Source organism: Trichoplax adhaerens, genomic scaffold, assembly GCF_000150275.1.
Source record: "Trichoplax adhaerens TRIADscaffold_8 genomic scaffold, whole genome shotgun sequence".
Classification (NCBI taxonomy): domain Eukaryota; kingdom Metazoa; phylum Placozoa; class Uniplacotomia; order Trichoplacea; family Trichoplacidae; genus Trichoplax; species Trichoplax adhaerens.
In genome coordinates, this window is record NW_002060950.1 from 1,837,613 (window position 1) to 1,909,701 (window position 72,089).

General features: G+C 32.6%; 10 protein-coding genes across 10 annotated transcripts; 4 read left to right on the forward strand and 6 right to left on the reverse strand.

The window, feature by feature from the left end:
* Positions 1 to 622: 622 nt before the first annotated feature.
* Positions 623 to 14,809, forward strand: TRIADDRAFT_28240 (uncharacterized protein; the record flags this gene model as incomplete). Its single annotated transcript, XM_002114578.1, has 9 exons — positions 623 to 728; positions 8,249 to 8,345; positions 12,065 to 12,120; positions 13,733 to 13,801; positions 13,901 to 14,018; positions 14,138 to 14,159; positions 14,285 to 14,383; positions 14,473 to 14,553; positions 14,759 to 14,809. The coding sequence occupies 9 exons, from the start codon at positions 623 to 625 to the stop codon at positions 14,807 to 14,809; spliced, it is 699 nt and encodes a 232-aa protein (XP_002114614.1).
* Positions 14,810 to 16,572: 1,763 nt separating this feature from the next.
* On the reverse strand, positions 16,573 to 19,492 carry TRIADDRAFT_58638 (uncharacterized protein; the record flags this gene model as incomplete). Its single annotated transcript, XM_002114760.1, has 7 exons — positions 16,573 to 16,678; positions 17,071 to 17,135; positions 17,486 to 17,562; positions 17,804 to 17,881; positions 17,998 to 18,096; positions 19,264 to 19,305; positions 19,441 to 19,492. 7 exons carry the CDS (start codon positions 19,490 to 19,492, stop codon positions 16,573 to 16,575), a joined length of 519 nt encoding a protein of 172 aa, XP_002114796.1.
* Positions 19,493 to 20,355: 863 nt separating this feature from the next.
* On the forward strand, positions 20,356 to 21,511 carry TRIADDRAFT_58639 (uncharacterized protein; the record flags this gene model as incomplete). The annotated part of the gene is made up of 3 exons (XM_002114579.1): positions 20,356 to 20,424; positions 20,554 to 20,676; positions 21,362 to 21,511. The coding sequence occupies 3 exons, from the start codon at positions 20,356 to 20,358 to the stop codon at positions 21,509 to 21,511; spliced, it is 342 nt and encodes a 113-aa protein (XP_002114615.1).
* A 448-nt stretch (positions 21,512 to 21,959) lies between these two features.
* TRIADDRAFT_58640 (uncharacterized protein) lies at positions 21,960 to 30,487 on the reverse strand (the record flags this gene model as incomplete). Its single annotated transcript, XM_002114761.1, has 24 exons — positions 21,960 to 22,070; positions 22,243 to 22,336; positions 22,566 to 23,243; positions 23,349 to 23,388; positions 23,468 to 23,594; positions 23,689 to 23,745; positions 23,825 to 23,944; positions 24,486 to 24,646; positions 24,751 to 24,847; positions 24,970 to 25,072; positions 25,142 to 25,218; positions 25,306 to 25,401; positions 25,496 to 25,601; positions 25,648 to 25,733; positions 26,002 to 26,083; positions 26,328 to 26,377; positions 26,492 to 26,530; positions 26,802 to 26,894; positions 27,726 to 27,828; positions 28,503 to 28,613; positions 28,744 to 28,815; positions 28,930 to 29,001; positions 29,178 to 29,271; positions 30,334 to 30,487. The coding sequence occupies 24 exons, from the start codon at positions 30,485 to 30,487 to the stop codon at positions 21,960 to 21,962; spliced, it is 2,823 nt and encodes a 940-aa protein (XP_002114797.1).
* A 1,201-nt stretch (positions 30,488 to 31,688) lies between these two features.
* On the forward strand, positions 31,689 to 33,053 carry TRIADDRAFT_38015 (expressed hypothetical protein; the record flags this gene model as incomplete). Its single annotated transcript, XM_002114580.1, has 4 exons — positions 31,689 to 31,790; positions 32,437 to 32,459; positions 32,739 to 32,863; positions 33,003 to 33,053. Exons 1-4 carry the CDS (start codon positions 31,759 to 31,761, stop codon positions 33,051 to 33,053), a joined length of 231 nt encoding a protein of 76 aa, XP_002114616.1. The 5' UTR covers positions 31,689 to 31,758.
* Positions 33,054 to 33,405: 352 nt separating this feature from the next.
* Positions 33,406 to 36,029, reverse strand: TRIADDRAFT_58641 (uncharacterized protein; the record flags this gene model as incomplete). The annotated part of the gene is made up of 8 exons (XM_002114762.1): positions 33,406 to 33,455; positions 33,565 to 33,705; positions 33,992 to 34,062; positions 34,480 to 34,561; positions 34,712 to 34,793; positions 34,906 to 35,449; positions 35,552 to 35,638; positions 36,016 to 36,029. 8 exons carry the CDS (start codon positions 36,027 to 36,029, stop codon positions 33,406 to 33,408), a joined length of 1,071 nt encoding a protein of 356 aa, XP_002114798.1.
* A 10,601-nt stretch (positions 36,030 to 46,630) lies between these two features.
* TRIADDRAFT_28218 (uncharacterized protein) lies at positions 46,631 to 53,442 on the forward strand (the record flags this gene model as incomplete). Its single annotated transcript, XM_002114581.1, has 15 exons — positions 46,631 to 46,814; positions 47,076 to 47,266; positions 48,178 to 48,352; positions 48,548 to 48,783; positions 49,037 to 49,141; positions 49,253 to 49,325; positions 49,410 to 49,510; positions 49,673 to 49,797; positions 50,515 to 50,717; positions 51,041 to 51,239; positions 51,375 to 51,594; positions 52,083 to 52,238; positions 52,345 to 52,486; positions 52,815 to 53,044; positions 53,215 to 53,442. Coding segments are annotated over 15 exons (2,568 nt in total), but the record flags the coding sequence as incomplete, so codon positions are not given.
* A 4,890-nt stretch (positions 53,443 to 58,332) lies between these two features.
* On the reverse strand, positions 58,333 to 61,832 carry TRIADDRAFT_58643 (uncharacterized protein; the record flags this gene model as incomplete). Its single annotated transcript, XM_002114763.1, has 7 exons — positions 58,333 to 58,404; positions 59,676 to 59,759; positions 60,181 to 60,381; positions 60,453 to 60,551; positions 60,795 to 60,869; positions 61,149 to 61,337; positions 61,755 to 61,832. The coding sequence occupies 7 exons, from the start codon at positions 61,830 to 61,832 to the stop codon at positions 58,333 to 58,335; spliced, it is 798 nt and encodes a 265-aa protein (XP_002114799.1).
* Positions 61,833 to 64,258: 2,426 nt separating this feature from the next.
* On the reverse strand, positions 64,259 to 66,334 carry TRIADDRAFT_28297 (uncharacterized protein; the record flags this gene model as incomplete). The annotated part of the gene is made up of 2 exons (XM_002114764.1): positions 64,259 to 65,496; positions 66,046 to 66,334. 2 exons carry the CDS (start codon positions 66,332 to 66,334, stop codon positions 64,259 to 64,261), a joined length of 1,527 nt encoding a protein of 508 aa, XP_002114800.1.
* A 3,330-nt stretch (positions 66,335 to 69,664) lies between these two features.
* Positions 69,665 to 70,354, reverse strand: TRIADDRAFT_28454 (uncharacterized protein; the record flags this gene model as incomplete). Its single annotated transcript, XM_002114765.1, has 1 exon — positions 69,665 to 70,354. The coding sequence occupies one exon, from the start codon at positions 70,352 to 70,354 to the stop codon at positions 69,665 to 69,667; it is 690 nt and encodes a 229-aa protein (XP_002114801.1).
* Positions 70,355 to 72,089: the final 1,735 nt, after the last annotated feature.

Genomic DNA, 72,089 nt, shown 5'->3' on the forward strand with positions numbered 1-72,089 from the left:
TAACCTTTCTCTCTTCCATTCTAATTTTTTGTCTTATTTTTTACTTTGACGTGAAAATGGAAATCGATTTAAAGTGGTCATTTGAGCCCAAAGCTTATTTTTATTGATATTAAAATATTGACTGTCAAATTAGCGTTTTCAACTCATGATGCATTTCAAGTTATTCAACTTCCTTGATAACACCTTTTCCAAGTCATGTCGTCATTAATTTACATTGCTTCTAATTGTAGACTTTCTTCTTGATTTCTGGTCGTTATTGACTGATATTGCTTGTACTTTCGATCTTTGACTCGGTCATTTCGTTATAACTTTTATTAAAATGTTCTTTCTGATCATGTTTGATTTACATCGGTTCAACTTTTTACTTCTTGGTCATGTTGCTATTCCTTTAAATGTCGGATTATTATTTTTATTACTTCTCCCCATTCTTCATGTTGCCAAGATTTGAAGTGCTGAGCTATTTCCAGTTTCCATTGATTACTATTGCTTCTACTTCTCCTTTTGATTGATTTCTATCACTTTTACTTCTTATTCGTGTTGCTATGACTTGAATTAATCTGTTATTTCTTCTTTTTTCGTGGCTACGTTGATATGGATAGTCGTCAGCGAACAAGGGCAGAAAATGAAAAGAACATTAGCACTCAAAGAATTGAATCCATGTTTAACATGTTCGCTTTGTGATGGTTATTTAGTCAATGCAACGACTGTGGTTGAATGCCTTCATACGTGTAAGTTAGTATAGGTTAAATCAATTTTTTCCCTTTCATCATCTCATTTCACCGTAAGCAATGGCTTGGTTGATTATTGTAAAATGCATCTACTATCTGCATCTTACCTAGTACTACAGTCTATTTAATTGTTGGTATTTATCAATTCGTTGACCATTTTGAACAAGAATTTAACGATCATCGATAATCACTAGGCCTTGTCGACAACAGCAAGACGACTATCGTCTTGATAGATTATGATAATTAATTTGTCGACAAAGTGATTCCCTTATTGTTTCCCGATTGGAATCATGCTATGGTTTTTTTGGTGGAAGAGGATTTTTCAACGGCCAAATTAGCATCAGTAGAGTATAAAAGAGTTGTCTCTATTGAGGCAAGAAAGTAAGTGTAGAATTGTGGACTTTAAGCAAGAGTAAACCACATTATTGGAATGATACAGTTTTCTCTCCCCCATCTACCGGATCGTCTAAGAGTAATAGAAACATTCTCTCGCTTCCCTTTCTTTTCTCCCTCTATGTCTCAATGTCTTTCGACTTACGCGTATGTCGACATATATAATGCAATTAAGTCGACGGATAATAGAACAGTATTTAATGAAAATAATCATCTTCTTCCATTGTACCTTTTGACCACCCTATTTGCCTTTATATCTTATTGTTCAATGGACTATTGCAAGTGATGGAAATCTTCGTCTTAATTTATTCATTTTTCTTTCTGATGGGATGGATTGAAATGGTCAAGGGATAGCAGTAGTTGAATTTTTCACCGTTTTATCCACCATTGCATGGACATGGATAAATAGTTTTATAGTTTGCTTCAATAAAATGAATTGATACTTGCTTGCAAATGATGGCTATTGATTGGATGAATAGCAGTCATCAAGAACATCGCCAACTTCCGCTATCGACAAGTTAAATATGGCTATACCAATACTGCCAATTAAAATTCAATCATTCTTTCATAACTAGGCTAACCTTGATTACTTTACTGATTGTATCGTTAGTCGATAAATATTCAGCTTATTTAGGTCGAATGGATTGAAGCTTACCTCAAGTTCTAGTTTGAATGTCATTAATTGATACTTCTACGTCTCATATAGCTTAGGTAGGGGGGAGAGATGAATATTTTGTTTCCATTCTGGTTGATGAATGCTTGGACGGGTAAAAAAATTCAAGGGAGCGAAATAGACATTTTGCCTTCCATTCTCCTTGATTGGTACTACATTAAAAAAGTGAAAAATGTTAGGGGAAGGAAGAAACACGTTTGTTTTGCTTTTTTGCATGATAGCAAATGGGTTATTCTCGTCTATCTTCAGCGTTGTGGAAAACGAGGCGGAGAAAGAAATGGGCCAATTTTTATTTTGTTTCCATTCTCTTGGATTTCTACTTATTACTTTTGCCTATCGTAGCTTGCAGTAGTTTGAAATCAAAAGACGCAAATAGACATATAGTTTCGATTCTATTATCGATATACAGGCAAGGGGGTAATTTATTGTGGAAAAACAGGATAGAGAAAGTCTTTTCTTGACTACAAAAGCAACCCTTTTGATCTGATAGCAATTTCTTCAATCTCGGTAAAATGCCAGAATTTTCTACATCAATGACTGTATCATTTTCTTTCTATCAGAGATAGACAGACAACACCATCATTGATTTGGATAGAAAGAGAGTAAAAAGTTTCGTTTATCTTAATGTCTACGTCCATCTCGGATAAAAAGGAGAGCTTATATACAGTACAGTACAAATGCATTGCAATCCTGTTTTTTTCGTTCTTAACACAAGAAAATGAAGCTTTTAGTTAGGGTACAATTGCTTTCCTTGTATTAACAGTAAATGGATCGTTTAACCTATTAGAAATGGTATTTTTACATTGAGCAACAACTTTCTCAATGCTGTCATTGCTGTGTCATAGTGTATAGTTATTTCTTCTATTGGAAAGGATATAACGACAAATATTTGCTTTACATTTTCAAGGATACATTGACGATAGTTCATTGAAATTATTCCATTATAGCCATTTTATCCCAAAGGTTATTGAAAACCGATTGTAATTTTTCAAACATTGGCGTTTTACTGACCCATCTTTTCAATTGTTTCTTTCCCAAGAGAAATTAACTTAGACACAACAGTAAAAAATTGTTTCGTCCAAGTACAATTATGATTACTTATAGTCCTATCTTCAGATACAGGCTTGTCATGGTGTACTTACTTGCGTTATGATCATAATCCTATTAAACATGGATTAAAAATAAAGACAACCAAATGCCTTGGAATTCTGTTCATGTCTACTACTATCCATCCTAGACTAGCTCAAAAATGATGCAATTATCCTCGTTTTGCGGATAACTATTCAATCCTATCATTAGACGTTTGACTACAGTAAAAATGTATCCTCTACTTTTAGTAGCCATTTCTTTGTATAGAATTAGCTCAGAAGGTACAGGAAACATGGAAATTTTTCTAGCTGTATTATAGGCTGTATATAGTACAATTATCTTTCTCAATGAATGTTTACCCTAATGTCGTCCATCCATATTAATCTATTTAAAGAAGCAGAATTGTGCCTTGATGCCAATTTTACTTCATCATAACATTACTTAGCAGGTTTCTTGGTAATAACATTATGATAATTAGGTAAAATGAATAGTATAACGCCTTTGTTAATCATGATTGTGAATAGAAATAGAGAAATGAGAGAGCGTTCAAAATTCAATTGCCAAGCTTAATCAATTGCTTTGATTGATACATATTGTTGCCGACAAATATGGAGAAGGTTACTCTGTGCTAGTGGATCCTTTTCCACTAACTTTTATTTTATCTGACGTATTAAAACATCATGAAGTGTTTCTGTAGTAGAGTTTGCAACCAAATATTGAAGGGGACAATTCTATATCAAACGTAGGGAATGAATGATAACGGGAGAAAATGGTATTGAATCTATTTAAACTAGTTTACGATAATGATTGATGACTACGATTAGTCCCATATTGAGCTTTTTAGGCTCTAGTCGAATACTCGTAAGTTGGCCTTGTTTTAGTAATAAGATTAAATTAAAAATCCATCGGCTACGTTTTAATGGAATAATCTTCCAAGCCTATTTAAATTGATATTAGCTGATGATAAATTGAACTGGTAACATTAAATAATTGTTCATTCATTTTGCCAACTGTGGTTTCCTAGCCTATTCAAATGGATAGTGATGATGGTAAATTAAACTGGTAAAATTGACAGTTGCTCATCCTCCTTGGCTATTCTTGTTTCTAAGCCTATTCAAGTAGACATTAGATGATGGTAAATTGAGCTGATGATATTAGCAATTATTCATCCATTTTGCCAACTTTGGTTTCTAAGCCTATTCAAATGGATATTGATGATAGTAAATTGAGCTAGTAAAATTGGCAATCGCTAATCCTCTATGCCAACTCTTGTTTCTAAGCCTATTCATTTAGATATTGATCATGGTAAATTGAACTGATAAAATAGGCAATTGCTCATCCTCTTTGCCAACTCTTGTTTCTAAGCCTATTCAAGAAGATATTGACGATGGTAAATTGAATAGGTAAAATTAGTAATTGCTCTTCCATTTTACTAGCTCATATTTCGAAGTCTATTCAAGGGGATATTGATAATGGTGAATTGAATAGACGAGATTAACATTTGTCATCTTGCTCATCAATATACCTAGCTATATATGCATAGACTTTTTATCCATAGATAAAAGAATTCATTTCGACATAGGGAATAAACACAGACTATGACATTGACTAATATCATCAGTCGAACAAAAACCGTATGATATCATGAATGGAAGAATAAATTCGATTACACGTTAAACGAATCGATTTTCAACTATTTAATAAGCTCCTTTCAACCATTAGGAGTTTATGGAGGATTAAAATGGATGAAAAAATAAACGAATATGGCGTTATTGTCTTATTGAGTTTTAGGCAGGATAAAAAATAATCAACATAGACGCTAATTAAGACATACCGGAATTTTTACTCTATTTTATCCTAAGCTAATTATCCCTTAGAATGAAAATTTAAATGATAATGGCCATAATAAGTAGAAATGGATGTTATGAAATAAGTTCTTGTGAAAGAAATTAAAGAGGAGAAAGACAGTAGTAAAATCTTGATTTCTCAATACATTGCATAGAGTAATAAACGAATTGATTTTCAAGCGATTGATGATGGCAGTCATAATAAACACGAATAGAGCCTGTAGACAGTTTAAAACTCAGATTTTCTTTCATGCTTTAATGTTAGAACTACTCTAGATAGCACTATTGGCTATGGCTAGACGACAAGTGGGAAAACAATTAAGTCAAATAAGAATGAATATCACAGCAAGAGTTTTGTCCCACTCTTTTAAAAATTCATTAAAATAATTACCACTATCTGATATGGTTAATTGTACTTGTCTGGCCGGGATAATGCAGAGTCAGGATTCTCTACTTGTTATTGACAGTTCAATAAAACAATACTCTAGCTACCAATAGAATATATCGTATATTATCGTTGAAATGAAAAATGCAATGTCCAATCATTCCATCCTAGCTAGAGATCATTCTTAATAGATTTCTTGACGAGCTCTATCGTAGGTTACTATTGCTATTCTGCTCCAGCAAAGGAAAGGATCCATTTTCTAGTGCTAAAAAAAAGAATCCAATGGTACTGTAGAGCCTTTCTCTTTCATGGTAAAGATTTTTAATCATGGACTATTCATGAAATTTTAGAATAGGGAAACATCAGGTAGTTCAGCAGGAATACATATTGATGTCAGTTGAAATGGATTATAGATACTAGCATAATAAATCCATGACAAAATATGATCTATCAAGATATTGATGAAGGTATAATGTGTTGGATAGAAAAAGAGAATGGATTATGAATATTCAAATAAACTGCTGCTGGTGAGATTAGATGTAGAAAATCATCAACTTTCCCTAGTTCACAGTAATAAATGACCATATCAGAATAGATTGAACAGTTATAGTATAGCATTAACTATAGCTATTGGTAGACTATTATGGTGTCAGTAATGGTTTAAAGAATAGATCGGAAATATTTAAACAAATTCAAGTTGGTGAGTTTGGGTGTAGAAAAGCATCTGCTTTCCATAGTTAAAAGCAATAAATGGCCGTGTCGGAATAACTATTGGTGGACTATTCAGGTATCCATAACTGGCTTAAAGAATGGATTGGAAATATTGAAACAAATTCAAGTTGGTGAGATTGGATGTAGAAAGATATCAACTTCCCATAGTTAACAGTAATAAATGACTATGTTAGAATGGATTTGACCGCTACAGTATTGCATTATTGGTAGACTATTCAGAAATCAATAGTGGTAGAACGTAGAGAGAGCAATGGAAAAGGAAAAATGGATCAGAAATGTTCAAATAACGACTGTTAGTGAGATTTAATATGAACGAGGAAAGCGCCTGTCGTTCAAAATAGTAAGATGACCATGTTGCCATGGATTTAGCAACTGCTTGTTATTTACCCTAATGATATCTGAGATATAGAATATGAAGATAGAGGAGATGACGGCATAATGAACTTGAAAGAGTGATCAAGAAGATCAATTAATCAGGAATATTTCTTTACCAAAAACTGGAGGAAGATTTATTGGAAGAATTCTCATTCGAGTTTAATGTAATTCGTTCAAACAACTGGTACACCAGTTTTCTAATTAATTATTTACAATTAGGGTTTAAAAATCTAATCATGTTATTAACTTATTCGATACAATAAAAGATTAATTAATCTATTTGGGTTGAATGATAACCAACAGTCTTCATGATGATCATAAGGGCTATCAAAATCTCATCGGTTAACAGTCTAGTTTACGCCAATCTCCATGGATATTCTTGACTCAATTTAATATCAGTATGATGATTCATTGCAAGATTATGATGCCACATTACTTTTCAAACACACTTCTTAATGGAATATACCTTGATTAATAAAAGCTCTTGTAAGCATTTGATAAACACGAGTATAATGACAATGATTAATTCTATTTGCATATAAATGGGTTAATTTCAAATTTTTTAGCTAGCATGCGGCAGGTTAATATTGATTTGAAATACCTTGACAGCATTGATCTTCGAGGATAAAATGATCGATTAATCTTTGCAAGTTAGGTAGCATGAGGGAATTGGGTGAATATAGTTTCATCTTCAATTCACTGAACTTGTATCGAGTATACGGATAACTTTTCAATTTTTATGTTATTCAATCACACGTTAAAATGACTTTTAATGGCCTTGATAGGAGTTTCTATTGGATAACTTTTCAGTTTTCATGCTATCCTATTACGAGTATAAATGGCTTTTAATGAGCTTGATAGGAGTTCTATTGAATAACATTTCAATTTTCATGTTATCCTATCACGGGTTAAAATAACTTTTAATGACCTTGGTAGGAGTTTCTATTACGAGAAAATATCTTTCTAGGACAAATCTTAAAAAATGACAAAATTGTGTATCATAATGAACGAGTTTACTCTACTGGGATGCAGTTGAGAATATACCGTATTATATTCGAGGATGAAATGATGAATACATTTTGGAATCAATTTCTATTCGTGTAAATTAGTTATACCAAACTGATTCAATCAAAGCAGCCATTACTCGGATTTGGCTTCCTTATTTTAAAATGGTGCCTTAACCAGATAGCTTTGTAGATAGAATAAAGTCTTTCTCAAAGACTGAAATCAAGGATAAATTTGTAGTATCCACTTGAATTAGTTAGAAGAATTTGAATGCTGTTGATACTATTTTCATTTTACGTAAATGATGCTACGCTTGAGTGAATTTAGGACCCATAGAATTGTCTATGGATAGAAAGGATGATATTAAAATCAGTTACAATTTTGACGCTAGGTTGTACCTGAATAATGCGTTGTTGTATGCAAATGGTTTAGATTTAGATCCTATCAATTCAACATTAATATTATCGATAATTACTCCATCAATTGATGATCAATAAGGAAGTGAGGAACCGTAATCAGCATCTATCATCATAAAATGATATGCTTAGGACAGGGGGAAATTTTTCAAAGCCATGAACGAAATCCCTATTAGAAACAAATTTGAAGCCTTCAAATTTTTATAAGGCTTTCTGCTATTATAATTATTGATGCACTATTTAATCGAAAATAGAATGATTAATCTATTGATATTAGTATTACTTTATAGTTGAAACGATTTAATTATAATGGCGGTAGTAACCACCACTCTATTCGTTTCAAGAGCATTATTTTGATGGGGAAAAATTTAATTCGCTGGCCTTCACTATGATCATTTGGCCTCGTGTATTTGAATCCTATCCATCATTGATCATTTCTATATTGATTTAACGTTATCTTTTAATCAAGAGAATTATCCTATTTATATGTGAATACATGGAATTAATTTAATGTTATATTTACAATGTTATATTTACAATGCCTAACGATACTCTATACTATCCTGAAGAGTTATTAACCTAATATTCATTTTTACATTTGCTAGTCTGCAAGTCTTGTATTGTTAAGCATCTAGAAGATAGCAATAATTGCCCAAAATGCGATAATGTCGTCCATCAAAGCCATCCATTACAATATATCAGGTAAGAGATATTCAAGGAGGATTCTTCGATGTTTATTTTCAAATCAGCATAATTTTCTTTTATAATCAGGTAGGTTATTGTTTAGTTCAATTTATTCAGAGGTAGTCTAAGTTGAGCGACAACCCATTAGTTCCGTCATTATTGTTTTAAAATCAATTGAAATTGACAATATATCATATTTTTCTATCACAAAGAAAGGCCTACTTTCGAAGTTAGTTATCATAGATCAGTCATTTCTTGCCTTACGCTATGGGTGATTTTCTACTTTTTAATCTTTTATATCCATAAAATAACTATGAATGACTGCCTAGGTGCATAAACTATCCATCTACTTTTATAGTTCTACTAAAGAATTTCCCTTTTATCCGTCAGTGTTTAAAAGACGAGTGTAGAAATGAATTCGATCATTTATATTATACTCGTCTATATCGAACATAAAATAACTGTCAATGACTGCCTAGGTATATAGACTGTCTATCTGCTTTTCCCTTGCTATTGAAGAATTTCCCTTTTATCCATCAATGTTTAAAAGGCGATTATAGCAATGAATGCAATCATTCCTACTGTCCTCGTCTATATTGGCTATAAATATATCTGTCAATGATTCATTTCTACATACTTCACTAATCTATAATTTACAGTATATTGGCCATAAAAATAACTAGCAATGACTGTCTAAGTTGCATAAACTATCCGGCCACTTTTACATTAATGCAAAAGAACTTTCCTTTTATCCGTCAATGCTTGAAAGGCGAGTATAGAAATGAATTCAATCATTCCTACTATATTCGTCTATATTGGCCATAAATATAACTGTCAATGATTACTCGGATGAATGGAGTGTTTGTCTAGTTTTACTAAAGAATTTCTCCTCTGTCTGCAAAGCTTGAATACAGGAGCGTATAAATAACTCTAAATAGCTACTTAGATACATGAAACATCCATTTTGGTTTTACTGAAGAATTTCTCATCTATCCGTAAATGCTTGAGAGTGAAATGTATCAATCGAGCTATTTCTACTGTGCTAGTCTAAATGGCCAAATGAATAGAGTACCTGTTCAGAGTTACTCAAGAATTCCCCCTCTGTCCGTAAATGCTTGAATATCGGAATATGTAAATGGATTAAATCATTTCTACTGTACTCTTAAGAACATATTAACTAGAACTCTAAACCACTACCGGCACCGCACGGAATAGCGCGCCCATTTAGTTTTACTAAAGAATTTCTCTTCTATTCGTAAATGTTTGAAAGTAGAATGTATAAATCAAACCATTTCCATTGTGCTGGCCTAAATGGCTGGATGAATAGAATGCCTGTTAAGTGTTCGTCAAAATCCCCTGTCCGTAAATGCTTGCATTCGGAATGTATAAAATTGATTAAATCATTATTACTGTAATCTTATATGTTGGCCATAACTCCAAACTACTACAGGTACCGGAGTAAATAGAACGGCAATCTACAGTAGTTTGTCTAATTGAAGAACTTCCCCCTATCTATAAATACTTAAATAGATAAGTGCATAAATTGACCGGTAATATTATGAATTTTGCATGCCATCATTTCTGTATTGGCAATAAAGTAACTTTAGATTACCACCTGAGTGAATAGTATCGCTCTGCTTTTATTGAAAACTCTTCATTTTATAAATAAATGCTTGAATAGTTGACCGAAAAATAGCTCTAAATTACTACCTGAGTATATCGAGAATATCGAGTATCTCATTTAATTTTATCGTTATTGAAAAAAGTTCTTTTTGTATCAGTAAATGCTTGAATTAATATATAACATAGGCTACTATATATCAAAGACATTCTTTCCATTATATACGAGTAGATTGGATATAGAATAACTCTAAATTACTACCTGAGGGCATAGAGGATATTGAGTATCCATCGAATTTTATGTTTTATTGAGAAATTTCTCTTCAATCTGTAATACTTAAATAGATCAATTTACTGGTAAATCATGATAACTTTAAATGCCATCTGTTCCTATACGTGCATTAGCCATGTTGTCTTTCATCCCTCTTGTTAGGATAGTTTTTCAAATGTTATGACGAGATTTAATCATTAGTATACCATGATCTGTTCCAATAAATTGGAATGATTCGATTGATCTTCCTACACAACATCCATCTTTCATCGTATATCATCACCACAGGATACAGCTAGTTACGCCAGTTATTCAATGTTACTTAGACTATTGTTCATTCTTAGGGTTATATGATGAATACTCACCAGTAGTCCTATTGTCGACAATCAAGAGACTAATTTAATTTGTTGACATTGCAGATCAGTTATTTCTATTGATACTGATGATAAAATATTAATCATCGATTGTATAATAAAATAGGATAAATTGATAGGAGACAATTTTTGATTTCATCATCGCTGCTAATCGATCCAATAATGATTCTACACTACATAGAGTTTATTAATTCTATTAATTAGATATGTTATCTTAGCCGTTTAAAGGTAAAATCCACGAAGGACACATTTCGATTTTCTTTGTTACTCTTTCACCTCCATCCACATTTAGTAAATCGATTACAAGTTCTCTTGCAGTTAGTACTGCGCTATAAATCCTATCGATTACCATTTTGTAGCACTGGAAACGAATAGTGCAGATAGTTTAAAATAGACAGTATAGCTTATGAATGAAGTAGTAACTGTTAAAGGATTCCGATGAGATAGGATAAAACTTAGGATCGAATAGTTTTTACTTTCATGACCTTTAACGGTTCGACTACAGTACGCAGATGACGTAGATGAAATATTACTTGTCTACCAATACTGTCGCCTTAATGCTCAATAGAGTTTATGTAATATTATACTACAACATCTTCTGGTTTGAGTTATATTAATTGATTGTAGTCATTATTACCGTTCTAGTTGGTTTGATTTTAATAACATATATGTTACATAAACATATTCCTCCTTGCTTGTTATCTCTATGCTTTCAACTATACAATTGATTAGAAGAGTATCCAATTCTGCTATCAACTTAAAAAAGTGATATTATCATGGCGTATTGATGTTGCTCTTGACATAAAAGGAATAAATAGTAAAATTTCATCATTTTTACGCTGTCGTCTAATATCTTACTCTTTCATACAAAAACATTCTTATGCGACTATATCGTCGACTGCTGATAACTCGATCTAACCGATGAGATATATCACTCAACAGTTTAATTACGGAAACTGCATACCGCATTGAATCCGATTAATTATGGTGGTATTGAAAGTTTTATTAGGACGGATACATTCTGTTTGATCTCAAATAGATCATAAAATATTGCTTCTAAATTGTGTTTATCTACTTGAGTTTTATGGACAAGACGAATTTAAAAACATCAACCGAAAAAAGCACTAGTGAATCCGATTTCAATTATGATCTAACTATGAGAAATCTGTCAACAACGTTATCTTATTCTTTTTGATCATATGTAGGCTATAAGCTATAGGTTCTAAATTGTGCTTATCCATTGAACTACATAGATCAGATGATTTTAAATAAATTAATTTGAAAAATTGCTAGTAAATTTGATCTCACGACCTAATACTGAGAAATTCTACTGACAACGTAATATTATTCTATTTGATGATAAATAGACTGTTAAACTATTTCTTCTATTTTGAACTCATCTATTTAAATTTCATGGAGTAATTTTCAGATATGATTAACGGGAAATAACTAAGTCTTCCTGTTCATTTTAGCTACGATCGAACTATGCAAGATTTAGTTTATAAATTGGTTCCTGGATTGCAAGAACGTAAGTTCTATTGTTTCAATTAAATCAATTAACAATTGCTTTATCTATTCTTAAATAATTAGCATACATCAAACTATTGTTGTAAGTATCAGGCGGTTCTTGAAACAATAGAAAGTAAACAAATGATGAATAGATTAAGCAAATAAAAATAATTACTCCTTGCCAATATGGATCGCTTTATATGCTTTAGTTTTTTAATTCTTTATTTTTCCCCTAAAGGGAGTGTTTACAACATTCCAACAAGACTTTCAATCGTTGCGATTGAAAATCAGCTAGATAGTATCAGTTTTTAGAGTTAGTTGATAAATTAATATCATGCGTGTCTCTAGTACAATTTTTAATTTGATAGTGGATTGAGTTATGAATAGATCATAGTGCTATAGCATAATCTTCGCAAGATTTATAGTTGATAATCTATTTAACTTGCTTTAGTTCTTTTTTATCTTTATTGAAAGGCAAATAATAGCTATTTGTTTTACGCCTATTGATACATTGGCTAACGAAGAAAAATTTTAATACTATTGAATGTATATTATACTGTATCTTCATATTTTTACTCCTAATTTAACGGTTGTTGTTTGCATCTATCTGAAATTAACGGTGAATCTAGTCATTGATGGTGGAGAATAGCAAATATACTATACAGTAATTATTACTACTCAATAGGAGCTATGACAATAGTTTTCAATTGAAAGCCGTTGAAATAAGAAAGCAGTTTTAGTTTTTAAAGTTATTCTATTACGAGAACCTTTTTTAGTATAGCGATCATAGTAAAACCATTATGTAGTTTTAATAAAACTAAGCATAGAGAGCTAAATTGATCTTATCCTTGCGTAGGCTATGATGGCTGCTACAATTTTATTAATCTCTCTAATATTTTTTGGTTTTCGTTACAGTAACGTCTACTTACCATTTGTTCTTAAACTAATAATGATGATAAAAGATACAGACTATACAGTTTATAAAGTATCATTACCTTTTTTTAAATAGATTTATACAGTAACCAGTATAGGCATATGTTATGTCAACACTAAATAGACAAGATATATATTGATGTCAGCTACGACCAATATCATCTTTTTATTTTCATTTTCTATATTGAATTGGACTATTGTAAATAGATTACGTTAAATTTAGAACTAATAATAATATACAGTAAGATCGATCAAGCTGATTTATGATAATGTATGTTCAGCACATAAATTACGTATTTAATTAATACTGCTAATTTTTGAAAAAATTTCTTCATAAAATTGAACATTTAACGTTATTTGGTTTATGATAGACAGTACTAACTGAAATTTAGTATGATTTAAACTATAAATTTGAAATACTTTATATAAGACTTCCATTTAGCCCAATTTTATTGCTATATAATTTAATAATTCTCGGCGTACAATGATATTAGCAGGCTTTATAATTTGGAACTGAAAAATTAAAAAATTAATAATAATACCAATTCATATGCTTATCATATTAGATATATTATTGGGGTACTTAACCATAAATTAAATGAATCATAGATGAGCGATGTACTATAATAGTAAAATATAATTAGTAAGTTATAAATTTAAATATAGCCGGTATTAATCTGGAGATATTGCTAATGTAGGAGAATTAGAGACAGAGCGAGAGTTCTATGAATCAAGAGGGTTAAGATGGCCTAAAAAGCGATTAAGCGGTAAGAATTGATCAAACTTAATTTTGATTTGTTTAATCACTCTTTTGACTAGTGCATCGTAACGTTGAATATAATTACTATTTACTTTGATTTAATTAGATTCTGAGAATGAAAATTCACCTGCCAAAAAGAATAAATCCGCTAATTCATATTCTAATGATGCATGCGATTATCATCGAGCTGATGAACAAATTGCTATTATTCTGGAATGCAAAAAGTAAGCCTTTTGTACTCTGCAATGATGCAATGCCTCGACTATCGATTTTTAAGATAACCTTCTAATTTTTATTGTCTTTATCTGTAATTATTGATTACTTGCTTGAAAATGGATTAAAGATCAAATGGTTACAATCTTGATGTAAGTAATAGTCGACTTATCATATCGTATTTAGATACCTATAGTACTTTCCGATATCACGGTAAAGATTGATTGTGTACTTCAATATTTATTAAAGCTTTAAAAATTCTATTATATTTTTTTAGCAATTGCATCGAAAATTTTTACTTTGTTCCGTGCAAGCAACAGTAATGCATTTAAAAAAGTTTGTAGCTAAAAAGTTACAAATTAGCAAGCCTTACGAGGTAAATTTACGGATGATTATAGTAATGCTTTCACAGAATATCATAAAATATAAATCAATTTTCTCACTACATCGAATTTAAAAAAATAGTTGGAGATTCTATGCAATGACGAAATATTAGGTAAAGATCATACATTGAAATTTATATGCCTAACAAGATGGCGAAATAAGGTATAGAAGAAGTTATTAATGTTATTAGATTTATATATTTTTAAGCCTCAGGGGGTAAATTACATCATATTACGATTCGTATTTATCCTTACTATTGCCTATAGTATACTGATAATATTATTTTAAGCGTAGCTTATAACCGTTTATTATATCCATAAACAAATTTTTTTAATCTGTTTTTCTACAAATTTTTATCAATAAATAGGAGACTCCGCTAGTACTACATTATCAGCCTCGAGAAAATTATGATGATTAATATTGGTCTTATAGTCAACAGGATATGAATACGTTATATTGTAAATAAACGACAATTATTTTAAATTCTACAAATTTCTTGATATCTTGTAAAACAAAAAAGGTATCTTTCATAAGAATTCATGCTATCTAATAAATCTTTAAGTAATATTCCATGTATTTGCTAAATTATATAGACGAGATAATCTATAGTTCAATAATACCGTACATAGTTTAAGTTATTGGTACTCAATTTATGCGTATATAGTATATATACGATGTTATTATACTAATATAGCGCACGGTAAAGCAAAATTTTAATGAATTTGTGATAACAGAATGGTAGGATATTAATTATATTTACTATGATGATTAAGTATACTCCTCCATAGTGTTATAATAGTCTTATGTTGTAGAATGAGTATAGACCTAAAAATTTATAGCAGGTAAAAATTTTTATATTTACAGCTTCATGTTACAACTCATAAGGAAATTGATATATCTTTTAGCATTATTTGAGGAAACATAAGCAGGTATACTCGTAACACTGATTCAACTATACATAACGATAGATATTAACTTAATATCGGTGCATCGTGAAATTATTCTATATACTGGCACTCTGTGATAATTTTAATTAGTCAAACAAAATAAGCAATGGAGTTAATTATTATCAGATATCAAATCAGTACGACCATATACCTTTTGAAACCTTATTTTAAGTTAGCAGTGCAAATTTAAAAACAACAATTATTACTATTAAGCTATTAATTTAATTAATGTATAAAATTATTATTTCATTGACGTTTGGGTATCTACAATCGTGTTCTGCTATCTTAGTATTTCATAAAATTGGATGTTATTATGCACATCAAGATAATATAAGTAATATGTTTATTATGACTACCGTAACATAGGCGGTGATTGATTGTATTCATATCACGATAAAACTGTTACAAGTAGGTTTGTCGTGATTTACTATGTTATTAATCGGTTGATAGATAATAAAAGAAAGATTAACTAACTGGTCAGCGAAAAACACTTATGGATAAAAAATGAATGAAATTTTAATAACCAAATATACTTTTAAACTTTAAACTTAAGCGAACCAGTTAAGGTAGCATTGTTGATACCGATGCTTCGAATAATCTGTGTCGCTAAAATTGTCATTAATGATGTTATACCATTTATTGCAAGAATGGATACATCGCAGCTGTTCTATAGGAAGTATTTATCTGCTATGATTTAGTTTTGATAAATCTTCAAAGTTTATCTATGAAATATTTAGTCTACTTCGGAAACATTTGTTATGGTAGTTTTGATTTACGAACCTTAAAGTACGCATATAATACTGTAAACGTGCCATAACCTCAAGTTCTAGTAATAAGAATTTATAAGAGAAACTCATGCTGTAGTAGTGGTATTGAAAATTTTCAATTTACTGTAGACCTCGTTGTTTATAATGCCTACGTCACGTAGTACTGAATTTATAGCACAATATCAACGCAGAATAATTCAGATACTTCTTAACTAAATCGTAGCTTGTGAATTCTATAACACGTGCGATCTAATCTGAATTTCGGCGTTATTTCTCTACTTCCGCGAGAAAGATGTAGCTGATTACAGTAGGCAAAAGTACCATGCAGGATTTGATATTTAATAAGTCAGTTATCAAAATTAAACATTTTTAAATTATAAAATATAAATGTGAATCAGGACTGCTAAAGTGTTGTTAGTATGGATACTACAGTAGATAAAAATGATGAACTTTACTGTTTCTTTCATTTAATCGTTACACTCATAATTTAACGGTAGTTTGCGATGAGCATCGATATTTTGACAACTCCAGTAAGTAGATGGCAACAGAACTTGCACATATGGATTTTTGTTTCTATATTAATATTGGAATGTTACAGGGCTATTAGCGGATAGAGTCGGTAAACGAAAACATGGTTACAATATACAACACACAATAACATGTATAACAAATAAATCCAAAAGGAGTAGAGTAAAAGTTTTACTCAGAGAAACTACTTTAGTTGTTAGTATGTAGATTATATCGTAGTTAGTACAAGTACATGATACGATAACATTCAGTTAAATGTATCCATTTTTGGCAATTTTACAGGCAAATATACATCATAGAAACTCAAGCAATAAAATCTAACGGTCTGTTGAATCCACCTCTTCTGTTCATATATTGCCTAGAGTGTAGTAAAAGCGTTATCAATTAGAAGTAATAGTTGATCAGCCTTGTACGAATGCCAGCATAAGTAAACCTACCTGTATCTTCTCTTTTGCTGAATTCGAGTACCTTCTGCGTTATTTGTGCCGTCAACATGTTTTCCCTAACAAAGCCAAGATAAGATGATAAGAATATTTTATAATTAATCAGTGGATATAATTAATTAGTTATGCAATGATCACTTAGTTTCGACTAATTGTGCCACAATAGGACTATAAACAGAAGGAAAATGTTAAATTATCGAGAAGTACGCTATTTCATAGAAGACGTTGTAAACTTGTTTATATCTAATTATTGAAAATATAGGTAAAGTTAACGAAGTAACATTATTGCTATCTATTTAAAATTTGATTTTTCTTTCCTATACTATAAATAATTTATTCATTTAAGAGCGAACATTGAATAAAATAGGTAAAGTTAGTGGAATAATTAAATAAGCACTGTAGCATTTACTTTTGTTGAATCGAAGCCGGAGAATCCCATCAATTTCATCATTTTTTCCTCTTCATCCAATCCTTCAAGAGATACATCTAAATGAAATAATAGTAGACTTTAATTAGTTTCTCCAGCAAAGGTTTTATATAAGGTTATATTACAATTCTATTCTTAATTTTATAGCAATACATACTACTATTTCTCCCGGACGATTTGGGCTTGTCATAATTGTCGGATCTATATCATTGAATATGTATATATATGCACTAATTAATAAGTTATCATTCTCAGTACTATGGCAAAAGATAGGATTTGCATCACAGTATTAACTTAAACCTAGAATCCTTATGACGTCGTGATCTAGGAGAACGTGACCGACTTCTTTTCGAACGCCGTGGAGATCCTGATCGTGACCTAAATATGGTAAAAATAAGACTTATGGTTAGTACTACAATTATTATAAGTGAAATCAGATTACAAGTAGATAGCAGAGATGTTGCATTGCCTAAATTGATACTGCATTTGGTTACCTTGATCTTTTTCGGTATCTTCTACCAGGAGAACGAGAACGACTTCGGTATCTCGGAGACCTTGATCGTCGTTTTGGCGATCTTGAGTGACTTCTACGACTAGTTCCTTAAAGGATAGCCAAAAATATATCCATATATATTAAACGACAAGATATTTTGGGTCATTACAGTACGCAGACACAATAGATGATACAGTAAAGTAAAAAGGTACAGTACAACTACGGTACACGAAGTATATCGAGCGAGAGATCGACTAGCACGTACAATATTTTCCAGCGATTAAGGAACAACAATACGAGTATTTACAAGTTACCAATCATGTCAGTTACGATATATTGTATGACTTACGACTAGGTGGTCAAGTTTTAAGTTTGATCGGGATAGCATGGTATAAGTAGAGCAATGAATACAAGAATTAAGTTATGCATAGCACTGCCTAACCTAGTAAACGTGGATCAACGTATTGCTATTGAAATTCATTGACAGATTTACAATACAATCTCTTTTCTAGTATAGGTGTAATCGTATCATGCTAATCTATTGGAAGATGGCAGGTCAATGATTATACCATACGCATAAGTCATTTTATGTTGCAAGTATTCTGTGTTGGTTACGTTGCAACTTTTGCAAGGTACTAGTATCACTTTTGAATGGTTTTTTGACGTTTTCCATGTAAATTTGATAAAGGATTTGATTCAAGCAGAAATACAACTACAGTATCCGTATTATAAGAGATAAGCTCTTAAAATTGATTATAGTGACATGCTAAGGACTCATTTACAATTTCAATTGTAATTATCCTTCACCATCAATTGCATACACACACACATCTGTTTGTGTATGGTAGCTGTCATTAACTAAGTTAGTAGTGGCAGGTTACGTAGAATTTTAGATGCGATAATAGCATCGTACTCTGGATACGGAATTGCTTGCAACCAACCAAGGTATCGAACGTCTATCTTTCAGTCTTACGTTATCTTAAGTTGTTGGGTAAGCGTTGTAAGAATGTTGTTCTTACTGAGGATAAGTCAATTTTAGCCTAATACACGATCATCTTGGGTGAGTAAGACTATATATGTACAATGGGATGATTCAGGTTTTTTAATCCTAATTTGTATTTAAGATCGAATGGATGCTGGAATCAGCAGGTAGAGTTTCTTTTAAACTAATGTCCAGACTCTGTGAATGGAACGATTGTGTTGAGAGACAGACAGCCATGGCCACATGCAATACTTTGAAGGGGAACAATTAAGAGAGGTGTATTACCTGGTTTTCTATCTGGCGATCGACTTCGGCGCCTTCGATCATCTATATATCAACAATATGGAATGAATAGGATAGCATGCATTGATCAACAGTTATTCCCAATTGAATCATGTATCAACAATTTGAAAATGTCTCCTTGGAGACGCTATGCAGCCATTTCCATTGGCTGCCACTTACAAGATCGAATCTCGCCGTAGTGTGGACTTCTGGAACGACTACGGGATGGCATTTTGAAAGATAGTTATGCTACTACCTGAGTTGAATCAAATAAATAGCTTGGAAAGACAGCTAATTTTCTTTCCTTCTAGACTTAATGAAGAGTAGGCATAAACAAGTTTGATTTTCGCTCTGCAGATGATCCGGAACCACAGACTGACTGGTATTACTGTATTAGTGTATTACTGTATTGCTGTGTTACTGTATTACTGTACTGTACTGTATTCCTGTATTACTGTACGTTACTGTAAAGCTGATCGGGTACTGTACAGTACTGTACTGTACCATAGTACCGTACTGTACTGTATACAGTAGTACTAGACGACACTGCTACAGTACAGTACTGTATGCAGCGTACTGTACACTGTAGTACACACTGTCAGCATGTAGCGCGAATAGTCTGCACATGCGTACAAGCGCGCTTTCAAGTCAAGGGGTAGCTGTACAAAAATCGGAACTATTTCCAATAGAAAGTACCATAAAACGTTTCCAAACATTTGCATCACCCTGTATTTAGTACAGTAGAGTCCAATGACTCAATGACCAGTAAAAAATAGTCGATCAAGCAGGCGTAGGAGATACTGAGTAGTGAGCACTGGTTACTGTAGACCTGACTACTGGTACGTACACGTCATACGGTAGTGTATATTGTATAAAGTGAGTGGATCAAAGCTGAAGTTCAGAGACATAAAGTTATTGAACCGAACCGAACTGAACCGAACCGAACTGACGAACCCTGGTCTAGTTCAGACATTGTTGACATCTTCCACTTGAAAAATTGAACCAGGTTCTGGACTGCCTTGGTCAATTCTTTCCAATCGTTGGTACCACAAGTAGATTGAATTATCTTATTGACATCGTATCCATCAGTAAAAAATGAAGAAAAAAGCTAGTAAATATATGCGCTTGCAAGCAGAGGGCAATGAAGAATTTACAAGCATGCAGGTTGGGTAGTTGCCTTTTATGCAAGGCTAGCGCAATCATTTCTTGTGGCTCAAGTCTAGCCACCAACTTGCTAGAATAGAATTGTTTTGATAATGCTGATGCAATGATTTTCAATTACTTTTCAAATAGTTTCGCAAGCCTAAACCTCGAGCTCCGATCAAAGCGATTGTTCTGGCTTGTACTTTATTTCTAGCTGGATCCATTATGATCTTGATGGCGGCGCTCATTTTTACTGGAGGAGCTGGGATCAAGGTTATCTACGATCGTCATATACGAGTATTTTACTTGTAGCATGCCCTTTTCATGATCAACCCCACTTCAACATACTGTAGATATTCCTATACACGCACTTCACTCAAGCTGATCCATCATTTACAGTAGTGTATTGTAGATTCCACTTTACCTGATACTGATAATTACTCTTACCATCAAGACGTAGAATTATCACTATAACAATCTTGTATCTCCACTATCATTATCTCAATACAATAACTCATCCCGGTATTATCATTCGACATTAAGGTATAATCCAGCAACAGGAAATGAATGATATGACCATGTAGTATACAATCGATACTCGTATGCTATGGATAGATTGTAGAATAAGTATACGATACAATATACTGCACATGAATTGCTATTGAATACTGCAATAGCCATCGTTGACTTTGTTACAACTAGTTACAACTGTATTGATGGTAAATTGCTTGCTTCAAGTACAACTATCATTCCATCATCGTATAATCGTTGAATACGCCCACAGAATCATACCAAATACATACTATAGCTTGTTTCATTAATAGTACTCATGCACTTGCCCCACATTCATCCATCATGGTATACTGTACATCCTTTGTTTACAGTTCCAAATTTTTCATAGTTTAACAAGTCTCCATTTCTCGTACTACCATTAATGGCTTTTCTTTGACTAAACTAGGAACCAGATGAAAGAAGATCAACTTATACTGTGTTATTCGTGATTGGTTCTCTCTTGTTTATCCCTGGATTTTATCATGTACGAATTGCCTACTATGCATATCGAGGTTACAGTGGCTATTCATATGAAGATATTCCCGAATTCGACTAAAATCGACTAGAAGTCAAGCGTTTTCACTGCTTGCTAACCATTACGATGGCATGTAAATTCTTCCACGACGAAATACATTATAATATAATTTATATGTGAGACTGCCAAATATTACTACAGTATAGTATAACAATGATTGAAGATGGTAAAAAAGTACACGGTAATGTCTATATAATTATTCTATTGACGTCAGTGAAGGTCATTGCATATATCTTTCGTAATTGCAACTGTTTACAATGACCTACCAAGAGTAGAAATGTGAGGAAGCATTGTAAGCAAGAAATGTTCATCATAACAGATAAACTACCTACTGTATTTCTAGTCTAATCTACTGTATCATAAGGCGTAAATAAATTAACAAGAATTTTATTTTATTTACAGTAATTAAGTCAATTTTGTAGAAATCGATAATCAAACAATTTTTTACAGAATGGATAAAGGGAACCCTTTATGAAGTACTGTGTTGTCTTAATAGCGTACGAATATGGCTTAGTAGCTGCTGAATTCGCGGCCGATTACATTCTAGCTTTGCTTTCTGTATATCCAATAACATGTTTATCTGTATACAGATGGAATAAAGATAGTAAACAAACGGGTCAACCAAGAAGTGTCTAACTTTGTCCAGTAGCTTATTACTAGTTACGTATATAATTGCAATAAATACTATGACCTAATAATAAATTAGATTCTTTAAGTAAAATTCAATAGTGTTTCCTACAAAGAGTTCTTACCTGCTTCAATCGTCCGTCAAGATCGATAACTCTATCATCGTTCGTTTCTTGCTCTAATCTATTCAGAATATCACGACGAGACTCTATACAGCAGCTATTTGTATGGAAGACAAAAATCATAAATGTAAATTTACTCCATACTATACTGACGCGATTCAATCAATTAGTAATGATGCATCATAAATGATCAGTTCCATTGCTACCATATGTTCTACTCTGCTTAACACGGTATTTCTCTTATAAAAAAGTACCAAAAAATGCTCTAGCTATTAAAAGATTTGCTATAATGCATTACTAATATTTTTTAAAGTTATAATTCATACTTATACTCTAGCTTTAATCTCTCAAAATCTTGTAATTCGTCCTTGATTTGTAAGATCTCCCACTGTAGACTTTTATTCTCAGCTCCTTCTTTATTAATAAATTGATATAAACTTGAATCTAATGTCTTCTGAGACAATTGATTTCCGTATGTTTTCTGCTCAGTAGGGTTTATCTCATAGGGTAGATTCTTGTTTTCTGCTCCTTCATCAATAAATTGATATGAACTTGAATCTGATTTCTTACGAGATAACTGATCTCTGTCCGTTTTCAGTTTAACAGGGTTTATTGCACGTGGTAGACCCTTATTCTTTGCTCCATCTTTATTAACATATTGATATGAACTTGAATCTGATATCTTATGAGACAATTGATCTCGATCTGTTTTCAGTTCAACGGGGTCTAAATAGTCATGTACCGGTACCGGAATCTCTTTTATTAGCGGTTGAGGCGTCTTTCGGGGTAAAATATTGGCATCGATTGCATCTAAAGTCCTAACAAGTGCTTCATTCTTGCCCAGATGAGACGGAATTCTAGCCACCTTTCTATTTTTAACTGCGGCTAATCTTACTGCTGCAGTTTCATTTGATGCGTTTGAATATTCCGAGTGCAGATAGTCGGGAATTCTGGGTCTTCGTCGCTTGACTTGTTTATCTCTTAGATACTGCAAAGATGGGAACCTGTAAAAACATTAATTTTATTTTTAGGTCAAACTTCGCCTGGATTATTAGAAGTTTATAATACTAGTGTTGTATATTTTAGTTATAAGCGATAAAATAACGTACGATTCGGTTACTTCAAGCTTTTCATTCGATGATGTACCTTCTACGGACGAAAAGTAAAGATTAGCATTTTAACTAATATACGTAACTTTTGTTTTCTTTCTTTCAGAAATGAAAATTACCATCTTCAATAAGTAGAGGAGGTACTGGAATTGCCGATAGATTTCTAACTGTGGGTTGTTTCGAAAATGTAACATACATCCAATGTCGGGCAAATTTGTATACGACATGATAGATTCGATACAAACTCTACAATTATATCAAATAATGATTTATTTTCAGTACAAAGATAAACTTTAAACTGGAGTCACATTATTACATATAATACACATTTTATACGCACTTCACTTTCCCTTTTACTAACTGCTAATTTCTTTTGCTGTGCTATTTCATCTCCAATCTAGTCAATTTTTCGTACAAAAATGCTTAATAAAGTAAATATTTAGCAAGAAACGTATATCTATCCTCTCATTACTGACCCTTAGCCAAGCAACGATTCCGGTCTTTAACAAATATTGTTGTCTCATCTCCGTAGCTTTGGAAAAGCGAGCTGCTTTGTCTTTCTTATACTTGGTATAGCCAAGCCAAGCTTTAAATGCCTGGATTAGGACATAAAGAAATTAGCGGTATAAATAATGGGTCATAGGATGTTCTAATATGTTGACATCTTACGCAGTAGGATTTAGAGGTCGTATAAAATCAGCTTATTAGATTGGAAATTAATTTATATATTAGAACCTTTTTCTGTAGCATCAATGTCCACTGCCACAATGAGAGAGCAGTAGCTTCTTTTTGATAAATAGACTGGTTGTATTGCTTTTTCCATAACGAGAAATATTTGAAATAGATTGTAATGGTATAGTGTACAATCTGTTGCCGTACCATAACCTATATAATTAGTTATTATCGATTCTTTCAGCATGCTGTAATATCTTCGAGATATACTATTACTAGAGTACAGCATACTGTTATAATTTGTTAGAGATATGAACGAGTATCAAGTAAATACTGAATCAGTCAAGAAGCGAGGATTATTTACATTGAAAAAGAAATATAGTACCACTTCCGTATAATGCAATTAAAAAGTTAACAAGTCACTAGCAAGGAAATTTTTCAGCATAAAATCAAATCTAATCAAACCTCTTTCCGAAAGCATAACTTTACGTATTTATTCCACTTCATAAATGCATTTCTCAGACACTTTCTGTTATCATAATTTACTACAATTTCCATTTTTTGTCTCATCTTTACAATTTCATTTTTACTGATTCGCCAATGACTAAAGATTCTTGCTAATTTTGCTAATTTAAAGACCAATACATTGGTTTTAACGACGGCTTAATAAATATTCTTATATTCAAAGGGCTTAATTTGACGTTTAAAATATATTACTAAGATTACTTACAAGCTTTTAGCTGTATTCGAGCTTCTTCTAGTTTTGTTCGTTGCATTTGCTTTTCGATTGTACGTTCCGATAAGTAATTGTACCAATTAGATAAAACCTATTGGGATTGGAAATCATTACACATCATACAACCACACAATAGAGTCAGTCTATACTAATTAATAAAGCTAAGGCATTAACACATTATGACAATAATACTATCCATATTCATCTTAATACCTTCCTTAGCAAATTCTTATGATAAATTTTATTACATTCTGTTTCTATCGCTTTCAGTTCTTTTATTGTACGTATAGCTACTCGCCATTGCTTGAATCCATCACTAAATATTACGGTTGAATATATAATTCTTAATTTTGAAATCAAATTAACTATAATTATGTGTTCATACCGAAGTAAAAGTATTCTTTTCGAAGCCGCTAAGTCTGCTACTTTAGTATTGATTTCTCCCCATAACACGTTATAAGACTTCAAATTAACAAATGAAAAAGTTTTATATTATTAGATTTAGTGACCTTTAAAGCATATATCTTACATTCCGTTTGGCGTGCATACCTTCCATTCATCCATTGTTTTCGATAACAAAGCCACAGAATAGTGATGGTTAGCTTTAAAGTACTCCTTATATTTGCGCTTACGTTCTAAAGTGTACTAGAAAAATGACAATGGTACGTTATCAACAGATACGTAATTTTGTGTAGTAATCACAATCTAGTATTATGTTCCTCATCAGAAATACACTTACCTTTATCCAGCCCTTCCAGCATTTAGAAATACATCTTAACCTGTATCGTTTTATAGCTAATTCCATTCGGTGTTTTCTGCAGTAGAAGGACTCATCCATGAATCCACTTCCAAAAATAGATTAACGTCAAAATTTAGAATCTCTATACATACCTTGCTAAAAGCATATTTTTCGAATTCCTCCAATGTTGAAATGTTTGCTTAAGTGCTTTATGATTTCTGATTGATAATGCCAAATCCTGCACGGAAGAATCTTATTTAATTACAAAGCCGTTATAGAAAATATAAAAGTAGTAGTACTAAATTAACAACAATGTTATTCTCTATAGCTTTTACATATTTTGCATGTAAGTCCTTCGCTTCATAGGCCGTTCTTTTCCACTTATTAAAAACTGTCGTTAACATATGTTGCTGATGATGACATATAGCCTATAAATGATTATTTTTTGTATTCCATTAGAAAAGGAAATAAGCCGTACTATCATTTTCTGGGTAGAATTTTCTTACCGATTCGAGCATAACTTTGACATCTTGATTAAGGTGATATAATGTTAGCCATTTATAAAACATCTTAGCCTGTAATATTTCGCTTTTAAAATAATAAACAATATCTATTTAATTCGATTCTAAATTTACGACTTGATTCAATTTCTAGAAAATGCATAGTCATGTACATACTTATTTAGTCGTATAGCTTCAACTTGTCTTTCAAATTTAATGCGCCTTATTTCCACGTACAATTTTAATCTTTGAAAGTACCTTTTCATAACGAAAACAAGGTTGGATCCTCTACTGACAGAAATCTGTAGCCGAATAGATAGAATTACTCTTACCTCGGTAACGCTTTCAGAATAAAAAATGCTTCAGCCTTAACATATTGTTGCTAGTATAAAATATCAAGGAGAAATAAATAAGCTGATAAATTGTAAAGTTAAAACTGTTATGTAAAATTGCAGCTTTATATCTAACTTTCCGAGTTCTCTTCCATGAAACATACTGTCTCCAATGATTCCAAGTCTGCCGTTTGATTCGATTTCTTAACGTCGATAACAAAATATATATAAAATTATGTTAACTACCAATATGAAACAATGACTCTAGCGGAAGCTAACCGGTATTGATTTCGAGCTAATTTATAAGACGCATAGCGCTTTAAATCGTCCGATTGTTCACAACGTAGTATCCACTTATTCCAATACTTTTCTTGCAACTTTCGTATCAATTACAAGCAAAAAAGTACATTAGTTTATCTTGTTCAACTAATTTGTGATTTTTCGTCCTTACGCTATAAGCCATTATTTACCAACCTTAAATGCTTGAAAATCATCAGCTTCTATAGTCCGATAGCGATGTAGGCGTTTCTTTACGGCATACAATCTCAAGGCATCGAAAGTAAGTTTCTGAAAATTTTAATTTGAAATTAGTAATTTAAGGTTGCATTAACTGTAGGCAAACGTCAGTACTACATACCGTAATATGAATTTCATAATGAGTCCAAGCCTTGCTATGCAGGTCACATTTTCTATGTTTCCGGGCAATATCTATGAAATTGTAGCGTAAAGGTTGCAGTATTAAATTCACAAGACTGAAATCTCAGTTCGTTGATCAGCTATCTGCTTTTTGATTTAGAAAGGTACAATCGATTACAAAATGTCAAGGTGAAACGTACACAATTTCCAAAGGATAAAGAATCGCCTTTTAAGGATAGTACATCCAATTGCGCTAATTCTATCAAATCTACTTTTAATATCAAGGCGACGATGCAATCTGGAATACCATATCTTTATAGATTTCCTTAAAAGTTGCTCACAGTATAGACTGTCGGAGAGTACTAATGAAACAATTTTGTAAAAAGTTCGAGAGAGATTCACAAAAATAATATAGTTAATAAACTGTTGATGATATCTAATTACGAACGTTTTAAGCGCTCTTTTCTTCTTCTTTCTTTCAGGTACTGAATCCAGTAATGAAAGCATCGTCTTACTAAGTACCCATTGCGATAGCTTCTAGCATATTGTAACTTGATTTTAGTCTGCAGTACTAAAGTCAGTTTGTTTTTCCATAGCAACCATTTCTTGATAAGACGAAATGTTAAATGAAAGGGGAAAAATATGATCAAAAGTTAGCATTGACATACACTGTACTTGGTAAAATACAAGTGGAATTATAACATTTTTATAAAGTTGTAAAAAAATCGATTAGAGTGAGGGATCGAATATTGAGGAACTTACTCTTTTCAAGAGAACTTCTGCCCAGTGGTGCAAGGCGATTAGATTTAAATGGTAATTACTTACAGTAGTTTTATACGTTGCACACCAATTTTTCCAGTAACGTCTATATTACATTAGACATCAATCAGCATCTAGTATAAACATTGTTACTATAATAGCTTATAATTTAGTTTAGGTAATCAATTCTATTAATGAATCACAAACAGTATTACCCTTTTATTTAATATGTAGCATAAATATTACATTGTGATCTTAAATACAATTTAATCCAAGAAGTAGTTGTCAATCTGTAAAATGTAGTCATTGAAACAGGAACTACTAATATTCATGTTTTGTACCTTGTCAAATGATGATGCGCTAAATTTATAGCTGATTCGTTAATTAATTTTTTGCTATTTCTACAATGAATGTACTGCTTCCAATTTATTAGCATTACGGTCATGATCCTTCTTCCATCTAGAGCGGCGGATAATCATCAGTGTTATTGCAATAAATCTTTACTATACTTTATTTTGTACTGTAGCTTGTGGAATATAAGCTATTTATTTACTACTATTGTCTCTTACAAAAATGATCGGCCACTTTATACTTTTGTTGCCTCTGTTTTCTATACAGTACATAGGATTTCCACAATTTAATGCATCTACTCCAGAGTCGGTATCTAAAAGGTGTACATGAGATATTAATAACTATCATTTATACTTTGGTTGCTAACTAGTTTGTTCATTTCCGTAAAATTTTTAAAGTGAAGGATATAAAAATTGATTGTTCGTTAACCTGCTATGATAATCAGCTCTAACAATTAATTTCCATTCCTTACACGACGTCCACCAAAATTCTTTCCACTGTTTCATACAAGAAGCTAATAATTTATTGTAGTGATGACTCCTATGGTTGGTTGTTTTAAAGGTAAGGCAAATGATATCGTGAAATACATAGCTACGATAAATTATCTAAGCTGTAGGATCTCTAGATGAAATTGCAAAATAAATGTATGTATATTGATAAGGACATGTACCTTGCCACGCTAGGTCGAATTCTTCCATAAGTAAATCGAATCCATTTATAAGCAAATTTCCTACAGATAACCCTATAACATTATTTTACAGTATAGCATTAAAAATGATAACTTTGCTGCAAAATTGAATACATAAGATTACACCACATCATATCCAGGCTTGATAATATAATGGTTATTGCTTACCTGACTCTTAATGCTCGCAGTTTTTGATCATGATGTTCGATATTTGCAGTGAATTTGACATGTTTCTTAGTTCTATACCAATTAAAAAACAATCATGATAGGACATATAATCTTTTAGAGTGTAGTTATTTACAGCTAATCAACTACAACTTACTAGGGTAATACCATGTAATCTCACGTAGAGTTATGATATTGCAATATTTATAAATTATAGATAATAGTATGTCATGGTTATAATCGAGGTTTACTTTATTGCTTTGGTATGTAAAGAGCTCTTGAGCTGCTTTTCACCACCAGTTGATGCTTGTAATATGACTTTAACGTTTTTGACTTCATTGGCTGCTGTTGTTATGTAAAAGGAAATAATAAAATAACATGTCATGTCGAGTCATTGCTAAACATATAACATGTTTACAAGGATGGTTGGATTGATTAGGCTCTAACTAATCGAACTTGGATATTTTTTAAATATATCTAAAAATAATTGTGCTGATAAACAGTTAAACGATCATGTGAATAAGTGATAGTTTTACAGCTAATATTAAAATTTTGAAATCCATTGGCGTATATTTATCAGAATTGACAGCAGAATAACATCAGGGGTAACTCTATGATCTGCAATGTATACGTATTATACAGAAGATTATTACATATCCAAAAGTTAATCATTCAGGAAGCATGCGTGTATAATAATTCTTAGATTAAAAATGTTGTTGATTACGATATAAACAAGTAGCGAAAGGCTTTGAGGCAAAGTACGGTTTACTTGTTGCGAAAGATGATCATCAAAGAATGCATACAAGAGGTACTGGTAACACTTTCCAAGCTGGATATGAACAGCGTTATTGGTAAGCGTAAGTAAGCTCACAGCTCATTGAGCTTTCGAGTGCAGTATCAACTGTTAAAACAGCTAAAATACTCGTGTCTAAATAAGTCAAAATGTACTGAGGCAAAGAATAAATCAATAAATAAACGAAACTACTGATATTTTTTGTAATGGTGTATATCTACCAAGGGCAATAGAACTACTACACTTTGCAAATTGGCTAGTACTAGTATGGTGGATGCCACGCTTGTTGATCATCATCAACTTCGCTTGTACTCAGCAAATCAAGGTTCATTCAAAAACCTTATTATTCACATGAAATGTAAACAGTTGATTAACTATACTGTATTAGTAGAATCGATTTAAGAGTAGCTCCGCTCCGCTCATCTTACTAATGTGCAATTCGATCTCTACTCGCAAATCACTTATCACTGGCTGCTTTCATAAACTTAAAAAGAGTGAGCTCCTTGTAGACCACAAGCAAAACGACATAGCAGAGTATTGCCATGACTACAGTTGTGATAATCCTCCCTTGGCCATTTGAATATTTGAATTGACGAAGAACAACATCGACATACATTTTCGTTTAACGAGTTGTGGTTTCTTCTTTTCCGGCTTTCCTTGTAATCTACGTGAGGTCTCTAATTTCCTACTTAATGGCTGATCTTTCTCATGTTTTGGGGGATCGGATTTTGGTTCGCTAACAGCATGAAGTTTATTTCCCTTATCCATGGTTTATTACCGCCATTTTCTACGGGTGCAATATACGCCTGCGTCAGCTGACGGCAGCAGCCATACAGTACACTACACTCTAAAGACTAAGCGTAGTAAGTACTGTACACTGTGTACTGTACAGTACTGCAGCGGAATTATTTTCAATGGCAAAATTAGAGATGAAAATAGAACAGGATTGGCAGCAATTCTCTCATAAAATAGTCAGTCATAAACTCATGTAGACTCATGTACATAGAGAAGAAGAGCAGAGACGGCTAAAAGTAAAAGGTAGTCCTAGAGTTAAAAAAACCTCTATGAATCTACCCTGGCATACTGTACTGCAACAGAATTATTTTCAATGGCAAAATTAGCGATGAAAATAGAATTGGCAGCAATTCTCTATAAAATAGTCAGTCATAAGCTCATGCAGACTCATGCACGTAGAGAAGAAGAACAGAGAGCCAGAGATGGCTGAAGAGTAAAAGGTAGTCCCTGAAATACAGTACAGTACAGTACTGTACAGTTTGCCAGGGTAGATCCATAGAGGTTTTTTTTTAACTCTATGGAGCAGAGTCCCCGCATTGGAGGCAATTTTGATCCTTCAGAAAGTCATCTAGACCAGAGACTTGTAAGAGAAATTCGTATTTCTGTTACAAGTCCCTGCATACACGGTTTGAGTCATACAGGTAGAATTTTTTACTTCTCAACGAAGTATCGCGAGCATACGAAATTGAAAAGTGATTTCAATATATGATCTGTCTGTCAGCCAAACGACAGGATAATAAACTCGTAAACTCGTTCTCCATCAGCTCAATCTGTTCAGTGTTGATGTCCTTGTTGCAAAGTATCGATGCCAATTAGACCTTGAGAAAGGTTCGGTTCGGTTCGGTTCGGTTCAATACCTTGATAGTCTATTGATTGCCCATGTCTTGCAAGCGAGTACAGTACAGTATACTGTAGGAATGTACTGAATACACATTGGATCATGTCCACAGACATGCCTAACGTCTTCAGGCCTATACAGTACAGTAATTTTTCAATGATGAATTCATACAGTACAGTACAGTACCGTACAGTGTACAGTACTTGATAAAATCGTAACAAAGAAAAAGTACTGTACTCTGTACTGTACCGCAGTCCATCTCAGCCTACAGTGCAAAGTATCCCCAGCCATTTCAGTGAGCGCGTCTTCCAATTCGAACGACCCACTGTAGCATTTATTCGTCATTTCCTTCTGAATTTTGCTCGACTTTGCTCATCTATCTGACCGCAATCCATTGAAAATCACCATGAGTAAAGCTCATCCACCAGAATTAAAAAAGTAAGAACATTTTAATGATCTTAGTAGACTTGGTTATTCATTTCTTTACTAGCTACAAAGTAATACATCATAGAAAAAGTGACATTTTAGCATTGATCATTGTCTGCTTTGGGACCGTCATCGTTGTTGCAGGTAGTTTGGCCTGATGATAATAGTGAATCAATCAAAGACACACAAATTCCTTTACTATTGCTGTACATGCTATCATCAATAGGCCATAGAACAAATTGTTTTTCATTGCAACCAGTAGAGTTGATGTTATCCAAGTGTAATGGATGATATTCACTATATTATTAGTGTAGGTTGTGTATCGTTACTCCATCAGACAATGCATCTACTGTAGCGTGTCTTGCAGTCCATGTCACTATTCACCACTTGGACTCGAGAACGGTTCCATCTGCTTTCCACTCTTAATGATAGTAGAAATGTCAAACTGTTCCTATCTTTTCAAATATGAAAACGAAGCTGATCAATGATGTAAATTATATCGCATGTATTAACATACTTTACATCGTGGTGAACTATCAATTCAAATAACTGAGAGCAGCTTCGCTATCAAATTATCACTTACAGACATCACATTAACTGCCGGTTGGTCATGCACTTTGCAATGTCTAATATCTTTCTTTTCTCTTTGAACTTGCAGATTTATGGAGAAGCGACTTTCCAGTAAGTTTTACAATAACTAGAGTGATAACTTACGATAGTGGTTTTTGCATGGATGAAGTGTATACTATCAAAAAGGCTTAAAATCAACTTGCTGATATTCAATTCTATTATCGTTCATGCAGTACTGTAGACTGTAGTCAAGTTGATGTACTACTAGAGGACAAGCAATATCGTTTTTGAACTGTCTTATTGTAGCAATGTTAAGAGAATGGTAACATCGTATTAATTGCAATTTTCTTGATCTAACTATGGTATAATACTCTCTATTCGTTTATACAGTAAAGATAAATGGTAATCGAACGGTAGTTGGTACTTTGCGAGGTTTCGATCCATTCATGAATATTGTACTAGATGATACTGTGGAGCAGGTATCCAGTAAAGAAAATAATCATCTTGGAATGGTGGTAAGATAAATGACTTGTTGTAACTTGTATACTACTTTTCTACGGTTGTAGTCTGTGATTTTACATATCAAAATATTGTACAAACCATGTAATGTAGTTCATTATTAAGTATGGATATATTCTTTTCATTAATATCTAGGTAATACGTGGAAATAGCGTAGTCATGATGGAAGTTTTACACAACGCATAGCGAGATGTGTACATACAATGTATAACTTAATAAGATACTGTCGACAGTCTATTGTAATCGAGAATGATTACCTGTACAGTATTTCTAATTCTCGATTCATCAAGTTAGAACGACTGCTTGTGCAATTTTTACTCGACCTTGATTGTATGTATTTAGTAATAAAAATATCAGGCTTGCATGATTGAAATGTTGTCATGCAATACCCTGTATGCTGATATGAATATTCCCTAACATATCAACCACTGTAATGCACAAGATTAAACTACTGATAAGTTCATTTTTTTGTTACTATCCTTTCTTTACAGTTAAAAAAAAATATATTCACATTTTAGTTATTTACAAATAATTAGAATTATCCATCCCAGATACTTCGCTTCTGCTCGGCTTCCCTCTTTTTTTGTTCTGAAAATATGTCATCAATACTGTATTAATAAAATGATTTCAACTGACATGATGATTGCAATTATAGTAGCAAGTAGGAGAAAATGGGATACGTTATGTTGGAAGTTACCTCTAGCTTCTTTTACTTTTTGCATTTCCATTTTTCTTTGCTCTCGACTGATATTTGGCCTGACGCCTAGATGAGTTGCAACCATCCTACGAGCAGTTGCTGCTGATGTTTCCGGTCTTGCCTTAAACGGTTGGAAGGATTCTATAAAATAGTTACAGTAAAATTACCATTGGAATTACTATTGCCTTGAGAAGTCAATAGGAGTTTATGGATGACCGCGTACCTACGAGATTTACAGCTTTCGACTTTGAGGTTGAAGAAGCTTCATTAAACGGGCGTAATTTCATAAGTGGGTCATTGAATCGAGTAAGTATGCTTAATGCTAGTAGATATCAAGTGTCCAGTGTTATAAACGATTTCTTGAGTGCAGTAGGTTGTTATTTTCAACAATATAACGATTATTACTTAATATCTATAAAATTATTACCTGCATGTGAATCAGACAACACAATCAAAGCATGGGTATCATCAGTCCATCTTATAACAAAGTCCTTGCAGCTGCGGCGAAATGTTCAAGATAGGTGATGTTAGTATCACTTCACTATCCGCTATAAACTTTGCAATATTAGAGTATTTTCAGTAGACAGTCGTACACAATTCAATCTCCTACTGTACAATATTGTAATAAACTTGGAGCCATGCACTAAAAAATACTGTTCTTAATACAAATGATCCAATGAAAAAGGTAGAATTGTACGTATTATGCATACTGTAGCGAAAAACTGAGATTACCGCCTAGTGCTAAATTAATAGGATGTCTACTACAGTATCAGTTTAGGTGGCTGGTATCGCAAAACGTTGCTAATATCGTATAATCCAGAAGTAGGAAGTAAAATTTGAAACCAACAAATAACTACTTTACATCTTGTTCTATACATGTCATACTGCATAACGGCAGACGAAAATCAGCATTACCCGGTACCATTTAAAGCTGCGTTAAGGTCACTTGTTTGCAACGCTTCTGAGAAATCGTACATCTCCAAGACATGGCTGTATTCTAACACAAGAATGGTTAATTGTTAAAAAATATAATATATTTGAAATTAGTGTAATTTAGAAGTGCTTGCACTGCGATTGTTATGAAACTGTTAGTAAGTGTCTATCCGTAAATTTAATTTAGAATGATTAAGAATAATAGATTGCTAACCATCCTTGATATCGTAGTTACTGTAATCATTTACGGCTTGCTTTAATTGCATCTTGTTGGTGGATGGCACAACATTTCGCAGCTTTACAATTAGAATATATAAGCTTAAATCATGACAAGCTTTACTAAGTAAACAATAACATCTAGTATATACTCATATTCATTGCGGAATGAAAAGTTATATAAAACGCTACTTCTTTCATTAGCTTAGCATCTAAGCACTCTCCGCTTTCATCAAAACACTTTTCCCATTCTTCTTCCGAACTTTCATGATTTTCAAATATCGCTTGAGCCGACTCTGCACTATTAGTAGGAGACTCCACCTCGACCGCCTGAGTGCTTCTTTCTTGTACCGTTGTGCTAGCGTCTTGGCTAGAAGTGTTTTGATTTATGCTTAAATTATTTATTTCATTGGCAATGTCATCATTTCCTTTCTTGGAGGATTCCTTCAGTATTACATCACCACCAGGTTCATTGATCGGCTTCATTGTTAAGGCATTTTCCTTCTCTGTAATTACTGTAGAATTTGAGATCGAATCTGGGAGAATAGAATCAGAACCAGCAGTAGCATTTGCATTTTCGACGGGAACAGCCTTCTTAGGTGGTCCAGTTTCTATCGGCTTCATTTTATTTTTTTTTTTCGATTTTTTACCAGATTTTGATTTTTTCTCCTTCCCGATATCAGCTTCCCTTCTTTGTCGTGGCACATAAATCTCGGCTGTTGGCCGCTTTTGATTACTATCGTATTTTAAAATTGAGTAATTTAAAGAACATGGTTATGCATGAGTAGGTAAATAAGCTTTACTGTATTTAAACGCATCTCTAGCATGTGTAGTATACCTTTTTCGATCATTTGATTTATCATTTTCTGATGATCGTGATTCTTCTTTGGCTTCGGGTGTATTTACATTTTCAGATATTGAGGAGCTGTCGACAGATTATACACGTATATTAGAATTATCCATACACCTATATAAACATGAAGTCACTATTATATTATCGGCTGTATAGTGGAGTAGACGAAGAGACTGTGGTTCAACTCGAGATGACTACCGATCGTTTCAAGCCAGAATTGTACAAATATAGTGTTGCGATGCTTTTTAATCGTATCTAGCTTGATGTTAACCTATTCTTCAATGTCAGCAATCTAACCCCCATTTGCGGAATTAATAGATAATGTATGATGCGAGTATCTGCATCGATCATCGACTATGTATATTATCCTATAAAATGATACCGCACACCATTCTGTTTTTAACTACGATGCCATAAATTGCTTAATATGCTACATCCGATAATGTTACCTTGATTCTGCCATGGATTGGGTGATGGGAGTGTTGAAGAAAAGAGCGGTTCGTCGGTTGATGTCTTTTCCTACTGATTGACTTTGAACTGGAGGGAATTGCGCTGCAGTTTGATGAATAAGATAGCGATATCGAGATCGTACAGGAGGGAAAAGTAGAACTGATACAGCATTGGAAGTCCTTAAGAAGTTACAAGGAATACATTAGATCGATCTATGATACTCGTTAATTTATCATCTAGCCTCATTCGATTCTAAATAGCAATATGCAGAAGCCCTATTAATTTAAATGCGTTCAGTATGACAATGACTGTAGGTCTACTCATACAGAACGCAGTACAAAGTACTGCAAACGACGATTTGGTGTGACTTATCGAAGCAGTATATTTATTTTATGGATTACTTGCACAATCAGTATGAAATACAAGTAGTAAATCAGTTTAAACTATGCAATACCGATTGCAACCTACAGTAGTACGAAGAAGTTCTAAACTTATGTTATTAGTAGTATTCAGGCTGATACATTGTAAACTATTGAACGCAGCAGCATCACTATTTTACAGGCTACTTGCACAATCGGTATGAAATATACAGTAGTAAATCAGTTTTAAGCTGCGAAATACCGACTGTGACTGGGCACAAAAAAGTCCTAAAAACTTTACTGCATTGCCAGCAATATTCAACCTGATCTACCACTTAACATTACTCAGGGTCTACAGTACATGGCCTACTGTAACTACATTAAAAGATTAATCCATTATCATCACCACTGGAGGCCATTCTTAACGACGTAATCGATAATGTACTGATTGAATGGCGTAGTGTACATATTCACCGTTATACATCGTGGCCCTCGTCAGCCTTTCTTCTACTCCCTCCATTTTGATGAAGATTGTTTACATACGTAAAGTAAGCAACGTGGAGTACTTGCTACTATTGCTTACTCTTTGAGTCAACGACTGGTTGTCTTTTAATCATTTACAATCCTATACGTAGACGTATAGGATATTTGCATAGTCAATGCCAATCATGAACACTGCTACACCATCACTAATGATTGCTTTTAACTCTCTCATATAAGTAAAGCTTGCTTGAATTGAAATCAAGCAGAATATCTCAAGAGATGTTGGAAAATGAATCGATTGGCTGGCATGAGAAGCGTGCTTTGCATTGCGACTATCCGTTTGCGATGAAAATTAAAGTAGCTTACCGACTCTGCTCGACAAATCTCTTGATATCGTCCTGTACAAGAGCAAGAAATGCTTCCTCTGCCACGTTGATACGATACTTTCCAAAGCGATGATCAAGGATAAAATGAAATCAAATGCTAGTACTTCCAAGTGATGAAGAAATACCAGCGTAAAATGTTCAAGCTTGACGGTAGTAACGGAGTCATTTGGCACTGCAAGAGGGTACCGACTGTATTGTGTACAATACAACAGTGTCATTGACTAGGATAATACCAGAGATTTGTGAAGAGACAGCGAGAATACCACACTTCCCTTATTCGCTAGCAAAGGGCCAAAGTAATCCTTCTAGGCCAGTCCTAACTGGTGATTGGTAAATCCATACTGTACCCTTATAGATTGTATCATGTATGATACATTAACTACAGCGGTGTCATGGCCGTCGAATCTCCATCAATTATAGATATTGATTGATTCTAGCTAAGCCTAGAGGAAATTTTGCATCTTTCGACAATATTAGAAATGAATAAGAAAATTGTAACGAATATTAAGATACTTAGCAACCGTGATTTTCACTTAGTAGTCCACTACTTAGGCTATATCATTTTCGATAGCATTTAGTTAATCTATAGCTCTAGTATAACATATATAGATATACAGTATATACTATATCTATCTATCTATCGAAAAGTAGTTTACCAGCATCTATGCAATCTGCTGTGATGACTATCTAGAAATTTAGCTGCCTACCATACAACATATAGCATATATTTGTCCTAAAGAATACATAGCATCCATAACCGGGCATTCTCACTGCCTTTTCATATCCTTAGTAGGATAGTGCCTACGGCCGTTGTCGGCAATGGTCGCATTTCCGATACTCGCAGTATCGCATACTTGTACCGGGAAATCATTCTTCCGTATATAAAAATTGGGGCTCTCTTTCAAATACTTTCTCACTCATGTATCAAGGATAGTTGAAATCAAAGCGATGTTGTTTTAGTTCAATTGTTAGCTTTAACAAGATCATCAATGTTCATTATAGACCAGAGTTAGCTGTCTTGAATGGGTACGGCTACAACAACAACTCAAGACGTAAGAGAGCTTGTCTTATTTAATATCACATGCTAATTAATGATATAATTAAGGAATAGAATGGTACTAGGACAGAGAGGATACCCAACACATTATTACTTCAAATTTGATTGTATACAACAGCGAGTTAATTCATTCCATCTATATTGATTATCCTAGCAGAGAGGAAGAGCAATACTGGATGTACGTGCAGAGATATTGAAAAGTAAAATGAGCTAATACTCTCGTTATACAAAGTATAAAAAGAGAGTATATTATCACTTAATGTAAATAATATCGAGAAATTGATGGACGTAGAAATACCATTGTTGATATTCTGTTATTAGTCGTATACAGAACAAGCGATAAAGTTTTCTACTTAGTAGTTATTGGCATAAAGAAAAGGATTTTTAACGGATATTCATTACTAGTATTCGCATATAGAAAATCCAATTTATCAGTAATAGTATTATAGAATTCATTACAGCAACGTATTGAATGTATCAATATCATTAATAATTAATAAAAAAGAATAGATAATTAACATTCATTACTGCTCTCTTTCATATTTATGAAGACTTTACTCCATCCCGCGTAAACATCCTAAAATTGATGCTAAGTCGAAGTATACTCTACAGATAATTAAGCACATTCATAGGGGAAAGATATAGTACTATTTGCAACCCATTTCAAAAAAATCATAGTACAGTAAATAATCAATCGAGATCAACATATCAGCATTAGCTCCAGCGTGCCTTATAGATGTGCCCTGTAGATATCTGCTGTACACATTGGATCCGAAATGGTAGCGTTACTACTATACTAATCAATTTTATTGATGTAAAAGTAGACACTTAATGATAATTTCAATATAAAATGACTATTATTGATTTGCACATGTTTGAAAACAATAAATTACTTGATTACATAACCTACGTATTCTATAGTTAAAACGTAATAGGATGGGTATCGATGGACTATAGATATACGAGTATTATTGTTGAAGGTTGCTGGTAATTATGCTGATCAGCATTATTATCGTATTAAAGACCATGGTAGTATTGAATAATTAAACTATCAATTGTTAAGTTTGACAAGTCAGGAATTTTTAAGATTCAATGCTGCTGGAAGGGATTAAGTATAATGTAGCAACAGTTCTCACAATATAATGTTTTGGACTATGCCCAAGCTTTAATCTTGATGACAACATAGTCGAGACAAACTACTCATATTAAGAATGTTGTGATAGCTACATTACCAAAATACCTTAATCAAATCATAAGATCGACGTTAATCACAACAGAATCGTAGTCTATGTCTACTATTAAATTTAATTTTAAGTTACTGATTAGCTATCATTATGATTATAAGTGTAACATTCAAACTGATATTATTTCTTTTCTATCAAGTCACTATTATTTAATTAAAGCTTTGTCTAGCAGATAATTCTGCAAAAAATAGTTTGCTGATATTGGCTAGTTGACGCTAAAAATTTCGATCTTTCTTTAATCAATTGATAACATTTCTTTAATTTCTTCATCTCCTTATTCATGTTTAACTAGCTATAGAAATATATTTAGTTCACGCTGCATTCTTTGCTTCGATTTAAATAAATGAGAACAAACACTGTATTCATAAAACGGTAGTTTTTCCAATTCCTGAAATGGAAGGAATATTAATTAAATAAATAATGGTATATTTTTAAATGCAGATGAATTAAAGCCGATTGAGAATCGATGCTTTATTTCCTTGTCGAGGGATGGGACGATAAATATCTATTTTATTAACTTTTTAATACTGTATCGATAATATAATTGGAAATTGATATGCTATTTGCTCATCTAACTATTTTAGCTATTATTACAATATTGCTCATAAGGGTAAGATTGCCTGAAAACAACATCCTCTAAGTGTCCTTTAATTTCTTTTGAATTCTGCAGGCTATTACTATTATTGCACAGAATTCAAGACAAAATTTCTTTCCATACAGTAGCGAACAGTAAATATGTCTATTATAATAGATGGCTAGCCATTTTACTCCCACTTAATAATATTTTTCTGTCTTTGAATAATTATCTATGCTGGATAGCGATCAACATTATTTCATTAATCACGGCATATCCATGATTATACTGCATAATATTTTATTTTCCACATCAAACTCTTAATCATTCTAATAGTAACATCATATAGCAATGATTTAGTGAATCAATTCATAGATATAGCAGACAAAACAGGCATAGTTTTTATCCATTCCATTATGCGATAACCATAACAAAAATTTATTTTTTAAACCAATCACTATTCTCGTTTCTGGTCGTCGTCACCTTGTAATTAACATGATTAGCGCAGGTGTGCTGTATTTGCTGTTAAATTGACAAAGGTAGAGACAGAAGATTGAAGATTGTATAAAATACCGTCATTCGTGTTGATAATGGCCAATTTCATCGTAATTTAGATATTCTTATGCAGTATAATAGTTATTATGCAATTTATTTTCCATCTACCCAAACAATCTAAAAATTGATATTTAAAGTCTTTCTTAACTAAATTGGCAATGATGAAAGGAAGTCTCTCTATGATTACATATATACCTCGCTGTATTACCTATTAGTCCAGCCAATAAAGACATGATGGCAGTATGTTAAATGAATTGTAACCAGGCAGTATTAATATTGAATTTATCATTGAAATATATTATGATCTTGTTGACATTATTATAAGGGCTGGCGAAAGCAAGTCAAGGAATAGAATTCTATCTTATTACATTATCAAATCGCTCTTCTACTACCTATGTTCATATCCCTATCTGTCTGGGCGTAATATCATAATAACAGAATCTTTTGATTTAATATATATATTCAAGCCTTTTGATGAGCTCACTTTCTATTATTTCATACCTAGTTGCTATAGCAACTAAGACAATATCATTCTTTGGGGTTATTCTTCTTCTCCTCGATAGCTTATTTACTGCAAAGTCAATTCGAACTTTATATGCATATTAATCATGTTGCAAGTTATTGCATATCCAATTTCTTGATCAAAACTATCGACTAGGTGTATTTAATGACTTGAGATTGATTGATTAGGTAAATGGCGGATAGGAACATAACGTTACGATCATGGGTTGTTTTTGGATATAAAAAAATAATACTTGTTATTTCAAATAATTAATTTGAATAGAAAGAGAACTCTATCTGACTATAATATATAGAGAGTGAATTAAAAATGATTGTAATTGATTCTATTAGATTGGATATTGAAAGAAGATTGGGTAGCAGACAGGCAGATGATGGCATCAATTGTAATTCAAGTTTAATTTTAATCGATCATCTACGCCAAACTTTTGTTATACAAGGAAATAAAATTCATTTTTGGAAAAATTATGCCTCAAGGAAGGGATTCAATAGCATCGTATCGTTCAGCGGAATTGATGTCGGCATCAAAAAGATCCAAACCTAACCGACGACAACGTAGCGAGGCCTTGTATGAAAAAGAGGATTTTCAGGTGTGCTATACTGTACAATTAATTATCCTTTGGGGCCTTGATTAACTCTGATCAATCAATTACTGTCTTCTATTTATCTATAATTTTTAAAGGGTGTTATTGTACTTTTACTCATCATCAATGATGTTAAACTAGATTCTGTATTAACTACTTAAAAAATGGAAGATTGATTGCAGTTTATTGACTTTCTTTTCAATACGACAAGATTGTGCCCTATCTTCTTTTAGCCTAGTTATGCATGATTAGTTGCTGTATTCATTGACTTGCCACATTCGTTCTCTTACACCTGCTTCGAATCCAATACATCAGTAAAAGTGTTCTATCATACGGTAACGGGGAAAACTCTTCTATTTGACAATTTGTGTTATTATGATAAAAGAATTAATTAATGAAATGGAATGATGGTAGTAAGTGCTATGAAATTCAGCAATATGATCCGTGAAACTGTCATCTACCTGATTTAACCATTCCATCACTCCCACAAGAATAAAAATAGTTATATCTCTTCAATTACATTGACAACGATTCCGTGAATAGTAATAAATAAATTTTAATTTGGAATAGGATATTAGAAAGAATAAATTCATCCCCTCTTCTCGTCTTGCCTTTATTACAGACTTAATAGCTCTATCTTAACCAGTCAGTGTAGTGTTGGCCCTTTTATCATATTGTATTTAAGTTACTTGATTACTTTTCTGTCCAACTGCTAATCCATACGATCCTAATCCAGAGATTGAATTGGTATTTCACTTGTTGTCTATTCATTCCATCATAATGCCATTCGCTAGGGATATTCAAGTAAGATGATCGTTTTAATTTTTTATTTGAAAGAAAAATTGAATTAGATTTAGGTATACTGTATTAGTTAATATACATTTTCTCGCATTCGATGTGTATGAATAGCCAGTATATACGTCTAGATAGGGATAGACTGGTAAAACTCTATATTATGCCCAAATTATACATCGCTGCAATCGTTAACCACTGTAAATCAAGACGATATTCATTTTACTATGGCAAAATAAAAATTTTAACAAATCCTTCTTGTTTCTTTTACTGTCTTACATCAAGATAGGCTCATTATACTCTTTGGTTGTTTACTGAAAAGTAATTTTGCTTCGTTATACATCACTTCTTATTTATCCACTTCTAGCTAATAATTATTGTCGATTTTGCGTTTGATATTATTGCGTTGCCATACACAATATTGATCAATCGAATAAGTTGTATTTCAATTTATCTTTATAACAGAAAGAAGTTGATTACATCAAGACGACGTTTAATAAGCTTGAATGTGTTCACTATGTCCGAAATGTACAGAGCAAAACACGAAGGTATGATCAATATGGAAGCAGAGAAATGGAATTATTTTATTTACGATGAACTTTGGTCATTTTAACCAACCATCATTGATTGGAGTATCAAGACTTAATCTAACTACATTTTGTTACCAATGTTTACTTTAGTCGGATGTGATCGTATTTTTTATACTTATCAGGAGTAAATCAATAATTGTCGATATGTGGAATAATAATTTAAACCAAAATTGATTTGTCATTGGCCGATGTTATTTGACTGGATATTCAGAGGTTATTTTTAAATGATGGATTGGTCTTTGACTTTTTTCCTAGTTGTTATTGTGGTAGAAACACCAATGAACACGGTTTTGAAACACCAGAGCGTAAAACAAGCCGAGGTACAGGCATAATATAGATGTTAAAGTCGAAATATTATATTACTACTTTATTATCAATGAATGATGTTTTTTATTTCTTTCGTAATGATTATCTAATTATAGCGCATGGCTGTTCTATAGAACTATAGAAATAATATTTTATAATAAGACATAACTAAAGGCACACTTAAATGATTTTATCAAGTTTATATAACCGTAAATTTTTATTTATCACTTCGAAATACCATAGTATCATTCTAATGCTACTTTTCACTTTCCCGGTCAATGCCAAAAATTATTTAAAGAAAATCTTGCTATAAATTAATAAGAATTTTGAAAATAGCTACTTCTATGTCTATCAAGTCTTCAGCAGCTACGACATTTATCGCTACTTACAGAGACCACTGCCCTAGTCTCAGTTTTTAGCATAATTAATTAATTATTGTTAATGCTGATCATCGAGGAAAATGCCTCTATTTTGGGTCCTCTCGGTCATTTGATCCCTACCAAATATCTGATATCAATTTCCTACTACAGTATTACAATACTTCTAATATAATAGAGTAATTTATATCATATGATATCTTTTATAATCCAGAGTCTTTCATGAAATAATGCCCTAAGTGTAATCGATAAGAATGGCTTCCCTAACTACAAAAATAATGATGTTAACTAAGCTTTTAATCATTATAAATTAAAATATCTTCACTACTTTATACGTATTTATTCCTAGCTTAAAAATACCAATGATTGTTTCTAGCTCTTACTAGAGGGATATCACAATCATACAAGGGAGTCTTGAAAACTATTAGATTTTAAATAATGTACTTTGCGTTATTATAATCATTATCGTATGCATATTTATCTTTAGCTTAAAAAAATATCAAATGATCGCTTCTAGCACTTACAGGATGGGCATCACTAATAGATAGGCAAAATTGAATACTTTTAGATTTCATATATTGTAATTTACGTTGTTATACAGCATTTAAAATTAATTTTTGTTTCTCAAAGTTCATGATATACGAATATATAACATATACACTGATATACCTTAAAAAATCACAATTTGGCTAATAGTAGCAACTTGAAATTTGGGTGGATGATATTCTGCTTCCGTTTAACACTCATTTACATAGATCATGATAAAACGTACATACAGTAGAGGAGGTGTAAATTCACTTAATGAACAATCTAAGTAAATACTCTCCCCAGTATATTTACCTAGGTTGACTATTTATATGCGGTAGTAATGGCAATGAATTGCTATCAAATTGTTGTATATTTTCTACGGTATATCATTTCATTCTTGGCTTGGAATACCATTCGATCTCCCTTGGTAGATATTGATATAATGAATACTGGAACTACGGTAAATTGAGTAATCCATTCAACTACGTACTGAAAAATATTCGATTTCTATAGGACTATGGAAAGTTGAAAATAATTATAATATCTATTCATAAGCGTAAGTTTATCCTCGAACTATAATCACATTTATCGCTGCTGCACCATTTATTTCCGTTAATTATATCGTCGAGCATCATATAATATAAATAAAATATATTCTATTCTTCGTGAAAAGTTGGGAATACTTGTAATTTTTAATCGTAAAGGTAAGCCTATCCTCGAACTACGATCGCATTTATCGCTGCCACACCGTTCATTTCCGTTAAGTATAGGCCATGGTATAATACAAAATGTCTTCATTTTCCCCTAGTATTGAATTCCTTACATTTTCATGGGTTTGCCATACTTTACTAATCCTATCTGCTGCGTATGGAATGCTAGCCATTCTTTATAGATTCTATAAAGCCTGGAATAGATGTCATTTCTATTCGTATGTGTTCATTTATCCGTGAGCTACGATCTCATTGATTGCTGTCCCATTGCCAATCTCTACTAGGATATCATAGAACTGATTTTCTTGCATTTCTTAAATCTTTCCCTGGCTTCTAGTGATCTTCATCTTATTTTTCGATAATTTGAGCATATCTTATGCTTCATTAGAATTTCTTTGCTATAGCAGCTTTTATCAAGAGATAATTTTATCAATTTTAATATACTATAATGCATCCATATTACTATAATATGGAGAGTCTTGTAATATTTCTTAGCACATGCCAAGAAGATCTGTAAATGGGATCGCAGTAATATAGCTCCGATCGCCTTATTGTTAAGTACTGTACGCAAAATCGGTTGGTTACGATATCTACAATTACATGGAATACTCGTACATATTACAAATCTGGTGCTTATACGGTATTATACATAAATATGGAATAAAATGAAATTTCTTTACTATGGGGATTCATCTAAGATAATTTTGTAGATTCTGATGCTATACAGCTCATCTACGAATAGGGTGCCCGATATTTTTAGCGTTATATAAAATATGGAATAATGACAGATTCCATTAATGAGCGTTAATTTAATATCATGGGCTGTAGAAACTCAATCCTTACATATATAAAAATGAAAATCTGTTTGATTTTCCGCGATATTAACGAAGATTAAATAATGTACACAGCATTAACTTTCCGGCGAAAAGTTACCCCAGCCAAACGTACTTAGCACTATGTACATTATTTAATCTTCGTTTCTATCGCGGACAATCAAGCAGATTTTCATTTTTTTATATGTAAGAATTTAGAATGTAATATGTATGTATTTAGGAATAAGAGATACCTTAGCTTCACTTCATCATTTTTCATATTTGAGTAAATTACAATATTTATTTTTCCTGGCTTCAGTCCTTGCTGGAATCATTGACCTTTTCTATACTGACTATTTCTTTTTCATGTATTAAATAGTGGTAGGATATCAATCCAATCGTCCAAGCACATGGAGCAAAGAGAGCTGCTTAATTGAACGGCCTAGCGATGCTTATGGACGCATTAATTTTATAAATCAATATATGGCTAGTAAACCTGCAAAGGTATCATACCTTTCAACTTTATATTGAATAGATAGCATTTCAGTCTTTACTTAATCGACATTCGCTATAGCTAAATAGAAGTCTTGTTGTTAGAGATTATGTTTTAATCCCTTTAAAGTAACCATAGATAATATTGAAACTAACCTGAAATTGTATAAAATTTAAAATGGATAATTTGTAGTTGGTATAATAATAGGTCTGTCTAAAACTTAATGCTACTTGTTCTTTGCTTTACAGTATGCTCGTGTAAGCCATAATAGCAAACCTAAAGATTTATTGAAGTTGTTAATTGATCATTGGAAGTTACCCATTCCTAACTTAATCATCTCTGTGACTGGTGGTGCAAAAAATTTCAAGCTAAATCAACGAGATCAAGAAATTTTCAATCGAGGATTAATTAAAGCGGGTCAAAGTACAGGTATAAATAAAGCAATCCAGTTTGTGATATAAAGTGGTATGGAGTAGCTATGCCTTCCTCCATATAATCGTGTAGAAAAATTTGCAAGATATCCTTCATCTAAATAATTGATTGAAAACAAATAACTTAAGCGTATAAACTGGCTATATGTTGTTTATAAGATACGGATAGTTATAATTATATAGTGATATGAAATCATTTAATTTGCCAGATTTATGCGCTAAATTCCAATGTTTTTCTTTCATCAAAATGAATTTAAAGGTGCTTGGATTCTTACCGGCGGTACAAATATTGGTGTTGTGAAAGCAGTTGGTCGAGCTATTATCGAATCGCAATCATTGGCATGGGTTGGCAAAGGGACAAAACGAGAGCAGTTACATTGTGTAGGAATCGCGCCTTGGAGTTATGTCGATAATTGCCAAAGCTTAATCAACAAGAAAGAAAATGAATCGGTATATCTACTGTACTTGCAATCTAAGCAAGAGATATTTTTTAGCTTACAAGTAATGCTACTGCAGTAGATATTCTTGATTGAGAATATTTATGCTATTTTCTATCTGAGCAAGTGCGCTATTCTGTTAGCAATCTCATAAAAATCTTTTTCACATACCCCATTCCTGAGTACTTGCTTCTATATTGTGTTATTATCATGTAAAATAGAGCAGGTTAGATTAATGATTCGATACTTTTAACGCGCAGAATACAGTTTAGCAGTTTAGGTTTGCAGGACTTTTACGAGATATTTCTTCTGTAGATTATTTCAATCGTTACTTTAATAAAATTCCGCCATACGTATCCTCTCCCGCATATTGCTAAATTTTATGTAGGAAGATGCAGAAATAAAGATCAGACACAAATAGTTCCAGGCCTGTAATGGCGATCTTTTAATTTCTTTCATGCTGATTAAATATATTTTAGTATAAATACTTTGTCATCGCCATGGAAAACACAGCAGCGCAATTGGACATATAAAACCTTATTTAATTCATACATAGCACCTCTTAATTCAGTTATTTTGCTGAGTAGTAATCTAGCTAGATCCAAATGATGAATTTTATATTGCAAGAGTAATACAGATATTACCGATTTTAATCTAAAGTAATTGAATTTTATAAGTGTTTTGAATAAGGATAATAATTATAACATACTCTTACCGCCTCTATTTAAAAACGATAAAATTTTCAGTAGAATGTCTTATTAATTGATTACCAAGTATTCTATTCTTAAACAACGTTAACTGACTTCTATAAGACTATACGTGAATAATATACGAAAGATTTATGATAATATAATCCCTATGTTGACGGTATTCCCCCAAAAATGTCTTGTAAAATAATTGCTGCTTTTAATATATCTCAAATAGATACCCAAAGATTATAATGTGGAACCAATTGTCCGACGTGATTGTCCCGTCCCATTAAATCCTCATCATTCTTATTTCCTCTTGGTGGACGATGGCACATTACGGAAATATGGTGGAGAGATTAAATTGCGAGGAAGATTAGAGAAGTGTATTGCAGAGAAAAATTGTGATGATAGTAAGTATCTAAGTGGTAGAGAAAAAATTGTTTCTAAAAAATTTAGAAATTATCCTACATCTCTTAAAGTAGTTGTTAGAAAGGTAATATTTACTGCCAGGAATGAGCTCGATAATATCTTTATTTTATAATTTGCTGGTATTTATATCTACCCTAAATTAAATACAATATACCATGTAATTAAAATGATGGTAGGATTACTTGATACTGTTAGTAAGGTATCCAATACTAATAAAACTATCTTATTTTTACTCTGCGCTTCACATTCAGGTTTCGGTCTTGGTAAACCTGTTGTATTACTTGTGCTGGAGGGAGGTCTTGATTGCATTAAAATAGTCCATGAAGGTATTAGCAAGAGAATACCAGCTGTAGTCTTGGAAGGAACTGGAAGGGCAGCTGATTTAATAGCTTTCGCATCGAAGCATGCCACTGTTGATAAGTGAGTAAATGGAGACAAGCTTATTGTATGAATGCAGTAGTTGGTAAAGTAGACTGTATTATTTAGCCTAATTATAGTTAAATTAGTAAGAGTCCTTGTTGTCCAGTTTTTACGTATCTGATTTATATTTCGTATGTAATTGATGCTAGAATAATCGAGAATTAATAAGGCTGCCATATTCATTTTTCTAAAATTATAGAAGACGTCGATACCTAGATTCGACAGCAATATCGTTACTAACCCAGAAAATGTTGGTAGCCTATCCCAAATTGAAAGATCAAGAGGATGGAAAGAAAGACCTACAATATCATATTAATTTAGTTAAAGAATGCATTGCAGATGAAAAACTGGTAAGAGTTATTAGTCTATCTGTAATCGGATAAATTCTGTGGACTATCAGCTTAGAGTTGATTCTATTTTCCTAATGTGATTTTAAAATCTTCCCAAAATTTTTATGTAAGATAACCATATTCAAGCTTGGAGAGCAAAAGGACCAAGAGCTTGATCTTGCAATATTGAGCGCTCTACTTAAAGGTACATCGCATATCGAAATAGATATTAGTAGGAGTTATAATCCAAATGATCATAAATATTAACATGACACTTTATAATGCATAGCTCAATGTGCATCTAAACTGGATCAACTGCGCCTTGCTCTAAATTGGGATCGCGCTGACGTCGCTAGAGAGAAAATCTTTACAGAGGAAGTGCACTGGCCTGTAAGTTAAATCATGATACTAGACGACGATTTTATTGTAGCGATCGAATATTTCTATCTTCTGCTCTTATTAACATTAATATAGCACGTTTAGAGAGTACAAAAATTAGAATTCGTCGGCTAAACCCAATCCCAATAGTATTCTTTCTAATTTTATTTACAGCCTGGCAGCTTAGATGAGCCAATGCTTACTGCTTTAATAAAAAATCGCGTGGAATTTGTTAAAATGTTTATGGAAAATGGCGTTAATATGAAAGATTTTTTAACAATGGGCAAGCTCAGTCTAATGTATAATGCTGTAAGTTATTTACTGTTTTTAAAGACAGTAAACTTACTATTTCTATCAAATGGTTGCACATTTTTAAACAATTTTGAAGATTGAATAATTTTAGAATATTAAAAATTAAATATTACGCTTTTCGAGTTATTTTTGCACGCTTTGGTATTCGCGTATGGTTTATTTACTTCCGAGTAGCTTTCATCAGTATACATTTATTATCTAATGATCTTAAATAGCAATTATTGTATTGAGATAAAAGTGTTAAATAAGATCTTGTTCTCCACATTTTATATCTTTGCATGAAGTTCGAAGTAGCTGCATCCATTTCATTAATTATTAGCAATTAGTATCAGTAAGGCAACATTAATTTCCCCTAAATACTAATCGTATACTCGTAAATATAGGACGGACTTAATAGCCATCTTCAGCATTTGTTACGTCTAGTTGCGGATGATAAGGTAAATATAAAATATTACAAGATATATAAGAAATTAAATATTGCTTTGTCTTCTACCACTGTAGTGTATCCAAATGATTAAAAGTCTCTACTGCTTATTTAACATCTATAGATAGCAATCAGAGATATAAAAAATTTATATATACTTACTCGTATAAATATATAACATGTCTTCTATGCTAATATCATCTAAGTAAAATAGCCCGGCTTAAACAAACAAATTACCCTTTCTTACCTTTTCATCAACAATGTAGGCAAAGAACGATAGAGATATTGCATTTTCATTAAAAGATGTTGGTCGCTTATTGAAGAAATTAATGGGTGCACATTATGAGCCTTTATACCTAAGAGATCGGAAATTTGTTGATGAATCTATCGATCACGATGTCTTGATCTCAGTTTCAGCAAGGCTTGCAGGCACTAATAATTACAATTTAGTTGAAGCAGCAACGTCTAATTTGGGCGATGAGAGTGGACAAATTGATTTAAAAAATATTGCTGGTAACATTGGTAAGAGGATAATGAGTATTTTACGGTCTATTTAATAAAAGAACGAATACCTTGAATAAAGTATCTTTATTCTAGGAATATTTAGATTTAGGTTAAATAATTGAATTCTGTCGTGAAAGGGATATTGCATCGCAAACTACATGCATGAGCGATACCGATTTATGTATTGATATTTTGTAAAATATGTAAAGCAAGCTATGGTACTTTGCTAACATTTCCATTTGGAAACAATATAATTTTAATAGACGTGGGTATTCTTGGAGCATTTGAGAGAGCGAGTCCAGCTATCGTTTTTGACAATCCTATTCATGAGATGTTCTTGTGGGCAGTGTTGAGTAATCGGCCTGAGATGGCCTACTTTATGTGGGAACGAGGTGAAGAATCTATTGCTGCAGCATTGGTTGGTAGTAAACTATTTATGGCTATGGCTTCCGATAATAAAATCGATAGTGAGAAATCTGCAGCCTTAATTAAGGATGCAAAGTAAGCAGACTAGCTATGTTCACGTATATCTGATTAATAACCATTTAGTGAGTCTAGGAATGTATCGTAGATAAAAAATCCTTTCTTCGCTAGCTTATTGTAAACTAAGAAAATGCTCTTGTTTATCTCCTGTAGGAAATTTGAAGAGTTAGCTATTAGTGTATTAGAAGAATGTTATACACAAGATGAATATCTGTCACAAATGTTGGTTAAACGAGAAATGATTAATTGGGGTGGATTAAATTGTTTGCAAATGTCAGGATCAGCTGATGGCGAAAGATTTATATCTCATCCATGCTGTCAATCTACACTAGATGAAATATGGACAAATGGCATACGATCATCTACATCGATGGTAAATTAGTCTGATTTTCACAATCTAATTTTTTAAATTAATAAAAGGCCAGTAGTTGTTTTGTTATGAGATAAGTGAAAAATGGCAATAAGCTATTTTGCATTGGGAAAACAACCAATTTGCATCTGTTCGATAATAGAATACGATATAGTTCTACTGCCTCAGGGTGCTAAATAATTTGCAAAGGTGATTCGATTACCTGCAGCAATTCGGTTCATACAAAATCATGATCGATTAGAGTAAAACTATAAGCTTGTTAAAAAAAAATTACTAAACGGAAATGTAATGATTTCTTAGAGATTTGATATTGCTGTTGATATTGCTATAGTTGTCCATACAGTAGATTATGTCTTGTAACGATTTGCAAAATTTCTGTATAAAAGTACCTACTGAATGAGAATTTACTCAATCTTAGCGGCGAGTATAGGAATTTTGTGATGAATGTAACTAAATTTAGCTTTAAAATATTTGCATATGACATGAAATAGGTTCCTATTGCCACTCTTTTGCCCTTCTTAATTCCATTGTTAATATCGTTTGAAAAGCAAGAAGACGATGATCGTTATTCAGGCTTTTGTAGCTCAGTTTTTAATGATATAAAGAGATTTTATCAAGCTCCTGTTACGAAATATTGGGGAACAGTGGTAAGCATGCAAAAGTATTAGTGAAGGAGTAGAAATCAATTGTAATGGATATCAATTACTCAATTAACGGCCACCTTTTAAATGAATCAATTTTTATTATGTTTAGTTTTGGTATATTATCTTCCTTGGCCTATACAGCTACGTTATTTTATTTTCATTTAATGCTTTTCCAAGCATACCTGAATGGATATTACTTGGCTGGATATATACCATAGCGGTAGAATTATTTCGTCAGGTATCTATGGCCCGTAATGTGTTATCAATAAGCAAAGTTTGCATGTGATAGAGAGATATAAGATAAATTATCATTCCATGTTTGTCTTGTATGTTCGGTAAGCTACTTTATGATCAAAAATGAAAGCGGTCTAGAGCCATCTACGAATGCGAGGCTACTTTGATCATATTTAATTTAATCACATTTCTTCGAGTTCTTACTATCGTTGATAATTTATTATAAGTAAGATACAGGTTATTTATCATATTATATCTTAGTATGAGCGTAGATGTATAAGATTTAATCAACCAAGTAAATTATTCTAAGCTACTGGCTTATTCGAACTCTCAATTAGATTTCAGCAGCAGCTAAATATCGCCGGCAACAGTACATGTCTCGTTGGACCATGGTTGCTGAAGTTGTGAGCATCTTCATTGCAGTAATTGGCTTTTGTCTACGTTGGATTCCGCAGGCGATGGAAGCTGCACGTATATTATATTGCCTTAATGGAGCTATTTTCTACGCCCGTGTACTTCGATTCTACTCTTTTAGTATTAGCTTGGGTCCAAAATTGGTCATGATCAAGCGAATGGTAATCATTCGTCTTACCATTACTTTTAATAAATAATATTACATAATCCGATATATATGAAATTTGATTCGTTGGATGGAACGCAAGTAGGAGTAGCTATTAGCTAAGTAGTCGAGTAAATAAGCCTGATTATTATAATTAACTGACGATTACTTATTTTGAAATTACAGATTATGGAAGTTATACTGTTTCTTTATATCTTGGTGATCTTTTTGGTGGGCTATGGTGTTGTTAGTCAAGCATTGTTATATAAAAACATACCAGTTACTGCTGAGAATATTCTGCAAATTATTCAACGGCCTTATTGGCAGATGTATGGAGAACTAATGTTGGAAAAGATCGAAGGTAATTCTCAAAATAAGCCTAAGGTAGTTCGACTCTGTATCATTACTTTTTGACTCTATACTCATATTAAGAAGTAAGATACTAGATCGCCAGGTAATTTGTGATACTGGATGGTAAATAAAAGACCTGCAACTGTTGCTTATTGACAGGTACCGATATTGGATGCAATGCTACTGCACAAGTCGGCAATGATGGAAAATTATGCCCTAAGAATTCCTGGCTTGTTTTGCTTCTGCTCGCGGGTTATATGCTCATCACTAATATTCTCTTAATCAATTTATTGATCGCAGTTTTTAGGTAAATTACGATATTATTCTTAATCAATTTAATATCTATCCCTATAATATATGATATTTTTTGCGGATAAATATGCAGATTATATTATCTAGTTTCGTATATTTTATATTAAAGCTGCTACCCATGAGGCACCTGTAATAAAGATGTATGAAGTTAAAATCAGTATTAGAATTAAAATGCTATAATAATACTGTGAAGACATTTACTTAAAACTATATTAACAGCTTATGGTCAATACACAATCTACATATATAAGTGCTGAATAATATATCGAATTTTACTAAATTATACATAGTACGGATTGGCTAAATAAATAAAATTTTTCTAATATGTCAAGATTAATTCAAATATATTTTATTATTATTTTTTTAAGTAATGTATTTGAAGATGTTCAATCGAGATCACGAGGAATTTGGAAATTTCATCGTTACTTTTTGATTATGGAATTCAATAACAAGCCTGTCCTACCTCCACCTTTCATCTTACTTAGTCATTTTTATATGTTATTAAAGTACACTTGTTGTTGGCGCGATGCTCAAGGTAAGAAAAAGTAGAGTAGATATTAATCCAATAACATAATATGCTGCACTCACTTGCTACCTTTTGACCACAATTAATTCTTTGTACTTTAATCCAATTTTATCATTCTATGCCACCAATGGTTACAGTAACACCTCTTAGCGAGCAACATATTGAAATTATTCGGCTTTTTGAAATTGAAGCGGCGGCTTCCTATCGTAAAAAAGCCCAAGCTGAAGCAGAAAATAGTATAGAGGCCCAATTGCGTGCTATAACAAATAGGTAAAATTTCAAATTCATTCTAATACATATTTCTAATTTAAGGTAGGTAGAGTGAGTCTGTCTACAGCACTAGAGTAATAAACAGAAAAATAGATATGACGACAATCTCTCTTTAAAGAACGTGTAAATTTAAGTAATTTCATACGTCGCGTTCTTAATAGTCTTGCAGGCATCCAAAATTTTATGAAATTACAACAGCAGCGGAATATATTACATACAATCTTTAAAAATCAAGATTTAGCCAAAATAGATCGAAATGCTGGTGTTTATGGATCAATGACAAAGTTTAAGAAACCTATTTTACGGCGAACCAGTGCTGTTGGAAACGAGTCTGATCAGATAATTGTTTCAAGTCCTGAGGAAGAAGAAGTTGTAAGCTACCTTCAAACTGATGATAATGCCTCCGGAAGTGATTCAAATATTATACAATAAACAGTATACAGGATATCCCAACGTAATATCATTCGTTATTAACATATGAACCTTCTATTTTACTGTTTCTGATATTAGTTCTTTTTCACTATTGAATTCTTTTCCGGACAAGATCTTAATCATGTTCATTCTATATTAAGATCAATTTTAGTATAAAGAATTTTATCCTCATATATCTATGTTAACTGCATACAAAACTGGTCATTGTCAACAAATATTGCTTCAAATATTGGATATTCATTTATGAACTATATTTTTAATCAATTTTGTCGTTTATATGTTGATTTAGACGAAATAATCTTTTATAGTAATACAGTATATGAAATTACTGTACATTTTATTTCTTAATTCATAAATAGCGGAAGGATTGCATTTAGCTTGGCCATATACTACTACGTATAGCCTATCGCGCTGATTTAAATATTCAAGTAATATCGTCAGTAACTGTTTCTGCTATGAATTAAGAATCTTAATCATCGATAAGTCGAAGCTAAGATTATGATGTCATATGATAAAACATTGATTGATTTTGTAATTAAAATAATAAAATATTATTCATATTATCCTTATTCTTGCAAGAAATATATCAATAGCTATTCAAAATATATCTACGGTTGCTTACCGTAGCCATTTAATGTAATTTGTTCTATTGTATATGAGTCGTAGGTAATAGTTGTAATATTATAGAATAAAATCAAAAACAAAGGCTGTTGATACGCTAATATGAATTTCATGTGATCCAAAAAGGATTAGACCTGTCTCTAGAATAAAATTTTGTCTAAATTCTAATCTTCTGTATGTAAATTTAATTTAATTGCACTATATCAGCTTTTACTCGAAATAACTAATAGTTCCAATTCTGTAGTCAACTGCTACCTCGAAATGAACTTTCTCATCATATTCGTAATCTATATCTATAATCTAGTTGATAAGACAGCGTTGCCTTTTTAGAATTCTACGTAGAACTGAGACAGTTCAGGAAGTACTGTAAGGTTCGATTTTTGAGACATTTTAGAGCTATATTTATACTCGTAGTTACGGCTGCAAGATTTTATTTCCACTATGCAAGAAGCAATCAAGTAATTTGTGTCACCTTTAAACAAAAATTTTCAGTATCTTTGTGCAAGTTTTGCGAATAGGATCAATGTCTGATCGTTCTTCTGTATCCTTTATCTTGGATTTGATGATGAGTTAAATAATCTTTTGTGAATAAGCATCACAGTATTTCAGTCGCAACCACAAAGTACTACATTCTTTAGGCTTCTATAATTTTATATATTTATGTAAAACTATAATTTAATATATTTAAATGATAGAAAAGTATGATAATCCTACAGTTGCAAACCTTTTAAACTGTATTTAAAGATAAAAATTATAAGGAATTACTATGACGCTAAAATTGATTAGGGGTGAAATAACGTATGATTTTAAACTTTTATAGTAAAAGTAAGTTTCTATCAATTTTAAACTATTAGATTAAATCTTTGAAAGGTAGCAGTGAAGAACTTGGATTCAATCTGACATTAAAATATAGGATTACCACAGAGTAACTTCAGTATAGCAGCCGTAACATAGTTTTCATAAGATTACTTACCAAGGAATGTGTTGATATTAATTTATCTACAAATTTTTACATATTTTGAATAGATGAGTGAATAGTTTTATAATGTTATCTTTCTATAAATTAGCTGGCATTTGAATAAAGTTAGGGTTTGGTTTTGCTTAAAAGAGAAACTATTGATATCACTATTCCTCCTAATGATTGTCAGGAGGAATAGCCTTACTGTAAGTAGATGCCGGAGTAAAGAACCTGACAATAGAGTCATAGCTTTTAGTATCTGTAATAATTTTAAATTTCGCCGTCGTTATAAATTTAGATTTATAACGCGGACATGCGTAGGAGATTACTCTAGCCTTGCCAATTATTCTCTATGAATGCCAATTACAACTAAGTATGAATGATATACAATGTATAAAGGTAGCAGTAAATCAAACAATTGACGCTTACCTTCGCTAAATCTTAGTTATAGATATTAACTTTGTTAGATGACCTCGAAGATGCAGGCTATTGAACTTATAGCAGCAGAAAATTGAAATAGTTTGAAACTGATATTGATTGATATATAATTAGAGTAATTATTGCAACGTAAATAGCAAAAAATTGACTGTTATCTTTTTTAAATCTTAGTTTTAGATGGCCTCGAAGATGCAGACTATTAAACTTATTACAAGTGAAAATTGAATTAGTTTAAAACTGGTGTTAGTTTTCAATTAATCGGAGGAATTTTTGTAACGTATTTAGAGATATACTCACTATTAGATAGATGACGCAGCGATAAGATGTCAGACACAAAACTAAATAAAATGGCTATCGATATATTTAAATGGAAACAGATTGTGCCAAAGCTCTATACAGTAGTAGTAAGCGTCATTGGAAAATTTCAATCTATTCTTATAAATGGAAAGATATAAGTATTCCTAATAAATTAGTATTAAATACAATCAATGTCAAGATAAAATGAGTTGACTAATTTTAATTATTCCCTGTTCACGATGGAATAAAAGGAAATTTGATAATTGCTTGATACCTCACTTAAATAAGATAACGAATTGTTACAAGTTAATTCAGTATCAGTTTGCCGTTATCTTCCTGTGATACAATTAATTGGTTACAATAGAATAGTGATATCAGTTTTACTAGACTATTATGGCTTGTTAAATAAGACAAATTATCTCTATCCTTATCAATAGTGTTACAAACTAAAATAAAACAACACATTTTGCTAATAAGCTAAGATGCAATAAAACAACGTAAATTTACTAGAATGATTTTGCAATATGATAGCTAGATATGACATGCCACCAGTAGAATCTATATTTTTAAAATGTTATTTCTGTGTTACTTGCTAATTCAAATAGCTTTAATCTAAACGGTTAACAAAAGTGCACATGATAAAAGCAAACAGATGGTAAATTGGACTGAAATAAAAACTAAGACTTGAAAAGGTTTAAATTGTGTTGATATTTAATTAACAATTCAGTGCTATTCAAATTTGTTGGTAAGACAAATTAGATGATTATTCTCTTTCATTGTTGACCATATCAATTTTGCAACATTAATCCTTAAAACAATTCAATCACAGGTAAAATTCTTATCATGTTAACAAGACGGAATTAGAAAGTAAGGCTGAATTGTCTATATTACCTTCTATCAACACTGTACCTGATATAATTATCATTAACATGGCTTCCATGATAACAAAGATAAAACTAAAACAGTCATATTCAACTAGATAGTGGTTGTTGAGCTAATATCATGTACTGGCAAAACATTTATCTTATGCGTTCAAAGATCATTTAAAGTGCCATTATCAACTGAAAAAATTAATTTACTATTGGTAGATTGAGTTCTGTTAGATGTATTTATAGCCCTGAGTGCTACTTAAGCTGAAAAACAGAACAAATGCTAATATAATACCTAGAATCTAAGAGAATAAAGAAAAAAGCCGAAAATTAAATGCAGTTTACATACGCTTATAATTCACTATCTATGCTTTATGATTATCTCAATGACATTGATACAGCATTAGTATAATCTAATATTCGAAAATTGAGTGAATACTTGCTTAAAATTTTTAAAGAAAATAGCTGAACTACTATAGTATTACTATTCAATGCATGTGACTTTGAAAATTTGGTAATCGAGCATTTGCAAAATATTTCTAACTACATTTAATAAAACAATCATTTAGTAATTGCTTCTTCATGCAAATGAGCTATGGTTTTTGGTTATTCTTAGTTTAGTAAGGCTTTGATCGAGGGAGTTTAAGTAATTTAAAATAAAAATTTATTTTGCAGTGATATGGAGCTGATTTATTTGTAACTGTGGCACGTCAAAATGTATGATTTATCTTCACATCAGTACTTATTCGATTGATAGGAGGTGGCTTAGTGAATCTTTACAGGTGGACAATATTAATTTAGAGTTTGTCGAAAGTGATGCAACAATGATCGTCTTTTTCTTATAGTTAGACTGTACAAATGAGCTATCTAACTATTCTGGATAAGCAATAATTAGATTGAACGTAGCCAAACAGACTATATCGGGAGACTGTGCTGACAAAAGTGAGATTAATTTGCAATACTGATACTTTAATTAATTCTATTAATGGCTCGATAGGTATTTGAGTTATTTTGCCTTTATTAGACTGGCCGCCAATCGATCATAGAGATCAAACTGATTTGTATCAATACTTTATACTTAGCTAAGGCACCAAGATCAAGTTGTGGAATCTCACGCACATTTAAGCTTACTTATAATATTGTGGATAGGCTGTTTTACTACCTTCTAAATAATGAAGCAGGACTAAAAGAAACTGAATACAAAAGCTACTAGCTTTGGTCCTAGCAATTAAGATAACCATGGCGATACTACAAGGGGTGGGACATATAAATGAAATTCGCCTTTGACAAGATTTTAATGAACAGGATATCTACAGTAAGTTCTAATTAAACAGTTTTTTATCAAGTGTAGAATTGTAATTATTTAAATCTAGACAAATGCGAATGCTATTGATTTTATTTAGCTTCTTATTCTAATGTATAAAACTAACTTATTCGATGGGTTCAGCTTAAAGCGATAGCATCTGCTGAATTTATAGGTAGTTGATAACATTAAGTTTATTTTAGTTTCAATTTTATATCACAGATGCGATACACTTTGATGCTTTGTGCGGAATAATCCACATTTTTTTACCTGAAATAACGACACACCGATACCAAAAGCGCCTATTGAATACATGAACATCACAATATCGTCTTTGTATCTAGGAAAGCAACCCTTTAATTTAGGAAGAAAAAACAAAACATTAGATCTATTCTTGCTTCATTCGCTACTCTCTACCATGTGTGATAGTATCTTACTAACTCTAGCTATTAAAAAGGAAACTATTTGTCATCGATTATTGCATCAATTATTAAATTTAGAAAAATTACTTTTGGATTCAATCATCACATATTTGTGGTCGATTTTCGATTTTATAAAAGATTGATAAGTCTAAAGTTCATAACTATAAATACTTACTAGTTAATACTGAGCTATGGAAAGCTAAGCTGGATTAATTATAAGAGATGTTGATAGATATATGACAATGGACAGACTTTTTGGTATTCCTATACCTATCTGTAGTGGACACTAATATGGTCTATCATATTGAGAGTGGTTCTGGTCGTTACTGTCAGAAAATGTCAAAAGTGCTTACTTGTGTATAAATGTATTGAGTATTTTTGCCATAATCGTAGAGTTTGGTACATGCAGCAGGTGAATTCGACTTGACCATGGTTGTATTACAACATGATGCAGGCACTGGATATGGACCCTTTAGTTTGCCGTCAGCAGTTCCATTCTTAGCCCATGTTGAAGCAGCCCAATTTTGGTAGCCATTATAACCACAACAATGGCGCTAATAGATCCAAATTGAAAATATTGTTAGTATAACAGCATATTTAATATGATAGAAATAGAAATAATTACCGTAGATTGAAGGCGATCCATTGCATCTCGAACATTCTTCATGGTGTGGTATTTAGTATCAACATCTTGTGTCATGTGCTTTAATGCAATAGCTTGCAACTAAAGTAAAATTAGAGTGTTCAACATTAGTTAGGGGCCAATGATATCATAAAAATTAGACTAGAATCGACTATTGAGATCAAAATACAATGTACGCGTATATAGCATAGTAAGTTTTCAATAATCCTTTATCGTGGTTTAAGTCATATCTATGCTTAAATATTTATACTATCAGATACGTATTAAAAATACTTTAATTAACGAAAGTTAGAAAATGAAGAAAATTGTCAATTGGATACTTACGCTTGGTGTGCCTTGATAACCAAAAACAGCTGTAGCAATTTCTAAGCTTAGACAAATGACCAAGTAGAAGATGAACTGTAAATAAGAAAGAAGATTCAATTAATTAATTCATAAATTTAATTAATCAGGATTCTATTGCTATTTTATTTTAACTGCATTGCAATCTGTAAGGATTAATATCTAACACTCATTAACATCCATCTACAGCTGAGCATTATTTTTTCTTTCCTTTTATCTCACTATTCTGAAAATCAAATTACTACCTTTAGATGTTGGGATATTAGTCTTCATTTTCATAAATGTAATACTAGTTCCATTAGCATTTTTACTTATCTTATAGCTAGCTTTACTTACGCCTATGAGAGCCAATTGGTTATCCCATAAGGTGCTACAGCAACCAAAAAAGCCACCCACAATCAAGAGTACGCCACCAGCTATAAGGAGGTTAGCACCGATGAAGTAAGTTTCTGATGTCAAGGTGGAGTAGACATCATGGTGGACATGGAAGTAGATACCAAGACCAAACATAATACCGCCAACAACCTGATCGGAAAAAATTAGTTATAGTCAATGTTGGATAGCAATAAAATTTACTACAAGTCTTTAGTAAAAAAAATGGGCAATCATTTGCTATTAGGAAGTGATAACATAAGTTTAATGAATGCACATTGGATCAATCAATATCGCTTATGTGTTAATTGACAGATGAAATTTAAAACGATTGAATGATAAAAAATACGCTTATATGAAGGAAAGGTCACCCAGATTAAAATGGATCTTAAAAAATAAATTTTAATGTTACTACCGCTAGAACAAGGAACATGCAAAAGTCAGGAATCTAATCATTCCGAAGATGGGAATATAGCTAGCGTAGATATTTGTTGCTTATTCAAATCATTGATGTGAGAAAGAAGAAAAAAGCCGTGAAAAGACGGAGGACAAACCTAATTTTCAACTTACCCACAACATCAAGTTGAAGAATAAGAGGAAATATTGAGCGCAAGCAACGCCCTTGTCTTCATAAGTTGAGATCTTCATCTTAGTAATCTCAGCGAGCCAATTTCAATCGCTAAATGTCTAAAATAGAAATATTAAGATTTGGATTCGATTGCAAGCTATCGGCAGTATGGCCTATACTTCTACAACTGAAAATGACTTTCTTGACTATCCACGAGATGAGGTCACTAATTATCCAATATAACGGTATTGAGAATGTAAAAAAATAAAGAAAGCAAGCCAAGGAAAATATAATTGGCTCTATCTTTTGGCTTAGTCATCGACTGCTGCTCGTGCACTAGCTAGACATGAGGGGAAATAAGCCGACGCTACACGCTTATTGGTAGAAATTAAATTGGAAGCAGCTATTGGTTTAAATTTTTACTGGAACATATGGTGACAGAGAAGTCATCATTTTGACTCAATGTATTGGAATGTTAGTAGTCTAACAAGACAACACATAACGGTTTTTCCCTCGATTTTACTTCGATCTATTTGCCTCCCTCATTGATATTGCGATAGGTAGCATTAACTGATCTAATTTGAATACAAATTAGTCAAGTTTTATGATCAATTCCATCCATTGGAATACTAAGATGAAATGAACTAATGACCTCACTTTCTTTCTGCAACTTCGAATACTATAAAATACTTTGATATCACTTATTCGTGAATGGATTACAATAATTTTTCCAGTAAAACATATTGATTTGGCTCTTTTTAACAAAAGAAAGATAAAAGAAATGACAATATTTCACTACGTTATTAAAGGAAAGATCGAAGATTTCAAATTAGCATTTCTTTAGTCATGCTTCAATTTACTACTCGAGTGAGATATTATTATCAATTCTATTCTATTACAAGCAATCGAGCACCTCAAATAGGGAGGGATTTGAGTTTTTATTTTTTTATAATATATTGACCATAAACTATGACGGACTACGTGGATTATGCATAGTACTGTTACTCCTCGAATATTACCGATAACTAATTAAAAATGATCTTAAATGATAAGATAGCCAATTGCAATATTCTTTTTAAATTTGAGCGGATATTTGGTTCGTTTATCCGCGTTGCTACCTTGCTAAAGGATATGATAGACGCAATTGTAATTAATTGATCGAAGTAATTATAGACGTATTACAAGATCAAGATTTACTTAGCACGTATGGAATAAAAAATAATCTTCAGCCTACTATAAGATATTATCGAACCGAAGTTTAGGGTTTAGTATTTTATTTGTGAGCAGCATATCAGGAACGATTTCAGTATATCGAAAGAATAAAATAAGCGATATGGATGCATGTAGTTGTTAGAGAATTTTATCCAGGTGCAAGATGTTGCTATCTCGGTACAATGGACTGATTTTTAGTATTTCCTTTTGTAGGCGTTATATTATGAACCATTTTGGAATGCCGCATGAATATCATGCGGTATGCGCTCTAATAATTGCAAGCAATCTATCCTGCTATAAAGTTACTTCTCCTGTTGTTACATGAGTGTTGAATTTCTTGATAAGAACTTCATTAATTTTAGTATACCCATATTGAATGAGTTTATATTTTTATGCAGACATACTATCAGGGTTAATTCAGTATTTTGAATGAACAGAATTAAGAGTCGTAGTATCATAAATGATAACGGTAAATTACAAAGATATACAGCATACTCGTACAGATTAATAAAGTAGAAAGGAAGAGCTATTAATACACTCCTAGATTAGTATTTGAGGCCGCAGCGTAAGGTACATTACACATTATAGTTTTAAGAAGTTAATTATCTGTAGTTTACCCTGCTTGCATAGCGGATGAAGATATACGATCGACCATCGGCGTTGCAACCTTTTACAACAGTAGGGTTCATGTGCGCGTAATATTTAACGGAACACGATATAAATGATTGGATAATATCATCGGCAAATATAAAAAAAATGTCTGATTCGATAGCTTTGTAATTAAAGTAGCTTCGCTAGTCCAATCCACGTGCTTTGTTGCTCTCAGTCAGTATATGCTAGAGGCATTGAAGCATTCCAAGTTCTTATTGGCATAAAAATATTTTATTTCATTTTCTACTTGATTTCTATTTCAAAAACATTTACCTTCTATTCATCTAGGTAACAGTATTAACGATAGTTTTATATATTATCTTCATTTTTATTTAAACTCTACTTTTTAAGGAGTTATATTTGTAAAGTTAATGGGATAGTGTCCTCAGCGATTTTATTTAAGTTATCCTATCAAAAATAATGTCAGTGTATGATTAGAGTATGATTTACAGATGCTTGCTGCTATTAAGTAATAACAATAGTATCGTCCATTTGGTTCAATCTGAAAAGTGTATGGCTAAATTAGCAACAGGCCATACTGAAGACAATATGCAACAACCTTTTGTTATTTTACTACCTAATATCTTTACTTTTATAGCTAAAAATTTCGCGATACAATGATATTCAATCGCATAGGGTGCATTTATTTTCGAGGGGTCGCTATAAGTTTATATGATTTACATCCATGGACTAAACCCGGTCTCGGTTGTAAATCATAAGACTCTTGGGATTCAGCCATTTTAAATTCAAAGTGATTCATCAAGTGAGAGATGTACATGAATAATTCATAGCGAGCAAGGGATTCACCAATGCAAGTTCGCGTTCCAACTGAGAATGGTATCAAATTGGGGGACTTTATTAGATCACCATTTTTATCGAGAAATCGTTGAGGCTGAAACTGTTTAGCATTAGGCCACAATGCCTCATCATGATGAACAGACCACAAATTGACCCATACAGCTGTGCCCTTGGGTATCTTTTGACCAAATATTTCAATATCTTTCAAAGGTGCATGAGGTAACGACAAAGGTACAATACTACTTAATCGTAACGTTTCCGAGATTGTAGCATCTAAGAACTTGAGGGAACTACGATTTTCTATCGCTGGATAGTTATTGCGTCCTACAATTTGGTCTAATTCATCATGGACTTTTTTCTGAATTTGCGGATGAGTAATCATGAACAATAAATACCATTGAACTGTATAGGATGTGGTTTGCATGCCAGCAAAAAATAAGTCACCAATCGTGCCAATAAGTGAATAATCATCCAGCATTGAAGCTTTATCATCCCTTTCTTCATCTTCAGCTTCTCGCTTAGCTTTTATCATAGCATCTAAAATATCTCTAACGGTATCGGGATCGTAGGTTTCTTTATGCGTTTCGAGTTCTTTTTCCAGCATAGATAGTAAATCATTGGTCAAGGCTTCAAGCTCTCGATTTGTTTTAGAGGGTATCTTCATGAGTAAATGATAGAGGAAGGGGAATGTATCAAAAATGTTGTTCATACTTATATATTCATCAAAGACTGTCAGTGCTGCAGATAGTTTTTCAAGTGATTTTCTATCGATATACTTTTCGAAACTATCAGGTCCAAAGCAAACGGTGAATATCAAGAAAGTTACAGAATTGAGCAGATCGGGTAAGACATCAAATGGTTTTGATTCATGTTTCTCTATGACTTTGATTAATTTGTTAATTTCTCCTCTTACAAGCTGCTCAAATTTAGCAGCATCACTTCCAGACGCCTGTGTATAATTGCGAATAGCTGTATGGGTAACTTTTCGGTGAAGGCGCAAAGTTGGTGTATAATCAGTAGCACTTATGCCAACAGGACCATTGGGGATTTCAAAAAATTTAAATAACATGAGATTAGGACGACCTAACGGAGAGACAAAGATGAAATAGAGATTGAGTAAAATAACTTATTAAACGTAACGGTGGCAGTTGACTATTGGGTAAAGAGTAACATTATCTTGTATTATAATTGCAGGCCAATTGACGTCATTATAATTTCATGGCCTTGTCGTATTATTATTGCATTGCACAATGTACATGCTAATGGCGATTGTGAAATCGTACTGATTGAGAAAAGTAACTTTATTAAACGTTGCAGCCATTGTCTATTGGATAAGAAGTACAAATAGACTATCAATAGACTATATTATAATCAGTGGACTACAAAATTTTACTCTCCTTTAGCTGTCTCTGCTATATTATACTATAGGATAACTGTCTCTTTACAGCCATCCTTGCAGGCCAATTGATGTCATTCTAATTTACTGTATTCAATTGCTGATTAAAGCCATGCCAATTTCTTAATTTAACTAAGATCGTGAGTTGATGTATCGTATCTTAATGCAGACTCTTTTCTAAAATTACTTTCAATATCAAAATAGGACCAATGGACGAGTCTATTATCCCTACATACCTCCAAATGTTACAGAATTCTTGAGCAAAGCTTCTTTGACTTTGTTGACTCCATTGACAATAAGGCAAGGTCGTGTGCCAATAAAGACCGTAAATACATCACCATAACGCTTTCTCATTTCCGTCAATGTTAGCTCGGGAAGTTTGGATAAAGCAAAGGTATTTCCAACGATTGGCCATGGCAGCGGCCCGCTCGGTAATGTAGTCCTCGCTTGAACGACTGTCCAAATATAATTGAGTAAACCGATCGCGACAATTGCGATCGCAACATTGCAGACAGATAATTGCATCAGGCAATTTTGCACAAGGCTGCCAGCCATTGTTGACATTCAACGTCTCTTACCAGATTGCAATAATAGTGGTCAAAATTTTCAACTTGTCTTCACTTCTTCCTTGACTATGGCCAAGATGAATCGAGCGAGAATTGGGTTGCAGCAAGAGTTGTTGATTAATCTTTGCTTGCGCAGCTCGTAATTCTCAGCATGAATATTGCAAAACTCCGCCCGGATTGATGTTTAGCTGCCAAGTGATTGGCTCAGGGCTATTTATAGGCTTGGTCTGGTGGTCTGCAGTACAATGCCAAGATGGTACTCAAGGACTGCGCGTACAGTACAGTACTGTACACTGTACAGTACTGTACTTACACTGCTACTTGCAGAAGACTTGTCTGCTGGTGGGAAATAATAATAATAATAATTATATTATACTGTATAGAGATATATATAATAGATATACTACAGTATAATAGGCGCAAGAGAAAAGGAAGAAAGTTGACAAGCTCTTTGAACACAAAATGAATAAATCAATTATTGTGCGATATATAAATTGAATAATTGTGGCCATAAAGTTGGATTACTTAACATTAAGTACTAACCTGTGTGTTAACGCTGGTACAAACCACTATTCAAGCGTTCGAACCATGGTATGAATGAGTGTGGGGTGACATCCTTTTTGATCGGGAGTGTGGCTCAGGTACCGGTTTACACTACTGTACAGTACTGTACTGTATAGTACTGTACAGTGTACAGTCTACTGTACTACAATCATATGGCACGGTAAATACTGTAGGAAAAGCAACAAAACGCTCATACTGGGCATACTGTACTGTATTACTGTACAGTGTACAGTGTACAGTACCGTCCAGCTGGCGAGCACTGCCACTGTAACCAGTGGATGACGTGGCTGCTCAACTCCTGACTGTCGTATGACTTCGTCCACGAACTGCAACTAACTAATAATAAATGTCCACCTCGGAAAGCCGTCGCTGAAAATTTCTCTTATAGCGGTAATAAACATCTCCCAACCTACTCAAGTAATATTTCCCCCCTCAAAAAGCTGCCACTGAAAAATCTCTGTCATAACTGTCATTAAAAACTTGGGGCCTACTCCACGAACTTTTCCCTCTGCAAAAACCGCTGCTGAAAATTTCCCTTATCGAACATTTCCCCCTCTAAAGCTGGAAATCGAAAATTTCAAATTATATTACCAGCGGCTTTTGCAGCGGAAATCTTCGTGGAGTAGTCTCAAGCACTGTATGCATACGTCGAGATGGACATTTAATTCTAGTTCAATGACCTTAGCGACACAATATTTGGATTTGACTCATTACTATGCATAATTTTGCTCAAAATCAATATGCTATAACGACAGTACTGTACACTGTGCAGTACTGTTAAGCAAACATTACATAGTGAGACAATTTCTTGCTAGCATTCCATTCCTGTTGTAATATATTATCCTATTCGTGGAAAACGCCCATTACATTATATAAATTAATAATTATAATTATTGCCTGTACTCAAAACCAGTGTAGGAGCACACAATCAATCAATAATAGTAATGTCATTAATAGTAAATAATGATGCTTATGTAGCAACGCTAGTCAATCTATTTGACTGTTTGAATGTTATGCAAAATTGAGCAATCGGGCACGGTGTCTGAAAATAATTATCACAAACCATCTTATTAAGCTTACAGCTACTGTTCAGTATACGAGCATGTTACGATATTCCATTATAACATCATTATAGTGATCAAATAGGCTATAACCATATACGAGCAATAACAGATTCTACGAGGGTATTCGATGTTGCAATGATAGACAACTTGGGGCTACTGATTAGTGGTGACTATAGAGCCTTTTAGGACCTTTAGTTCTAGTGGATACTGTCAAAGGCAATTGGGGGCTAGAGGTTTCTCAAATAAGTCTAGATCATTCGCAGTCGATGGTCAGCGGCGAAGTATGCTGTAGAAACATCTTGCCTTACAGGAAAATTTCCATACCAATAACAGTACTTTATCGTTTGCAATTCTGCCTTACTTATGCATTGATAAATATTTAAGAAGCAGTCTTTAGACTGTTTGTGTAAAGTCTGAGACGATGAAATTGAAATAACATGTTACTAATTCTTGACAATGCACAAAGATGTATATGAGGACAGCTAATAATTTCTACCGTACATGCCTTAATTTGTTTTCAATCACCTTACTGAATCTGTAATTTGTAGATACGCATAAATGCATAGCAACGTTTGCATCGATTCGCATACTAAACTGTATGGCTTCTTGTTGACATATACACTGTGTAGTAGCTCAACTTCTCCACCCATTTAGTCGGCTTAATAATAGTGAACTTTGTACAGTATTTGCAAAGAGATATAAAAAGTACTAAGTGAGATAAAACTCTTGCGAAATACGATATTCTATAATAATTGGCGGATGTAAGCTCTCCGGTTAATATACCATGTATTAGTAGAAGTGTAATGCTCTATAAGATTGCCAATATATACTATTTGCCCCATGGTTATTTAGACTTATAAATTTAGTTGTAATGAATGCCCTGATACTATCGTACTGTAGATTGTCTACCAGTTATTCTACAAAGTACTAGTCGTTGCCGAATGTTTCCAAGTCGGCCTAATATACCATCGACTTGATTACAACAACTAAATCCTATTAAATTATAATGAATAAACTTGTGTTAGTGAATCAAAAGTAAATAAATTTTATTGCATGTTGCGATAAAGGAAATAAATCGATTAAGAAACATAGTTATATATGAGTCATTTGATTTGCACTTAGGATTACCCATATAAAAAGTAACTAACGCTATATCTACAGCCTGTCCAATGAACTATTATCATGTGCTTGCATTCAATCTTTATATTCACTAACGATACGGTATAATAATTCAAATGTACTATAATGGGACTTTTCAATTAGATTATTATTATAGGTAAAAAATGAGTTCTAAAAATATCGGTTAAAGTAATAATAACAATTCTAGAATACTAACGAACTCTACATTCGAGATTACGCCATAAATATTAAGCATCAGTAACAACTCTAGAGTAGTGCTTGATGATTGCTGTTATAGTGTCAGTACTACAAGTATACTGTATCATGAGCTAAGCAGATCAAGCAGCGATAGCGTAGAGTGGACTGAGTTATTAAATATTCCTGCTAAGTCTTCATCTGGAAGCACTTCTTACAAGTCATTTTTGACCATTCTAAGTGTGGTAGATCTCTTCTCATTAAACTATTTAATAATCATAGCCTACACTCGTGTCATTAAACAAGTAACATTACAATTGCAACTGATTTGCAATCCATGTTTTCCATCACGATATCCTTGGAGTTGCAGTCATCTGATATTCCTTGCATGGCATTACAAAACTACTTCCTGTCGATAAATCCAATTGTTGATTATCCACTTTTCTAAATGTGCAATGCTGCATAAGATGTGAGATGATAATGTAAAGATTAAACTTAGCTAGTGTTTCTCCAATGCATGCACGAGTACCGCAAGAAAATGGCATTAAATTAGGTGATGACGCTTTGATTGTTCCGTCGTTATTCAAGTGGCGCTCAGGGGAAAACTCATTAGGATTGGGCCATAATTTCTCATCGTGGTGTACAGACCACGTATTAATCCAAACAGTCGTTTTAGATGGAAGAGTGTAATTGTTTAGCTTTATATCTGCAATTGTTTCATGTGGTGCCGCTAATGGAGATACACTACTAGCACGAAGGGTTTCTAAAATAGTAGCCTGAAGGTAGGGAAGTTTATCTCGATCTTGTAATGTGGGATATCTGTCTCGACCGATAACCCTATCAAGTTCATCATGTACCTTCTGTTGTATATTGGGGTGTACAATCATATACAGAAAGTACCATTCAAGTGTAGTAGTTGTAGTTATAATACCAGCTGCAAAGAGATCAATCAGTGCACCGACAAGATTTTTGTCATTCAACATTTTAGTCTTGTTAATGTCGTTCTTATCTTCTGCTTCATCTTTAGCTTTAATCATAGCGTCTGCAATATCTCTGATATTGTTTTTATCGAATGTTTCATGATGAGTCTCTAATTCAGCATACAATAGTTTAGAAATGGATCTTAGTAGTCGCTCCATGTCGCTCGCTACTAAAGATCTTGGCCAAGGTTAATACGATATTGCCAAGCCATGGAAATACGTCGAAAACGCTGTTGACACGAAGTAAAGGTGTTAGTCGTCGTATTAGTGACAAAATGGAAATAAATTTCTTCCTGTCAATATAACTAGTAATGTTATCCTGACCGCAAAGCATGGCCAATGCAATATCGCCAACTGTTCCAATAGTATCCAATCCTGGATTGAAAGGTTTACCGCCTTTTGCATGGAAGTTATCGATTAACTGTTTCGCTTGGTTACTGACTAATTTCTCAAAATGGTTGGGACCGCTTTCAGTCATAATGAAGCTGCGAATTGCTGTCTGAGTTAATCTACGATAGAGCTTGAGATGTGGACAATAATTAAGCGTAGTGATACCGGGCAAATTATCTGGTGCTTCAAGAATCTGTAGCATGTACGTCTGTGGTCTACCTGCAAAATCGTGTATATTTGATAAGCGTAGGAAAAAAATATTGACATTAGTCGTTGTCTCAAAATTATCATGATTAAATTGAGTTTATCATTATCCATAAGTTCATTTAATATATAGTATTTTACAGCTTGACGGCGTGATGCAATTGCTTTTTTTTTGAAAGCTACATGAGCATTATTGTAATGTTTGTATTTGCGGTAATGTGTATCCAATGCATAAAAAGGCATCGATCATTAATAAATAATAATTAGATAGAATGAATGTAGTAATAGTGTACAGTTACCAAAACAAGTCATTTTTCTTGTGATTAAACTGTTTAAAACCAGCTTCTTATTTGCTTTATAGTATTACTATTACCACGATCAAGCTAATAAAGCTGATTAAAAATTGTAAAATCAAGGCATAGCAATCTAGTTTTGCTATATTACTGTAATTACTGTAGAACAACTATTCCGATAAAAACAATCATAGACTATTGACAATAAGATAGAATGCACCTCAGCAAGCGTTTACTTCATTTAATCAATTGATGACATCAAGACTAGAGAGAGCATAAAACTTATGGAGAGCTACTTACTACAAACTAGATCGTCCCGTAATTATTAGAAAGAAATCATTTTGCATAACCACAGTAAATCTATACCTGAAAATGCATGCGAGTGTTTCAGTAGGCATTCTCGTATCCGTGTGCCAGAGAGGACAACGACAGGATTTGAGCCATTAAATACGGTCATGACATCTCCATACTTTTTGGCTAAATTAGCTAATGAAACGTGAGTAACACTACCCAATGGATTGCCAATAACTGGATAAGGAAATGGACCGGGTGGTAAAGTGGCTCGAGCACGAAGCACGATCCACCAATATCTGGTTAAATAAACAGTAATTAGACTTGCTACAACATGATACCATGTTAAGCAGCTATACACATCCGCTAATAGCGAGTAGCAAGAAAGCATAATCATCCAGTTTTTCCGTAATCAAAATGGATTCAATTTGCTGCTCGATATACTCCGAAATAAGACTTTAACGAATCTGAATCTTAATTATTTTACTATTTTTGATTTGGCTAGCAAAACGAATGTAACTAGAATATTTACAGTCCGTATCTTATTGAACGTCTTATACTAAGCGCTGCTGATCGAGTTGTCAACAGAGAAGTCTCGGTAGCCTATACCCCCA